Source organism: Cryptomeria japonica, chromosome 6, assembly GCF_030272615.1.
Source record: "Cryptomeria japonica chromosome 6, Sugi_1.0, whole genome shotgun sequence".
NCBI classification, from domain to species: Eukaryota; Viridiplantae; Streptophyta; class Pinopsida; order Cupressales; family Cupressaceae; genus Cryptomeria; species Cryptomeria japonica.
In genome coordinates, this window is record NC_081410.1 from 428,813,038 (window position 1) to 428,885,126 (window position 72,089).

Consider the following 72,089-nt stretch of genomic DNA (forward strand, 5'->3'; position numbering starts at 1 on the left):
CCTCTGAAATACAAAAACGCGATCCGAACACTCGCAGACGCGGAAAAAACCTAAAATATCGTCGAAATCGTCCGATCTGCAACTTCAAAAATGCAAAATCTGCAACAAAAATGTTAAATGCAAAGGGACAAGAGTCCCACCGAGCGTGCCAAAATGTATATGGTGAAAATGGACAACAATAATAACAATATTGAAAGGCTAAATGAATTCAACCACAAAACCCTAGCCTAACAATCAACAAAGATCCACCATAACATATGAAGATTACCTAAGACAATGCAAAGCACATGAAATCACAAAAATTATACCATCACATGTCCAATAGGGTTTTGATCTCCATTCTTCCTATCTCCATTGATCTTGCTTGATATATTTGCTCTCAGATTTTTGTATGCACAAGAGCTCAACAAAGAACGGAATGTGGTTGCAAGTAGGATCGTAGTGTAGCCAAGTACTCCAAAATTAGTCATTAGGGTTTGACAATGAAGAAAGCATCTCCTTAAATAGAAGACACAATATGAAATGGAGGGTTAAGATTGAGAGGTGTAAAAAGAGAGGTCGGCTAGGATTAGAGGGTAGGTATAAGAAATACCAAAATAATGAAAGAGGTAGGTAGTGTAGGAAATAAGAGATGAATGACATGTGTCATGTGTAGAAAAAGATAATGAATTAATTAAATAAATAAAGATTTATTTAATTAATAGAAGAAGTAGGATAATTAAATAAATAAAATATTTATTTAATTTAGGAAAGGGATAATTTAAATAAATAAATGTATTTATTTAAATGAGAAATAAGGCTAGAAGAGGATAAATGAATTAATTAAATAAATAAAAATTTATTTAATTAATAGAAGAATTAGGCTTAGATAATTAAATAAATAAAATATTTATTTAATTAGACATGACAATTTTAGGTGTCTACAGGAACCACAACCGGTTTAATGTCTTCAATCATCAGTCAAGAAGTGGTGGTCATCAAGCGGCAACCAGATGGAGAGAAAGTTGTATGATCTGTCATGGTCATGGTCACACTGCTGCATGCAGAAGGAAGAATGGAAACATGTACAATGGACCTTAGAGAGCACTTGGACTTGTTTGCTATCATTGCAACAAACCAGGTCACATTGCAAGATTCTGCAGAAGCAGAAAAAGTATATCTGATGATATACCGGTCACTCAGGAAGGAGAAATAGATGTTGAAAAAGTTCAAGAAGACATGAAGAAAATATGGAAGAAGAAACTAGTATTATTGGAGGAGGAACCAGTTTCTGCACCTAGTGTGGAAATATCAGAACCGGCAAACTAAGCCTCAAAGGCTTAGGGGGAGCAAATGGCAAAATTCTTTCGAACCCCCGGTTAACACCGGTAAAAGACCTTAACCAGTATGCTACACCTATCGCTTGGCAGAAGACTGGAAATGGTAAAGAGGCAAATTAGGGTTTACGCCCTAATATAGGAGCATTAATGATGGTAGGTGAGAGACATGTATAAATGCATTTTTCAAATCATTTCTCACTATCTGTTTTTGAGCGAAGAAAAGTTTTCAAGTGCAGAGCGAAGAAAAGGCGATTTGAGCTTAGATTTCAAGAAATTGGAGAGCTTTGAAAGAGATTCAAATATAGTTTGCAAGCAATAGTGGAGAACTCAAAGCGGTGATTTGGCATCCGACGGAGAGCGAAGTAAAGAAGAATCAGGAAGCCCTAAATTCGTGTTTGAAAGGTATTTTTCATGTTCTTGTAATACTCTTCAATGGCTTCCGTATCTCATACCAGTTCAAGCACATCCATTGAGTCAGAAAATTTCATTCAGAGGAAGTCCAAGTATAATGCTTTGTCACAAGTTCCAGTTGGAGTCATAGTCGAAGAAGGAATTTCAGACTATATTGATTGTAAGATAGAAGACCTAGGGTCCTTAGCCATTCATACTCAACTAGGTCTATTTTGCGGAAAGGACAAAAGGATCAAACTGAAGTTCAGTATCTTAGAGAAGAAGAAACTCCATAATGCGGTGTATTTTTTGGAAGATTTCATAGAGGATCACATTAGAATCATCTTGAGCAGAGTCCATGGTGAAAAGATGTACCTGGAGAGAATGCATGATATCACGCCTGAGGCAATTCATGCAGTCACTAGTTTCTGCAACACAGGGAAAGTGCCAGCCTTGAGAACGGTAAGCAAAATGGAAATGACCAAGCTCACCGGTTCGACAAGTGATTCACGAGGTATGACAGTTAATCCTATCAGGGATGAACTGGTAAAATACGCTTGCATGGTGATAGGCTACAAAACATTCTCAGCCAGCAGGATTAATTCTGTATCTGCTGTAGCGGTAAATGCCGCTTACCAGATGATTATAGAGGATAAATCATTTGACTTATGCACTGGTATGCAAAGGCAACTCCTATTAAATCTCAAGGCAATCAAAAAGGACAATTCACTAAGATTTAAGTTTGGACAACTACTGGTAGGGTTGTTTTTCTATTTCCAAGGCTACTTTCCTGGTGTAGGAGATGTCCAGTGGTCCCCTGACCAACCGGTAACCAAGCAGATAAAGGAAAGTGTGCAAGCCATTGGAACTGGCTACCCTGAGATACTGAACAAATACTTTGATGAGTTCAGAAGAAAGATGAGTCAGAGGATGCGAATCTCAGGTGACATAGTGAAGAAGTATGAAGATGACATCTGTTTCACTATTCAAGTGGACAAATGTCTAATGGAGGCTGTTGAGCCTAGAATGGAGGAAGTGGAGCCTATGGGCTATGAGGTCATGTTTGACATGCTAGAAGGGTATGCTTCAACCCTTATTGCCTCACCTCTTGATCCAAAGGTGAAGCGAACCAGAACCTACTTGGAGAGGATTGCACCAGTTGAAGAACCATCGGTGAAAAATGGAAAAGAACTGGCAGCCAAGAAAGCTAGGGCAGTGCTTGCGGCATCAGCACCGGCTACCACTGAGACTCCAAGAGTGACCAAGCGGTCACTGGCAAAAGTTTTCGAAAGAAAGAGGAAGACTAAGGCAAATGAACCAGACTCCGAAGAAACTGAGTCTAATGAACAACCAAAGAAGGCTAGACAGACCAAGAAGGTGAAGAAGAATGAACCGACAACATCCACACCGGTAAATATAGATATCTCCTCTTACAAAACTTTAAAACATTGTCAAAGAACATTAAAGAATATTAGGAGAAAGTTACTTCATGATTTAATTGATTATTATGATGATTTCAATAGTGAAGAAAAAGATGAAGTACTGCAGGAAATCATTCTTTATTTATGCAAAAATGACCAGTCACCATCAGAGATTAAATCTCAGACACCGGATTCATTGTTTAAAGCATTGGATAACAAATGGCGCATTGCCATTGAAAAGGAACAAGAGATTAGGGAGAAAGTTTTTGCACATTACTTCCCCGAACTCTCAAATTCAGAATTATTTGATGTATTAGATCAAAATAAAGGTCTCTTCTTCACAAGGAGAAGAAGACTCTGGTTGTTGGAAGGGAGAGTTGATGATGTAGAAAAGGATACACATCAACACATGGCCCATGCTATCAGCTCACACAAAGCTCAAATGGCCAACCTCCAAGCGGAAAAGGAATCGGTTATTTCCAAACCGGATGAAGTTTTTGATGAGGAAGGAAACCTGGTGGACGAACCAATCGACACCATAGATGTCGATGCCCTGGATATAGAAGATGTCACTTAGGACATACCTTCTGAGGGAATTGAATAGGGGCAGCAGGCCGATTAGGGTGGTGAACAAGTTGTGGACACACAACAAGCGGCAAAAGACAAGGAAGAAGAGAAAAAGACGAAAGATGAAGATGAGAAACAGAAAAAGGAGGAAGAGAAAAAGAAAGAGGAAGAGAAGAAATGAAAAGATGAAGAGAAGAAGAAGCAAGAAGAAGAAAGGAAAAAGAAAGAAGAAGAGGACATGGAAGAAAAGAAGAAGAAAGAAGAGGAGAAGAGGAAGAAGGAAGAGGAAGAAAAGAAGAAGGAAGAGGAAGAAAAGAAGAAAAAGGAAGAGGAAGAGAAGAAGAAGAGGGAAGAACAAGAAAAGGAAGAGCAGAAGAGGAGAGCAGAGGAGAAGAAAAAGGCAGAAGAAGACAAGGAAGAAGAGAAGAGAAGAGAAGCGGAAAAGAAGAAAGCTGAAGAAGCCAAGGAATGTGAAGCGGCAAAAAGCTCTCAGTTGGAGACTCCGAAGGCAACCAGAAGTCAACCCTCACCGGTTGATCTTTCTAGTCCTATCGATCTCCAATTTGCAAGCGATTCAGAGCTTATGTAGATCATCAAGGTTGCTCAAGAGTGCCTTGAGATCATTCATAGGAAAAAGGAACAAGACATCATTTAGGTAGTTGTAGACACACTTACCAGTTTAATCCTCGGTACTAATCTTCTTGACACTGATTCATCACTAGCACAACTCAAACTTCTGTGTACTATAGTGGATGATCAGGTGCAGAGCCTAGAAGAAGCAGCTAAGGCCAATGTAAAGAAAGAACACCAAAAGGCTCTTAACGTTGCTCTAGTGAAGACACTGAATGAGCTTAGGACTGAACTGTCAAAGGATCAAAAGGACATAAGGAGTGCTTTGGATGAGGGAAACCTGCTACTCAGCAAAATCTGTCAACCTCATCTGTTATGTGATGATGTGCTAGCCAAGAAGCAACAGCTTCAAATGGACTTACAGTCCTACTTAAGCACATTCAAGACTCCTTACGACTCCTTTGCAGCATATGGGCAAACCATTCACCGGTTCCAGATCCAGTTAGCTAAGATAGAGCAAGAGATCAGCACAAGGTCTAGGGATTTGCAGGAACTTCAACTGGTATTACTTCCACGACTGCAAACTCTACAGAAAGTCTATCTGAACCTGGATGCACTGGCAGCCACTCAAGAACTGAGCACAATAGATGCCATGGAGGAACAAGTATCACAAATGCAGACAGAGAAGGAAGTGGCGACCTCCCTACTTGAGTCCTAATCTCTTTCCATGAAACAATTTTTGCAGGACTATAAAGCGGTTTTTGACAAGTATTATTCATTATTGTCATAAACTCTTTTATATATATATGGAAACAGGTTTTTGCAGTAGTACTTTGTCATTGTTGGCAAAGGGGGAGAAGTATATGGTTTTAAAATTTTGATGGTCTTAAAATTTTGAGATTTTGATATATCAGGGGGAGAAGTATATCAGAGGGAGAAGTATCTGTTTTGAAATTTTGATATATGCTGTGATATATGCTATATTCTCTGATGATTATGCTCTGAATGCAAAATTGCTATACACTTTGTTGATTAAGGGATAGTGTATATGCTTAGGGGGAGCAATTTTGTTAATGGCAAGTTTTTGTTGTAAAACACTTAGATGTCAAAATTTTATTTTCCTAAGTGTTGCCATCAATGCCAAAGGGGGAGATTGTTGGCATTTTTGATGTTTATGTTGTGATTGTCATTGATGGACACACACTTGTATTGAGATCCCCTTTATATGTATGAGCTCATGCTCAACCGGTATTTGTTCCAACCAGTATGTTGTATTCTAGTCTTTAGACTAGTGGTGATTTTGCAGAATGTGTTTCCCGGTCTGAAGCGACATGCCGACCCCAAGCGGTTCACAGATCACAAGCGGTACGAGGAAGCAAAGTGGCACAACACATTCTTACCAGTCTTCATTTTTGTCAAACTGGCAATTGGCATTTTGTATGAACCGGTAATACTCTGTGATGAGTTACCAACCGACATTTTGTGATGAGTTACCAATCCACCGATTGTTTGATGGTGTCGACACATTGACGGTGATTCTTGTGTCATGTTACTGAGTATGTCTAGATTCATTGAACCTAGGAAATTGTAATGTAATCCTATTGGACCAACATGAAATCAGATTCCTTTAAAAGGACATCATGTCTAGGGTTTTTTGAGTTGTTGAAGAAGTTACGAATAGGGTTTATGTTGAGCTAGGGTTTAAGGTGGAAGTCTAGAGTGATCTTATGAGAGAAGATCGAGTTGTAACTAAGAGAGAGATAGAGGAGACTGAAGTAATGCTGGAATGCATTAGCTATGAGCAATAATGGATCTAACCAAGAAATTTGTGCTAGTAGATAGATCAAACACTTGTTGATTACTCATATCTTTGACAAGTCTGTAGCCCTTAACTGGGTAGGCCTCAAAGCCTTTGTAAAATCCTCTAACAAGGTGGTTCAAACATGTGAATCTAAAATCCTCTAAAAAGGTAGTCTTTAATCAGACTTATCTCCTAACAGAGATTGAGTTTCCTAATAGGATCTGTTCCAGTGAAGAACATTGTAAGACCTTAACCGGTCTGGTTTCTATTCTGCAGATAGTGACTTGTGAGTTCCATCTCATCGTGGTTTTTCCCAGTTGGGTTTCCATGTCAAATATCTTGTGTTATGGTTGTATTGCTTTTGTGGGTGAATGTTTTATTCTCATTTTGGTTTGTATGTGTGATAACCGATTTGATTGTCAGATTGCTTTACCGGTTTATCTTTAGACTGTGTAAGTGCTTTAGTGCAAAGATTTTTGGCATACTAATTCACCCCCCCCTCTTAGTATTCATCAAGAATCGTCCACTATACTTTCATATATTTTCTTCCCAAAATCAACCCTTCTTATTAAATAGTCCTCTACTTCAATCCACTTATATTTTTATCAGGAGGAGGCTCTGCAACTTCTGCATATTTGTTCTAGGCACTATCTACCTTGACCCTAGAGACAATTTTGGCTTTCTTTATGGTCTTTGGTTTGATAGAAACGAGTTGATCAAAACAAAAAGCATTAGGAGAAATAGCTTGCTTCTTCCTCTTGGGAGTATTAGAAAGTAACTAGGGTGGTAGGATGGAGTCATCATTAGTAGCTATAGTCAATGCTTGGGAAGAAGTTCCTTGGCCTTGAACAACAATGGTTACAATTAGAGGAGTGAAACTCATAACAAAAGATCGATTTTTAGTAGTTGACACATTAGGTAAGGGCCCCATATCAAACATTAAATTTTCAAAATCCTCAAACATGGATGTGAATACTTTAGACAAATTTGGAAAAGTGGAAAATACATTCTCAATGTTATCTCGAGGAGTATCCAAGACAACTTCATTAGTAGAATAAGAGACTGATGGGGAGGTACCCTCAAAGAGAGTTAATTCCTTGTTTAAGGCACTCAGGTGTTGTCCTAGTGGGATTCATTCATTTTTCATCTATTCTACTAATTAATCTAGACACCTCAACTCTCTAAGAGTGCTCCCAATCACTCATTGGTTGCTAACGCATGGTTGAGATTCACAAGGGTAAATCCAACCTTCCACTCTTGAACTCCTAACAAATGCTTGCAGAGGTTGAAGTAGTTGTTTGTGATGTTTTTCAAGGATGATCAACTGGTTTTGAGTGAGGGTTAGATTCATTTCCCCAACACTCCTTCCTTTTCCTATTTTCTAGGCCTAGTAGCCCTAGAGCCCCAATTAGCCCTACCTAACTAGTTTTTGTGGAATTTCTCCCAATTTCCCCAAAGACCCACAAAAACTCTTTACTGATTAGAATACCCTTTTGAAATTAATTTCTAATTTTTGAATTTAGGAATCTTAGTCTGACCGTACATGTACGAAACTCGAGAAATGCTTGTTTTGGTCTTTTTCCAAGGGTTAGGTGTCTTCCTTGATCTTCCACACCTCCAAATTCACACATATGTTCTTCCAAATATCACTTGTTCATTCCAAATACTCTACAACTCCAACCCTGCTCATTCCTTCAAACACTTGCATAATCTCATTCATTACCTAACCGGGCTATGACCGATCTCGCCTAGGAAATGATGCTCATTGGCCTTCCAATGACCTCCAAAGGAAAATAAAATCTATATACACTGTACAAAGGTTCCATGGATTGATTCCCAAGGGATATTGAGAAGAAATCAAAGGACTTCAAGCGGGAACCATGTTTGGGCCTCTCAAACCCTTACTCAGGCTGAGAACTTGCAAAACTGAAAACTCAATTCAAACCTAGAAATTAACTAGCCAAATTGCTTCCTAAGAACTACAATAACATGTACAAAATAACAAACAAAGTACATAAATGCAATCAATCCATTAGGTATGGATTGCTGCTCTAATTCTTGAAAAATGCAATGTAAAACTTCAAAAATGGTCTCAAATTGTACTCCAATCAATTCCTGGTGTTCAAAAACCTCATTAAATTAATTCTCAAGGATTTAATATGCCATTTTTGTCCTAACTAACTCTCCATCAGTTTCCTAACCAACCCTTTTCTCAAAAATGCAAAAAGTTGTCAAGCAACTTTGACAACTTTTGCCAAAAAGTGCATTTTTGCCTTACATGCTTTGTTTTCTCCTCAAAACCATCTAGGATGACTAAAAACCATTAAATTAACATGTCCCAATTCAAAACAAGGCTATTCAAGGCACTCTTCATAAAATTGCAAGATTTTTCCATTTTAGGCTTACAAGGGCTTACAAGCCAAAATTGACCAAATGCATTGTCCTAAGGACATTCAACCTACCAAAGCATTAAAAAAAATATTATGACCTAAGAGAAGACTCTTTTTCACCACTCCAAACCATCCTATCAATAACACACCAAAATGAAGAAACTGGACTCAAAACTAGGTGCTCCTGCACCAGAGACAATAGGAACTATCACACTAGGAGAATTTGACACATGAAATAATGGACCCAAATGGTACAAATTCAGAAACATGAACCTATTAATATGCAACAACTGGGACAATAATTCATACTTGGGAAACATGCCCTTCTATATCTTTAGTTTCGGTCCCCCGGGAAATCTCTGGTAGACCTTCTTCATCAAATTCTTCTTCTTCTTGCTCCTCGTGATGTTGTTGTTCTTCTTCAAGTTGATCCACATCAATAGGCTCATCCTCACACTTCCCTTCTTCTAGTTCTTGTTCTTTCTCTTGTTGAGAACCTAAGGTATAATATTTTCTTGTTTCTTCCCTTTACTTGTTCCTACAATGAACTTGTACTTGGGAGCTTTAGGGGAATCAACAAGATCTTGCTTGTTCTTTGTTCTTTGTTCTGATCTCTTTCCAATAGGTCCAACAATATCATCCTTTGATCCAGTGGTAAATGACTTCAATTGAATTCCTTTCTATGCTATCCAAACATTTGTATTTGCAAGAATCCTTTGAAATCTATCTCTTATAGAAACCACTTCCTTTTGAGACTATTGGATATAAGGGAGAGGAGCATTGGTAGTCTTATTTCTTTCATAAATTAGGATCTAGGACATTACCATCATCAACCAAGTCATCAGGAGCATTTTCCAGGTTGATATTGACTATTTGATCCTTGGTGAGGTGACATTAATCAAGTTTCCTAATATCTTCCTCAGTTATGTAATCTGCTTGGATATTCACAATTCTATGAACATGAGTATAGCTCTTTTTCAGTTTGTTCTTCATACCTTTGTAATAAAAGTCACTCCTAGATTTGAATTGTCCCTTCATTACTCTCCTCATTTCATCTTCCATATCTTTTGCTTTGAAAACTGAGTTGATAGAGTACCTCCCAATAGACAATGCAAATTTGAAATCTATTTTATGAGACTGTGATTGTTTCTCATGTAACACCAACATTTTCCTTTCCAATTACATTAGAGAAATCTTGTTAGATGGGTACCTTGGGAGCATGAAAGGTTGATCATCATAACATCCTATCCTTAGATGGGTGAAGGTAGGAAATTGCAAGAACATACATCCATATTGATTGACGACCTCCCAAACTTCATTAGAAACCCTAATCTTCTCAAGTTTCTTGTCAAACACGCACATATAGGAATTAAATAAGGCATCATGAAATATTCCAAAATGATGTAAACTTTCCTTAAGAGCGAACCGGGAATAGTGTTTTGAAACATTAACTTGTCTTCTATCTCCTTTTGAAGATAAACCTGTGAAATTCATGTGAAATTCCTCATAGCGGCAATAACATAAACCAAGTAGGAAGTCATATAAAACTTCAAAGTGGTAGGTATCTTAGTGAGATGCTCGCACAAGGCATCATTGATCTAATTACCCCAGAAGATCTTCTTATTGTTTTGTTTGATGATGTGAATGTACTGATACATCCACTCATAATATGTATTAGAAGTAGGAATCCCTTTTACTTTGTTGAGAAGAGTAATCAAGTCATTCACTTGCTCCTTAAGTCACTTTGAGGGACGATCTTGGCCATCTAGAAATTGTAGCCCTAGGAGTCTTTAACCAATCCTCATTGATATTCCTCTTGCACTTATCTGAATGATTTTCATAATAGGAGTCCTATATATCTATATCTGCATATTTTGCTATACTTGGACACTTGAATAAAGAATCAAAGAAATCCTCATTCAACATGATCACTTTCTTGCCATCTGCATCTTTCACACTTCTACTCATAGGATCAAAATGATTTGCCATTGCAAGCACGAACTTTGGATTCTAAGTTGACACAGGGAAAGTTGTAACTGAATGAATAATACTATTAATGGTGGGTTCCATTAGATAGTAGTGTGGAGGATTCTCAACTCACCTCATAAACTTATCAATATCCACGTGGCCTATTTCGATGTCTCTAATATTTGTGATGTTTGATGCCACTATAGATGGTGGAAAGATTGGGTGAGGGACTTGTTCCTTGAACTTCATTGTCTTCTTTCATGGAGATGGTTTTGACATCTATAAATAGCTTGAACTACATCAAAGTTAAAAAATGTCCTCCAAAATTAGATGAAAACAACATCATGGAGAAACATATTTAATGCTTATAGGTCTTGAACATTTAAACATTCCCTATATTTAGAAGAAAAAGTAAGTATCAAGTGTAAATTGGGTCTATAGATTTGAATTGTACCTTGACAAACTTGGGCACTCATTGTTAAATGCAAATTGGGTCTATAGACCCAATTTACACCTTAAAATGAAGGGTATATGTATTATGTAAATCTGGTCAATAGACCTGATTTACACCTTTGAAAAATGGTGTAAAACATGGTTCATGTGGTTCAAGTCCATAGGCCCGATCAACACATGGAAAGAGGTGTTTGAGGTGTATTTCAGGTCTTTGGACCCAAAACACACTTTATTTTTTGTGATTCAAACTTGGGAAAAACTTAACTAGTATAGTTTGGGTCCATAGATTCGAACTCCTCTAGTAAACACAAACTATGGTGTCATTCAAATCTATGGACACAAACTACACTAGTGATCAAGGGTAAGACTTTCAGTGTAGTTCGGATTGTTGGCATTGCATGAAGATTGCATTAATGAAGTATAATATTGTCATTGATGTCAATAGTAACCGGTAATGGATTTGTATTACAACTGGTAATGATGTAGTAGTGCAACCAGTAGTGAAGCAGTGTTGGAAACCAGTATTTGTATTTGAAGCAGAGAGATCAACCGGTAACCCTAACCAATGGAGCTTGGAGAATTGGTTATGATGATCTATGATCGAATGGTGATCAGAGATGATTATTCCACGTATGCATGATGCATGTGATGAGTTTCAAAGTGGTTTTGATGCATGAAGATAAATGTTTATCTTGGGAATGAGCAAGTACATAGCGTGAAGTGGAAATTGCGTGATGAGTTATAGGATTTGATGAGCGATGATCCAAGAGTGGTTGAGGTTATCTAGAACAATGTGTAGATGATTACTATGTAATCTAATGGTCATGTTTGAACTGATATGTTTGTAATCTCTTTGAGTTCTTAGGTTTTGTGATGTGTTACTGGCCTATTGTATTTGCACTTATAAGGTCGATGAGTTGTTTTGTAATAGTGTTGGCAATTTTGGTTATGTGTGGTAGTCTGATTGTTGCCGAACAAGAAGGAGTATCTGCAAAATATTTTGAAGAAAAATAGGAGCATAAAAGGATTTGATCAAGAAGAGCAGTGCTATTATCAGATCAACAAAACCCTATTGTTCTTTAACAATTACACCAATTAAATCCCTTAACCGGGTAAGCTTTAATAGGCTTGGTGCTATCTAAATCCTCTAACCAGGTGATCCATTAGCTTGGATTTCAAGTCCTCTATTGAGGTTACTCTTAATAGGGTATTGCTCTTAATAGGGCATTTTAGTCAATCCCTTAATCAGATCTGTTCTTAACAGGACATTTTTGTAAAGCTTCTAACAAGGCTTGGCTCCTAACAGGGCGAACTTCAGAAGAGTTCAGAATACTTGTGGGTATTCATCCCCACCGTGGTCTTTCCCATTTGGGTTTCCACGTCAAAAATCATTTTGTCAAGTGGTAAATGATTTTGTGTATGTTTTTTATATAGTTAATATGTTTAACTGGTAAAACCACTAAGACATGTTTAGATGACCGGAAGTGATCTTAAATGAGCTATTACTAATGGTAGTAAAGTGTTTTGATGTTTTGGATAAAAGATATCTAAGTTATAGATCTGTTACACTGTTATATAGATATTTTAGTCAACCGGTAAATTTGACAGTGCAGTTACAGTTTTAGATACAAAGTCTAAACCAGTTAGTCTAAGAAGTTGTTTATGAGTTGGGATTAAGTTTGGTGAAAGTTTTTTTTTTTTCTATCTACTGATTCACCCCCCCTCTCAGTAGTTGACCGGATCATTATAGATTCATCGTATCATCACGGATCAATGAACCCAGACTACACTAGTGATTTGGTGATCGTGTAGTTTGGGTCCAAAGGCTTGAACTATACTGTAGCATAGTGCATTGGAAAATAGTGTGGATAGTGTCTACTGACCCATACTACACAAAGCAATGGTGGTACTATTGTTACTCTTAGAATCTGTAGCACTATTATCACTATGTGGGTGTAAGAAATCTCAAAAACTGTGGTTATTTTTGAATGATGATCAAGGTTGTATTTATAGATTTTTGGGATATCGATCAACGATTTAGATTTGATAAAAAAATTGATATTCAACGGTTGAGATTCAACAAGAGAGATTGATTAGGTGTTAACTACTTTTGTGATTGGAATTGATTGATTAGTTAACTGACTTGATTGATCTGTTAGGAGAATTGACGAGTTAGCTAGAAAAAGGTGGTTGAGAGTGAAGTGGATTGATTGATTCAATTAGAAAAAGTGATTGAGAGTGGAACTCAGAGTGAGTGATGGTTAAGAGGAGGATCCATAATTAGTTATTTAAATAATTAAAATTATTTAAACATGTGCATAGAGGGAGTAAATAAAATAATTATTTTATTTATTATTAAAGGATTTTAATTTTGACAATTATATAGATAAATTTATTTATTTAATTATGGAAGACATAATGGGTTTAATTAAATAATTTGGAATAATTATTTAATTGTTGGAAATAATTAAGTGGATTAATTAAATAATACGAAACAATTAATTAATATGTGTAAAATAAAAAATGATGAATATAATTAAATAATCATGGATTATTATTTAATTATTTTATCAAAAAAAATTATTGAGTTAATGTTATAAGGATGCTTAGATTAATTAAATGATTAAAAATCATTTAATTGACGAAAGTGGAGGAAAAAGTGATTTTTGAATTTGAACAAGAAGAGTGGAATCATTTTAATTAAATAGTTTAAATCATTTAATTAATTAAGAGGAATCTTATTAAAATATTGTGTCGCAGGTGTTAGGACAATTTTCAAGTATCTACAAAAGTCTTTCAATGTTATCTTGTAATTTACCATACTATGAACATAAGGTCCCACTAAATGGGGGCTAAATGTAGTGTTTTAAATTGTATCCCCATACAATTCACACTCATTTGGGGCCTAGTTTAGGGTTTCTCTCTCCATGCCCCCAAACCTAACTAATTATTCTCAAGCCAAGGCCAAATCAAGAAGCTCAACACCTTTCTAGGCTCCTCGACCAAATTTCAATTCAAGAGGTTAGGACTAAGGTTCCTAGTGCCCTAGTACTCTTTTACTAAGGCAACTAGCACCTTATTCCCCCTAAACTATGGTGCCTAGTGCCATGGTCTAGTCAAAAGGGGCCCAAATTTGAACCCTCAATGGTCAGGAAAGTGCTCCTTAATGTTGACCTTTTTTTCAGGAAAGTGCTCCCCAATGTTGAATTTTTTCTATATTTCAACACATTTCATGAGAATGAGTATAAAATCAAGTCTCACCCCCCTCATTTTAACATCTCTCAATTTTGAAATCATAAGCATTCAAGTCCTTGATTGAGTAAGTAATTAGTCATCTTCAAGCTAGTGAAGGAGGGATTGAGTATTCAACATGGCATCCATGATCAAGTTTATGTGTTTTCTCCATGAGTAAAGACATGCATGAAATCCCATTTAGCAACATCAAACTTTCATGAGGCTTCAAGGAAAGAAGATTCATAGTAGATGTATCACATTTTAATTATGTATTTCCTTAAGGTTTTTGACCTCTATCATGCAAGGTTAAGCTCTCTTTTCTATCTATCATTGTTGTAGGGGAGGTTAAATCCTACCTAGGATTTGACTTAGCAAACCCCTATATATCCTAACACTTTTTCTCTCTTTTATACATGTAGGTGAAAGATCAGAAGACAAAGAGTAACAAATCTAGAAAGTACAGATAGAGATAAATAGTTTCAGATTTAGAATAGGTGAAAAATCCTAGACATTAGTCAAAAGTCTAAAGTGTAAAAAATAATTGGCTGAAATTTTGCGAGGAAGATCTACAAAGTATCCTAATTTGAATTTTGTACACATGAGTTGGTGAAAACACCCCCTAGGAGGTGGCAACTAATGACATAGTCCAACACTTTCAGGTCTAGATCGCAGACACGATTTCCTCTATATATCTCATTTCTAGATTTGAACTTCTTGTTTTATTTAGAGTTTTGTATCTTCTTGTTTATGTCATTTCATATCAAAATTCCTAGTTCTTACATCATTTCCCATTTTATCTTATCTAGTCATATCAAATCATAGCATATCATAGTACCCAAGTCTACTAAGGCTCTGAAGTTGGGCCTATTGATTATTATTTAATGTATGTTCATGTGAATGGGTTTGATTCTAAGTTTTCTTGTTTAGACTAGTGAACCCCATTTCCACACATTACTAAATGTAACAAAAAAAGGAGGGAAAACAATGCGAGGGAAAGCTGATGGAAATGCAAAAGTGAATAAAATATCTTTAGAGTGAAACAAAGGTAAAGAAAATAGATCCAAATCATAATAGAGAACTTAAAGTGTAATTAGTTAAGGGATTGAATTGAATATGGAGGCCAAGTCTTGGGCACAAGTATTAAAAGGATTATCAAACAAAAAATGCAAAATTTCTCATAGAGAAGAAACTCAAGATGCAAATAAGAGAGGAAAAATAAAATAATGATAAGCTTCAAAACAATATATTAAAGGGTTGAGAGATTATGATGAGGAGGAAAGTAATAATTTAGTACAAGACCTAAAGATTGGTAGCAATGTGTAATACATATCCATCAAGAAAACATGATTAGAAAATGATAGAAGGAGGAATGAATGGGATTTAAGGGTTATAATGAGATGCATAGAAGACACGAACATGATTCTAAGGAATAGAGTGTATCTTAGAGGTAAAAAAGTATGCCTAGAAGAATATTTGATCATAGTACAACAAGAAGAAAGAATAAAAGAAGATGAAAATGTGAAAGAAAAAAGGGATGTATGAAAATGGACATGATTTTTGATTGGAAATGCCTAAATTAGTGGACAAATGTAAAAGATAAATAAAATAGGGATGTAGATATCCTCAAAATTGCTTAAGAATTGTAAAAGATAAATAAAATAGGGATGTAAGTTGGAATTGTGGAGATTACCCTTGGAGAGGAGGACCTAGGTTGGGGCCCATGGAGAAAAAAAGACTGTGTCATTAAATGAAGGAAATTCATGGAAATAATATCCACAAACTTTTAAAATTTGAATGGTATAAGTAAACTTCATCTTTGAATGGACGGACTATAATTTGTATGAATCATGGGGATGCACCAATGATAGTTAGAGAAGGATTATGTGTAATGATACAAGTGGAAAAAGAAGACCCAAATATGAAATATATATACAATTGAAAATAGTGGAAAATAAATTAATAGTTAGGCTAATTGATTTTTATTTTACATTAAGAGTTTCAAAGATATATAGGAAAACATTTTTTTTACTATGAGGAACCTTAAACGCATTGCTAAAAAAAGACTTATTTTTTAGTACTTTAGGGAAGTGTATTTATAGCAGGTTTCAATGCGAGAACAAAAAATATTGAATCCCTCTAGTTTGGCAATGAAGGTAGAGGAAAAACCAACCAATAATAAATAGAGGAAGAGGAATGCTAGTTTTGTGAATGAAGGCCTTTAGATAGGAATGAGGATATTACTTAGTATGGGGCAGAGTTTCTAACATGGTTATATGTAATGCACCATGAGTGCTTCACCAAACTCAATCACTATCACCTACAATTTAATATACAATGGTCAAAGTTTGACAGACTATGTTATTTTCTCACGGAACTCTAATTTTGAGGGCGATAGAATTATATGTTAGTGGATGTGAGGACCCTTAAGTAATTGATTGAAAAATTATGGGGCACCTAAGGAGAAAAGGCTTTATATTTCTTTGTTGATTTAAAAAATTTATTTGGCATGATACCTTAAGGAAAACTTTGGAATAAGATGGAGGAACTTGAGATCCTAGACAAACAAGTATAGATTGAGATTTCATAGACTTTATGTGCAAGTTAAGGCTCAAATTAGAACAAGAGGATGGCTTTTATTATGCTTCAAAAGCAACATTATTGTCAACCAAGGTTACCCATTTCCCCCACTTTGTTTGAGTTTTACATTGATAAAATATAAGAGTGATTAAACATTACTAATGGAGGAGGGTTCATTTTACTAGATACATAGTAAAAAATTTCATATAGATGGTCTTATCTTAATCACAAGAGCTCTTTTTCCAAGATATAGGAATGCAAGTGAACATCAATGGAACCAAATTTATGAACCTTTTCACTAATACGAAAAACACCAACTTAGTTTCCTTTTCAAAGGAGGTTCTCTAGATATAGTGTAAAGATTTAAGTATCTTATACTTGATTTCCATAATTAGCTTAGTTGGGAAATATGTATAACTAAAAAAATCAAGTGGGTGGAAAACTTTATGCTGTCTACAAAATAAATGTAGGGGTGTCAAATTATGGAATTAGAAAATCAAGAAAAATCCTGTTGCCTTTCTTCTTTCACCTATAGGACTTTGTAGGTGTGAAGTATGAGGCAATAGTATGTTAGTTCACAATTAGAAGCAAATATAAAGAATCCAAAACCATGTAATCATAAGAATCCAAAACCATGTAATGTTAGTTTGTTCATTTCGAAACTTCAATTCTAAATGTGAATCTTCGGGTAAAATAAGTACTTAATTTCTTAAAGATATTAATTGCTCAATTGAAGTCTAGATTGCAACATTTTTTAAGTGAGGCTAGCAAGTATATAATACCCAAGAAAGAGTGGGAAATGCGGACATGGCTATTTTACAACAAGGGGTAAATGGAAACGTAACGACATTACATCATATAGTGCATAGCCGACAATGACATCCATCTCAGTTACAAAATCAACATGAATGTAAATAACTCAACTACTTTATTTGAAAAACAAAGCTTTAGACAAAAAGACGAGCTTTTTGATCAAAATCCACAATTGAAAATCTAACATTAAAAAAGTTAAAAATTCTCATTATAATTTTGATGTAATGTTTGTTTACTCCCACTATTAAATCCCATTGACTACTTGATGTGATGAACTTTATTAAAATCTTTTATTCTATTTCAATAGAAAAAGGATAAGATGGCGAATTAGGGTTTTTAAACTAAGGAGGAGGCAAGCGAACATTTAGGGCGCTTATTCTCATTAAGTCTGCCGTACTAAGCAATCGCTGTTTCTTCTGCCGAGTTAAAAGGAATTTTGTGGCGTGACACAATCTACTCAAGACCTGGTCTTCCAATATAAAAAAGCAGTGGGTCCAAATAATGATTATTTTAATCGAACCTTAGTGGTTACCCTTGGAGAGGACCTCTTGTTGGGTAGACAAAGAAGCCACTCACTATGGGGCAAAATATATTGAATAAATTGGTTTGTATGGCATGGTTATATGTTATATCATGATTGCATCATCAACTTTAAGTAATATCATCTATAAATTATATAATGGACAAAGTTCTGTATATGATGTTATTTTTTCGTAGAATTCTATTGTGAGGGCGATGAAATTAGATGTTAATGGTTGTCTTATAGAGCGAAAGTCATTTTACAATTCAATGTATGTAAATTTTGGCTCATTAAGAAAAAAAATCCACATAATAAACAAGCCCATCAGAATCAAAAGAAGACACCTATTGAAGGGAAAATTCTAATAAATTGAGAGACTTAATAACTCTTTAAAATAGCATATATAAAACACTTTCACGAGGAAGAGAGTAATACAATGAATAATATAACATGTATAGGTGACCTAGTGAACAAAAGTATGTTGATTCCCTTAAATGACAAAGGATTAAGAACATTTGAAAGATCCAAGCTCAAATAGAAACCTGTAGTAGTTTATGGGCGAATTCCTTGTATGACATGAAGAGTGCAAGGCAACGAAGAGAACTTTGAAGGCTTATGAAAAATTGATACAATTTTAAAGAGAAATTTATGTGAATTCAATAAGGAAAGAGTTGAATTCTCTTGGAAAACACAACCTCGAGAGCTTTGGAGGAACAAGAAAAATAAAATAAAATAGAAAAAAATAATATCATCGATTGCTAATGGATAGAATATGCAAAACCATTTTATGAGCAAGTTCATGATAACAATGTGCCCCTTGTAACTAACACAAAAATAAATATTTTAAAGCACATGATATAGATGGTTGCAAATACCAATGATGTCACTCAAGATGGCTTCCCAATAAAGAGAATGATTACTATCAGTATTCCTCTCTTTAAAATTAGAGATATCAATAATCTATCAAACTACTACATGATTGTGGTCAATCATCACAATGAAAAACGTTTTAGAGCATAAATTTACTAGTGGGGAGGAAAAGAAGGGAAAGGGAACAAAAGGGATAGCACGTATCGAGACAAGGGACTCCACTATAAATAAATTCATCACACTTAAGTACTTGTTTGAAATTGTATGGGACACCCAAGGAGAAGAGGCTTTTTATCGTTTCATTAATTTTAAAAAGTATTTAACATTATACCTAAAAGAAAACTTGGGAACAAGATGGAGGAACTTGAGACCCTAAAGGAGCATAGAGTGAGAATTCATAGACTTTATCTACAAGTTAAGACTCAAAATGGAAGAAGAGGATGACTTTTATTATGCTTTAGAAGCAACAATAGTGGTAAGTAAGGCTACTTATTCTACCCTACTTATCTAAGTTAAATTGATAAAATAGGATAGTGATTAAACAAGGCAAATGGATTGGGGTTCAATTTACTAGATACATAGTGAAGTAAATCTTTTATAGATGATTTCATTATAATTGTAGAAGGAGCTCATAGTTTGAGAGAATAGCTAATAGCATTGGAGCTCTTTTGCTAAGAGGTTGGGATGCAAGTGAGCACAAATGGAACCAAATTTGTGATCTCTTTGCTATTTAGTAGAAAGGAGACAATTTAGGTTCGTTTTCAAAGAAGGTTCACTAGAAATAGTGAAAAAATACAAGTACCTTAGACTCAATTTTTACAATAGGCTTAGTTAGGAGAGATGTAGGACAATAAGAATGCAAGTGGGTGGAAAACTTTATTCTCACCACAAATAGATGTAGGAGTGTTAAATTATGAAACTAGAAAGCAAAAAAAATTCGTATTGACTTTCTTGTTTCACTTGTTGTCCTTTATAGGTGTGAAGTATGAGGCGATGTTATGCTAGTTAACAACTATAAGCAAATAAAAATAATCCAAAAGCATTTAAAGGCAAGTAGCCTTAAAATCAAAACTTTAGTTCCATATGAAATTCTTTAGGCTAAAACATGTAATTTTACAAATGTATTAGTCATCCAAATGAGGAATAGATTCTATCATTTTTATGTGAGAATAACAAATAAACAATACCCAAAAAAGAGTGGGATATGAGGATGTGGCTATTTTGTAACAAAGGTGTTGTTGAAATATAATGACACTACATCATAGAGTGCATAGTCTACAATAAAATTCATACCATTTAGAAAAAGACAAGATGAATGTGGATAACTTGAATACTTTATTTGACAAGCCGAGGGTAAGCAAAATGACAAACTCTCTGATCAAGATACACAGCTAAAATTCTAACATTGAAAAGAATTATTGAAACAACTTTTATATCATATGATCATTTGAATATGGTTCTTGTTTACTCCCAGTCTCATTCAAGTAGTCACAACTTTTATATCATATGATCATTTCAGCGTGGTGCTTGTTTACTCCCACTATCACTCAAATAGTCACAACTTTTATATCTTATGTTCATTTTAATGCGATGCTTATTATGCCGAAAGGCATCTTCTACATCCCCAACATGAACTGAAGGAGTCCATGTACATTAAAAAATGATTTGAATGCTTGATAGTTACAAATGAAATGAAAAACTCAACCATTAATGAAAGAAGAATCTAGAAGATGGGGGTAAAGATACTACCCATACTAATGAAGACATTGACAATAATTTCATATTGTTGATTTACTCCCACTATCAATCCAAGATCTCATACATATTATTTAAACCCTTTATTTCATTTCCATATAAAAAAGGTTAAGTTAGGAGAAGTAGGGTCTGTAAATTAAACTGAGGAGGAGCTGAGCGAACATTTAGGGCGCTTATTCTCAGTTAAGTCTGTCGTACAAAATCCCACGTGCTCAAACAGTGAACCAGCAATCTATCTTTCTTCTGCCAAGTGAAAAAGGAATTTTGTTGCGTGACACAATCTGCCGACTCCCATGCAAATATGAAAACGCAGGCTGCACGTCCAAATAATGTCGGCGATCCCTGCATTATTTTAATCAGAAAGTAAGCTCTAGGAAGCTGCTTAAGGGTCCACCTGCTCACATCATGCTGACAAATGACAACCTTATATTGAATTCCATGCCCCGCGAGCTAAAACTGTCGGCTTTCGTTCGAATCGAAACATACGATACGATGAAAATGAATTATTGGATGATGAAAGTGACCTTATGAATTCATCCTCCTCATACCATTTTTTTATTTTACCCGAAATGGGTATTAATTGTCAATTGGAATCCAAAATAAGTTTCAATAATGGTGAGGAGTGGTGCAGGATTTGGAGTTCTGACGGCCATAGTGGTGCTGGTTATTATAGGCCACCATTACCAAAAGCTCATAAAACCCACAAAGCGTAATTCAACCAGAAGATCATGTCTTTCTTCAGGTAGGTAGCTAAAAATTGAATCTTTACATCTCTTTCCTTCTCTGCATAAGTCCAAGACTGTAAATTTCTGGTTTGTTTTATGTCTTCTGTAGACAAAAAGAATAAAACGAAGAAGAAGGTCCATTTTGCTTCAGACGTTGTGGAGGCTCGTGATGGTAGTGGGGAATACCGTGGGCGCTGGACTCCGGCCAAGACGGATCAGAGACCACTCGGAAAACATGCCGTTTTACAGTCATTTGAGAAAGCAGAGCAAAACATTCCGGCCAACAGAGTTGCACTGTACAGTGGAATTCTCAGATTTCGTGCACAACAAGCATCCTTGTACTACTAACCCACTACTGTAATTATGTAGTTTGTAAAATAAATTGTTTCTGAATTAGATTATGTTTGAGTTCTTTATCGACATTTCAGACCACAGACCACGTTATGTGATCTATCATCAAGATATAAGATTAGAAAATATAGATCAGAAACATAGATCCTTAGCAGAAATAAAATTCCAGATTTTGTAAAGTAGTCAACTTTACATACTGTGGTGTATGGTTTTGATTCTTTGAACAAAACAGTGCCTAAGTTGCTACTTTGTTCTAGGGATTGTATGGCAATTATACAAGTGGAATTGTATATTATTTAAGTATATATATGTGTGTTGGGGGTATCATTTCTATCAAGTTTGTCTTGGTACAATTGTGGCTTCATTTTTTTTTATTATATTGGGTTTTTTGTTTATCAAGATTTGATTTCCTATGGGTATATTCAGGTGGTTTTTTGATTCCCTGTGGGTATATTCAGGTTTTTGTTCTTAGTTGAAGAGGTTTCAGTCTGAGACTCAGGCTCCTCTATTGAATAGCTAAATTGATCTTGTAGATGATATAAAATCTTTCATAATTAAAAAAAATGTATATATACATGCTATTATGCTCATCAATCGAATTCAGTTGAAAAATAGTTTCTAATTTAGATGTCTGTGTCCAAACAATATTATAATCAGCTATATAAATATATAGACATGCCACTAGATGAATTTTGCTGATCAATTGAATTTAGTTGAAAGATAACTTCTAATTGCTGTTTTTTATGGATTAGAATGGGTGTAATTTTTTTGTATCAACATTTTTTGTTCACACTCCGTGATCCATTATCAGGATAATAGAGGTTTAAGAGAGATACAAGATGACTAGTTGCAGACTACGACCGGCCTAGAAAGGATAGAGGAGAGGGGAGGTAAGAAGTGACTCATAGCAAAAGGGGTGTAAATAGTAGATAAAAGCGTCATCTATGGGGATGATAGAATGCACCTGGCCCACAGCGTATTTATAAGTGTTAGATTTATAAATACACTATCGGCCTCATAGCCAAAACCTATTCTTTTTAAGCAGGTCTGAGACTACGATTAGTCATCTTATGTCTCTCTTAACACTTTATTATTCAGATAATAGATCATGGAATGTGATCCAAAACATTTATACGAATTCAATTTCGACCAAATGACTTTACTAAATGAAAATCTTAATCATGTTATGCACTCATCCCAAGAATGAAACCAGGAGCTTAAACATATGAGCTGCCATTGTAGTGCAAACGAAGCAGGTCAAAGATTTTAGGTCAAATGTTTGAACACCCTGCTTGTTCTACCCAAGGCATAAGGAAACTGTTTAACCAGATGGTCAAATCTTCTAAAAAGCCGGCTAGTTTGACGTGAGGCTCCATTATGGAGCATGGGCCAGCATTAAAGCAGACGAGGACTGATCATTATAAAGAATTGATGATTAATGTAACTTTTATATTAGGCACGTTGGGTGACTGTTAAAACCTGTCGGAAGAACAGATATACAAAACTATGCGGATAAGAAGAGCATGATATTTTTATCATTATTTTCTTATTTAATTTCGTAGCTTCCATTGCAGTCTGACGTCTTCCTCCTGAATTTACAAAGTTCACATTTTTAACCATTTGTGAGGATTTCCTTTGTCTGTAAATGTGATAGAAATTCTTCGTACGATCGACTGTTTACACGTGATCATTCCATCATTCATTATCATTCACGGGAGCTATAAACCAAAATTATAAAACAACAGCTAATGAGATAAATGATTAAAATAATTAAAAAAATTAAATATTATTATAGCTTTTCCATATACTGTTTTTCCCCCATACATTGGGATTTTGTACATAATAAGGATAATTTTTTTTTTTTTTTAAATTCTTGGAAGGATGTCAAGTGGACAACTTTTTATTAATATTAAGGATAAGCAATTATGTAGTATTTTCTCGGATGTTGATATAATGTTTATCATTGAATAATCTTTCTTAAAACTATAATGTGTATGAAAAAATGATCAAATTATATATTCACTAAGTATTCTAAATGCACTACAATATTAAAAAGTGATGTTAAGAGAAATGAGATTCATTATTTTTCTTCTTTCTATGTGTTCAATAAACTTATATCTATGAAAGAATATATCCATTTAGTCCAACACTAATTTATTATATAAAGCTAAGACTAATAATAAGACAAAGCAAATAGGAATTAGGAAACTAAAAGATGTAGAAAAGATATGATAAAGTAAGGTACATATAAATCTGGATTCAATTGAGGTAGTTCTAGAAAAATTTAAAAATCCTAATTTAGAGCTAAGGGTAGAGTTTTCAATCAAGTAAACAAAAAAAAAAATGCATCTCTACCAATTAGAACTTTAGGTCTCCAAAGGAACTAGTGTTGTTACTAAGTTAGGGTCTTTGTTATAGTCTCTTAGCATAGAACTAGTCTAAGGTTTTAGAATCATTAAATACTATTAAAGAGACATTAAGTCGATTGAGTTTAGTTATTTATAACTATACAAAATGAGAAAAAAATTAAATAAAAAGCAAAAGAAAAATATAAAAGGGATAAAGAAAATGTGTGCAAATAAGAGAGAAAATTATAATTTAGAAGCTCTTAATCATGAAAATTAGAAAGGAAAAACTACATAGGACTAAGGTAATGCTAGAAAACTCCCTAGTAAGTTCAAAGGTTGTATGATTGATATGTCTACAATTCTAGTTGTGTTGGTATTCTAATAGGAGTGCTGATACAGTGTCCTAAAGGGTGCTAGTGCTTTGAATTAATTTCATAAAAAAAAGATGGGGATGCTTTTCCTCCATATATTGATCATTTTAAAAAGTTGTCTCACCATCCTATCTTCACAAATTCTTTTTCAAATCATCTACAAGAAATTTTTTACTAATAAAACCATGGAAAGTGGTTTGATAAAATAGAAAGCTACCTTAGTGGATAATTTAAAAACATAAATTCACATTTTAATAATGATGATTAAAAATATTAAAATCAAACAAGGAATAAAATAGTCAATTGAAATGAAAATGAATGCTTACTAATAGGAGATAAGAAATCTAGGAAACTATGGCATGGTGTGAGAAAGAAATGGTAGAAAAAATAAAATAAACAATGAAAATAAATTATAATGGAATAAAGAGAGATAAAATAGGAACACAAAACAAAGGATTAGTGTAAACTAATGTAAATTAGCAAGAAAATCAGGAAAGAAGAAGAAAAAGGTATAAGCGATAAAGACAAATATGTATAGGACCACACAAAGTTATCCCATCGCTTAAAATTGTTGAATAAATGAGTTCCAATAGTAGACTAATTCTTCATGGATCCAAAGCTCTAAGATAAAAAAGAAAATATCTAATGTGCAAGAGAAAACATGAATGTGTGATTTATGAAAATGATAAGAGGAAGTGTCCTTTTAAAGACTATTAGGGACCAAATTTCATTATTTGAAGTGGGAACCTTTTAAAATTAAGTTTAGCGAGTCTAAGATAAAATTGTACTGAATTTTTAAATCCAATGAAGTGAAACAACACGACTCTCTTATTATTCTAAAATAAACTTTAATAATTTAATACTAAATGAATTTTAAATTAATAAAAATAATTTGAAGGAATTTGATGCAAATTAGCTTTTTGGAATGTGGAAAGTGTTGGCATTAGATTGTCATTGATGTCAACAGTTGAGAAGATGCAGAGACATCCACTAGATAGAGATGCAACATGATGAATGCCCCAGATGAAGATAAGGTTTGGTTGAGATGGTGTTATCTCAGATTCATAGAGTTGAGCAATTGTGAGTGCTCAAGTGTGTAGATAAGATTGGAAAGAGATGTTGGATAATGCATATCCCAAAGGAAGATCAGATTGGTTGAAAGTGTGTTGTTATGGTGTTGATGAAGAGTAATTCATGTTGTCAGAGTAGAGTAGTTTTTATTGTATACAAGCAAGCTAGATTAGTATGGAACGTTCATATAGACAAAAGCCACTAAAAAGATAAAGAAGACAATGGGGTCGACAATTTGAAACTGCAATTGGATAAAAGGACAAAGGCAATAGAATTGTGAAAGCATTGGGTAAATTGGATTGGCTCAAAAAATGTATTGTTGTAGTGCATAAATCCCACTGTGTTATCTACATCCAATAGGGCGCCTGAGTTTATTGATGAGAGATCTTATTTGTGCAAGATACCTTGATTGCTTGGAAGATCAATCGAGTCTTGCTAATAAAGTTTCTATAAATAGGTTGCGGCAAACCCAATGTATTTATCACCACATGCACACACAAAGAACATGGGGTGGTCATTGTTTTGTAGGTCAACATGTTTGCATTGACCAAAGATAGCTAGAAAAAAGAAGAGTAGATATCACATTGTGTTTATCACCATAATGTAAAATAGGGCAACTCCACGTGGCTCTCAAGTGGGGCTTCGCGGCATAGACAAAAGAAGACTATCAAAAAGACATGGAATTCCAACACGTGGGAAGCGTGCATGAATTGTGACCCAAATGCCACAAACAACAAGAGCAAATCATACAACGTGTTTTGCACAACGCCCCGTCAGCCCATAGAAAGAAAGTCTAATGAAAATGATTTCGTGGAATAAATAAGAGGAAGGAGGCACGCAGTCTTGTCATCCCATAGGTATGGTTGCGATGTTGAAAACATGATGGCCATTCTACAAATTGCCGACACAGAAGCGGTCCACTGAACGTTTGACCAAGTTGAACTTGACAATTTAAAAGGAGATGTGGAGGACATGGCATGTACAGGACCAATAAGAGATTAACGAGATATGGTTGCTGAGGAAATGACAGCTAGGAGTTTCTTTTACAAGAATGAATGTTGCATAAAAAGATCATCCCAGAACACATAGTTAACTAGATGAAATTAGAAAGATAGTGTGAGAAAGGTAGAAAATCAGAAAGCTGAAATTAAGGAAAAAAATTTATTTGTTTTCAAGAAGTGTTTCTGTTACACAATGCTAGTTTGTAGCATAATGCATGCCCTGAAAGGGAGAGAGAGATATGAGCTGGCAATTGGTTGCCCCGCCCTTTGCCATTATTGTCAAATGGGGAGAGAGAAGTCTATATGTTGGCATCAATGTCAAAGGGGGAGATTGTTGGCATTAGATTGTCATTGATGTCAATTTCGACCAAATGACTTTACAAACTCATGGATGAAAATCTTAATCATGTTATGCACTCATCCCAAGAATGAAACCAGGAGCTTAAACATATGAGTTGCCATTGTAGTGCCAAACGAACCAGGTCAAAGATTTTAGGTCAAATGTTTGAACAACATACTTGTTCTACCCAAGGCATAAGGAAACTGTTTAACCAGATGGTCAAATCTTCTAAAAAGCCGGCTAGTTTGACGTGAGGCTCCAATATGGAGCATGGGCCAGCATTAAAGCAGACGAGGACTGATCATTATAAAGAATTGATGATTAATGTAACTTTTATATTAGGCACGTTGGGTGACTGTTAAAACCTGTCGGAAGAACAGATATAGAACACTATGCGGATAAGAAGAGCATGATATTTTTATCATTATTTTCTTATTTAATTTCGTAGCTTCCATTGCAGTCTGACGTCTTCCTCCTGAATTTACAAAGTTCACATTTTTAACCATTTGTGAGGATTTCCTTTGTCTGTAAATGTGATAGAAATTCTTCGTACGATCGACTGTTTACACGTGATCATTCCATCATTCATTATCATTCACGGGAGCTATAAACCAAAATTATAAAACAACAGCTAATGAGATAAACAATGAAAATAATTAAAAAATTTAAATATTATTATAGCTTTTCCATATACTGTTTTTTCCCCATACATTGGGATTTTGTACATAATAAGGATAATTATTATTTTTTTTTGTAAAATTCTTGGAAGGATGTCAAGTGGACAACTTTTTATTATTAATATAAGGACAAGCAATCATGTAGTATTTTCTACGATGTTGATATAATGCTTATCATTCAATAATTTTTCTTAAAATTATAATGTATGCAAAAAAGTGATCAAATTATATATTCACTAAGTATTCTAAATGCACTACAATATTAAAAAGCGATGTTAAGAGACTTTCCATGTGTTCAATAAACTGATATCTATAAAAGAATATCTCCATTTAGTCCAACACTAATCTATTATATAAAGCTAAGACTAACAATAAGACAAAGAAAATAAGAATTAGGAAACTAAAAGATGTAGAAAATATATGATAAAGTAAGATACATATAAATCTGGATTCAATCGAAGTAGTTCTAGAAAATTTAAAAATCCTAATTTAGAGCTAAAGGTAGAGTTTTTAATCAAGTAAAAAAAAAAAATGCATCTCTACAAGTAGAATTGTAGGTCTCCGAAGGAACTAGTGTTGTTACCAAGTTAGGGTCTTTGCTATAGTCTAAGGTTTTAGAATCATTAAATACTATTAAAGAGACATCAAGTCCATTGAGTTTAGTTATTTATAACTATCAAAAATGAGAAAAAAATTAAATAAAAAGAAAAAGAAAAATATAAGGGATAAAGAAAATACATGCAAATAAGAGAGAAAATTTTAATATAGAAGCTCTTAATGATGAAAATTAGAAAGGGAAAACTACATAGGACTAAGGTAATGCTAGAAAACTCCCTAGTAAGTTCAAAGGTTGTATGATTGATATGTCAAAAATTTTAGTTGTGGGTATTCTAATAGGAGTGCTGATATAGTGTCCTAAAGGGTGCTAGTGTTTTGAATTCAAATCATAAAAAAAAAATGGCGATGTTTTTCCTCCATATATTGATCATTTCTTAAAGTTGTCTTACCATCCTATCTTCACAAATTCTTTTTCAAATCATCTACAAGAAATTTTTTACTAATAAAACCATGGAAAGTGGTTTGATAAAATAGGAAGCTACCTTAGTGGATAATTTAAAAACATAAATTCACATTTTAATAATGATTAAAAAATATTAAAATCAAACAAGGAATAAAATAGTCAATTGAAATGAAAATGAATGCTTACCAATATGAGATAAGAAAGAGGAAACTATGGCATGGTGTGAGAAAGAAATGGTAGAAAAAATAAAATGAACATTGAAAAGAAATTATAATGGGATAAAGAGAGATAAATTAGGAACGTAAAAAAAAGGATTAGTGTAAACTAATGTAAATTAGCAAGAAAATCAGGAAAGAAGAAGAAAAACGTATAAGCGATAAAGACAAATATGTATAGGACCATACAAAGTTATCCCATTACTTAAAATTGTTGAATAAATGAGTTCCAATAGTAGACTAATTCTTCATGGATCCAAAGCTCTAAGATAAAAACAAGAAAAAATCTAATGTGCAAGAGAAAACATGAATGTGTGATTTATGAAAATGATAGGAGGAAGTGTCCTTTTAAAGATTATTAGGGACCAAATTTTATTATTTGAAGTGGCCCGAACCTTTTAAAATTAAGTTTAGTGAGTCTAAGATAAAATTGTACTGAATTTTTAAATCCAATGAAGTGAAATAACATGACTCTCTTATTATTCTAAAATAAGTTTAATAATAATACTAAATGAATTTTAAATTAATAAAAATGATTTGAAGGAATTTGATACAAATTAGCTTTTTGGAATGTGGAAAGTGTTGGCTTTAGATTGTCATTGTTGTCAACAGTTGAGAAGATGTAGAGACATCCACTAGATAGGGATGCAACATGATGAATGCCCAAGATGAAGATAAGGTTTGGTTGAGATGGTGTTATCTCAGATTCGTAGGGTTGAGAAATTGTGAGTGCTCAAGTATGTAGATAAGATTGGAAAGAGATGTTGGATAATGCATATCCCAAAGGAAGATCAGATTGGCTGAAGGTGTGTTGTTGTGTTGTTGATGAAGAGTAGAGTAATTCATGTTGTCAGAGTAAAGTAGGTCTTATTGTATACAAGCAAGCTGGATTAGTGTGGAATGTGCATGTAGTCAAAAGCCACTAAAAAGATAAAGAAGACAATGGGGTCAACAATATGAAACTGCAATTGGATAAAAGGACAAAGGCAATAGAACTGTGAAAGCATTGGGAAAATTGGATTGGCTTAGAAAATGTATTGTTGTAGTGCATAAATCCCATCGTGTTATCTACATCCAATAGGGCACCTGAGTTTATTGATGAGAGATCTTATTTGTGCAAGATACCTTGATTGCCTAGAAGATCAATCAAGTCTTGCTAATAAAGTTTCTATAAATAGGTTGTGGAAAATCTAATGTATATATCACCACATGCACAGACAAAGAACATGAGGTGGTCGTTGTTTTGTAGGTCAACATGTTTGCATTGACCAAAGATGGCTAGAAAAACAAAGAGTAGATATCACATTGTGTTTATCACCATAATGTAAAATAGGCCAACTCCACGTGGCTCTCAAGTGGCGCTTCGCGACATAGAGAAAAGAAGACTATAAAAAAAAATGGAATGCCAACACATGGGAAGCATGCATGAATTGTGGCCCAAATACCACAAACAACAAGAGCAAATCATACAACGTGTTTTGCACAATGCCCTTTCATCCCATAGAAAGAAAGTCTAATGAAAATGATCTTGTGGAATAAAGAAGAGGAAGAAGGCACGTATTCCTATCATCCCACAAGTATGATTGCGATGTTGAAAAAATGATGGGCATTCTGCAAATTGCCGACATAGAAGTGGTGCACTCAACATTTGACCAAGTTGAACTTGACAATTTAAAAAGAGATGTGGAGGACATGGCATGTACAAGACCAATCAAAGATTGCTAATGAGATATGGTTGCCGAGGAAATGACAACTAGGAGTTTCTTTTACAAGAATGAGTGTTTCATGCAAAGATCATCCCGGAACACATAGTTAACTAGATGAAATTAGAAAGATAGTGTGAGAAAGGTAGAAAATCAGAAAGCTGAAATTAAGGAAAATCTTTTTGTTTTTGTTTTCAAGAAGTGTTTCTGTTACACAATGTTGGTTTGTAGTAGAATGTATGGCCTGAATGGGAAAGAGAGATATGAGCTGGCAGTTTGTTTCCCCAACCTTTGCCATTGTTGTCAAATGGGGAGAGACAAGTCTATGTGTTGACATCAATGTCAAAGGGGGAGATTATTGGCATTAGATTATCATTGATGTCAACAATTCAGAAGATGTAGATACATCCACTAGACAAAGATGCTACATGATGAATGCCCCAGATGAAGATCAGGTTTGGTTGAGATGGTGTTGTCTCAGATTCGTAGAGTTGAGAAATTGTGAGTGCTCAAGTGTGTAGATAAGATTGGAAAGAGATGTTGGATAATTCGTATCCCAAAGGAAGATTAGATTGGCTGAAAGTGTGTTGTTGATGAAGAGCAGATTAATTCATGTTGTCAGAGTAGAGTAGATCTTATTGTATACAAGTGAGATGAATTAGTATGGAATGTGCATGCAGTCAAAAGCCACTAAAAAGATAAAGAAGACAATGGGGTCAACAATTTGAAACTGTAATTGGATAAAAGGACAAAGGCAATATAACTATGAAAGCATTGGGAAAATTGGATTGGCTCATAAAATGTATTGTTGTAGTGCATAAATCCCAGTGTGTTATCTACATCCAAGAGGGCACCTGAGTTTATTGATGAGAGATCTTATTTGTGCAAGATACCTTGTTTGCCTGGAAGATCAATCAAGTATTGATAATAAAGTTTCTATAAATAGGTTGTGGCAAACCCAATGTATTTATCACCACATGCACAGACAGAGAACATGGGGTGGTCGTTGTTTTGTAGGTCAACATGTTTGCATTGACCAAATATGGATAGAAAAACAAAGAGTAGATATCACATTATGTTTATCACCATAATATGAAATAGGGCAACTCCACGTGGCTCTCAAGTGTGGCTCCACAGCATAGAGAAAATAAGACTATCAAAAAGATATGGAATGCCAACATTTGGCAAGCGTACATGAATTGTGGCCCAAATACCACAAACAACAACATTAGATCATACAACATGTTTTGCACAATGCCCCGTCAGCCCATAGAAAGAAAGTCTAATGAAAATGATCTCGTGGAATAAATAAGAGGAAGAAGGCATGCATTCCTGTCATCCCACAGATATGGTTGCGATGTTGAAAACACGATGGGTATTCTACAAATTGACGACATAGAAGCGGTGCACTCAACGTTTGACCAAGTTGAACCTGTCAATTTAAAAGGAGATGTGGAGGACATGGCATGCACAGGACCAATCAGAGATTGCTAACGAGATATGGTTGCTGAGGAAATGACAACTAGGATTTTCTTTTACAAGAATGAGTGTTGCATGCAAAGATCATGCCAGAACACAGAGTTAACTAGATGAAACTAGAAAGATAGTGTGAGAAAGGTAGAAAATTAGAAAGCTGAAATTAAGGAAAATCTTTTTTGTTTTTGTTTTCAAGAAGTGTTTCTATTATACAATGCTGGTTTGTAGCAGAATGTAAGGCTTGAAAGGGAGAGAGAGATATGAGCTGGTAGTTGATTTCCCCTCCCTTTTCCATTGTTGTCAAAGGGGGAGAGAGAAGTCTATGTGTTGACATCAATGTCAAAGGGGGAGATTGTTGGCATTAGATTGTCATTGATGTCAACAATTGAGAAGATGCAAAGATATCCACTAGGTAGGGATGCAACATGATGAATGCCCTAGATGAAGATCAGGTTTGGTTGAGATGGTGTTATCTTATATTCGTAGAGTTGAGCAATTGTGAGTGCTCAAGTGTGTCGATAAGATTGGAAAGAGATGTTTGATAATGCATATCCCAAAGGAAGATCAGATTGGCTGAAGGTGTGTTGTTTTGGTGTTGATGAAGAGTAGAGTAATTCATGTTGTTAGAGTTGAGTAGATCTTATTGTATACAAGCAAGCTGAATTAGTATAGAATGTGCATGTAGTCAAAAGCCACTAAAAAGATAAAGAAGACAATGGGGTCAGCAATTTGAAACTAGAATTGGATAAAAGGACAAAGGCAATAGAACTATGAAAGCACTGGGCAAATTGGATTGGCTTAGAAAATTATTGTTGTAGTGCAAAAATCTCACCGTGTTATCTGCATCCAACTGGGCACCAGCGTTTATTGATGAGAGATCTTATTTTTGCAAGATGCCTTGATTACCTGGAAGATAAATGAAGTCTTGCTGATAAAGTTTCTATAAATAGGTTGTGGAAAACCCAATGTATTTATGACCACATGCACAGATAGAGAACAAGCGTTGGTCATTGTTTCGTAGGTCAACATGTTTGGGTTGACCAAATATGGCTAACAAAAAGAAGAGTAGATATCACATTGTGTTTATCACCATGATGTGAAACAGGGCAAATCCACATGGTGCTCAAGTGGGGCTCTGCGGCATAGAGAAGAGAAGACTATCAAAAAGACATGGAATACCAACATGTGGCAAGCGTGCCTAAACTATGGCCTAAATAAAACAAACAACAAGAAAGTCTAATGAAAATGATCATATGACGTGTTTTACATAATGCCCTGTCAACCCATAGATCATATGACGTGTTTTACACAATGCCCTATCAGGTCATAGAAAGAAAGTCTAATGAAAATGATCTTGTGGAGTAAATAACAGGAAGAAGGCGTGTAGTCCCATCATCCCACAAGTATGGTTTGCGATGTTGAAAACATGATGGGCATATCACCAAGTGCCGACACAAAATTGACTCAAATGGATGTTTGACCATGCTTTGACCCGACGATGATAATGATGTGGAGAACGTGCCATGCACGAAACAAATTAGCTACTACTGCCAAGGAACTGCTGGAGCCTATTTGATAAAATGTGACCACCGTGGAAGCTATATCTAAGGAAGGTGACTGCATTTAATGAAGAACCTCCAAAAGATAGAGTGTGAGGCTTGAGAAGATCAGATGATCTTTAGCAGATAAGATATCATTATTGTGTGCAGGTGAAGATTACTAAAGTTAGTAATTTGTGTATGCCGGAACAATGGTATCAACTTGTAGGAGGAGAAAAAAATTCAAACACACACATGAGACATTGCATTAGAGGTTAGAAATCCAAACAAAGCAAGTTAAATGAATCTAAACTCTTAAAATAGTTCCATGTTCCTCTATCTCCAAGGATCTTCAAGATTCAAGGTGGCTCTCAGCTTGTAAGAGAACTTGATCTTTTAAGATGACAACCTAAAGAACGAGATTTAAATGATTCTAAGATCTAAATGGAATACAACCAAGATCCTAGTGATGATTTAGATATGAAACTAGATGATGATACGATGCAAGATATTGATATGAAGCTTGAACTAGTATGAAAATGATACTAAGATGAAGCTAACATGATATATCTAAGATTAGAATGCTATCAAAACGATCTAACATGCTATTCTATCAAAGAGAGATAATATGCTTAATGTTATGAGACTATAAGTTTGATGCACAAAGACTTTATTCTTTTGAAGAAGGAATGGGCTCTATTTATAGGTAATATAGGGCAATGGATGGTCAAGATTGGATAATCTTAACAAAGGCTAGGATTGAAAGTTAATCAATCCATGTTTACAATTCTCACCAATGAAATGGTGACATTGTCAACAAGAGATTGCTTGAGAGGAGATGTAAGAAGCATTAAATGCTTGAGAAGACCTCATGGTTACCTTAGGAGGTAAGGGTTAAGGTTAGGTTAGGGTTATCTGATGGATAAAGCTTTTACCCAAGGGGAAAACTCTTGTGCAAAGGTTAAAGGGATAACCACGGTCAAAGCAATGAATGCTTGATGAGACCTTTGGGTTAGATGAAGGTTGAGTTAAGAGAAAAAGTCTCTAATCATGCTAGAGGGTTGAGTTAACCATTAATTGTTTGGAAGACTTTCAAGGTTAACTTGTTGAAGACATAAAGCCTTTAATGGTTTTCAAAGACTTTGAGGGTTTGAGAAGTGACTTCCCTTTGCTTAGGGATGTGACAATATTTAGTAGATGGGTTAGGCTAATTTAGAAGGGTTTAGAAGAATCTAAAAGGGGGTTTAGAGAGGCAAGTGGGAGATGTAGGAAAATGAAAGTGGGTGGGGATAATAGAATTTAATTAAAATAAAATTATTTTATTTCAATTGTGGTTGCAAATTTTGCCTTTGTAGGATTTTGCAAGTGGGGGGATTTAATTAAATGGGCTAGAAGGGGGATTTTAATTAAATGTAAATTTAATTGAATGGGCTAGAAGGGGGATTTTAATTAAATGTAAATTTAATTAAATGAGCTAGATGGGGGATTTAATTAAATATAAATTTAATTAAATGGGTTAGATAGAAGAAGGGTATATTAATTAAATCTTAATTTAATTAATTGGAAGAATTAAGAATAATTAAATGAATAAAATTCACTTAATTTATTGAGCAACTTTTAGGTGTCTACATTTTGCCCCTCTTTGAGTTAACGTGTGATCACATGTTGATTCAAAGAAAATTTGTTGGATATGATGTCAAAATTTGATTGATATGATGTTGTGGATATGAAAAATTGATTTGATATGAAAATTCGATATGATGCCCTAGATTTGATGAGCGATATTGATGATGCCCAAGATATGAAGAATTGATTTGATATGAAATTGATGTCGAGATTTGATATGATGATGCCCCCTCGAGAGATCGTTAGTGCACACAAGGCATGAATGATCTCTCGAAAGAAGAAGAATGTTATTTGAAAGATAGAAGAGTGGATAGTGATGACATGCATGAGTTTGATAAGATTGATTAGATTGATTAGATTGAGATTAAGATTGATTAGATTAAGATCAAGTCTGGTTTCAAGTATGACACCTCCTATATAAGACATGGATGATTGAGTGTCTGGTTTCAGGAATGATACCACTTGTATAAGACATGGATGATCGAGCATCTGGTTTTAAGAATGATACTACCTATATAAGACATGGATGATCGAGCGTCTAGTTTCAAGAATGATATATCCTGTATAAGACCGATCAAAACACCTAGTTTCAAGAACGATATATCATGTATAAGAGATGATCAAAACATCTGGTTTCAGGAAAGATACATCCTGTATAAGAACTGATCAAAACATCTGGTTTCAGGAAAGATACATCCTGTATAAGACATGATAGAAGATAGTTTGGAAGAATGATAGAAGATAGTTTGGAAGAATGATGAAGATAGTTTGGAAGAATGATGAAGATATGAAAGTGAAGAAAGATTCCATGATGATGCGATAGATATGCATGTGAGGGATGCAATGATGAATGATATGAATTATGTTTCAATCTGAGATTTTATGAGGATGATTTGATGCTTAGATAATAATGCTCTTGATTTTGATTATGTTGTGAATGTATGATTCATGATTTTGATAAGAAAAATGTGATGATGCATTTCTTTGATTTATGAGATGATAATACTGTGAGATGTTTATGATAATGATAATGATAATGAAATGATACTAATGCAAGATTAAGATGATAATGATGTTCATCTAATGCAAAGCTTAATATGCATTCTCGTTCTCAATGTTGCCATCTATTGTGATCAAAGTGCCAGTGCTTCCTTTGTTTTCATCATCGAGCCTTGATTTGTTGAAAGTTGATACAAGCATCATGGTATAATTGAACCATAACGACCTAAGTATAACTTACATGGATTTTGATATTGCAAGATGACACAAGCATCGAGGTATAATTGAACCAAGATGACCTGAGTGTTGCTTACATAAAATAGACAAGAGTTAACCTTTGTCCAATACAAATCCGAAATATCCTCAGCGATATGCCACCTGATTGCTTCGTAGGACAAATTTGCATGATAAAAGACTTCACTCACATATATCAAACAAATAAAACATCACATTCCTTCCTTGATTCTCTAGTCATTGAGACATCCTTGAGTCACTTGGGAGATATGATAAGAAAAAATTTAACAACCATAAGTAAGCATGCATACTATTTGGAATGTATTTTTGTTAATTAAAACATCTTGCAAATAGATATTTGTTTAGTTGAAATCAGTTCAAGTCTGTTATGTCTAGCCTTCTTGCATTGTCGATTTTCATTTGTTGGTTGTTCTAATCCTTGTTGTCTTGCTACGTGTTTGGTCTGATGTTGAAAACCTTGAAGGAAAAATGCCCCCAGCGAGGTCAGGATTTTGCCCCTTGCTATTGATACTACTTCGATAAGGATATGTACACTGATCACCAAGCTAGGTGGGATATGATTTGGATAATTGATTCAGATAAACCAAGGACAATGACTACGCTAAGTATGTCCAGGATTGATAAGCATTTGCGAATTTTTGGTGATGTCTGAGATGGGTGGATATGATATGTACAATATGATTTGTGAAACATGTACTGCCATCAATTAATAAAGATGAGGCTAACTAGAATAAAATCCAGCAGTCATATTGATCTATGTCATTGTTTTGATTTGTTTGATGATTGATAAGAATGTCTGGTTTCAAAGAGTGAGTACCCCGTATAAGACCGATCTGTCTAGTTTCGAGTGTATTTATCCCTGTATAAGACATGTGATCAGTTTGATTGTAAACTTTGAGAGTTTTCCTATTATTGATCTGATTTGATGGATGGTCCATGCTTTCATGTTTTTAATTTTTAATTTTTATTTGATTTTGTCGATTTTGTCGATTTTTAGTTTTTGGATATTTTGGTTTTTTAATTTTTTGGATTAGAAGAAAGATGTATTTGGTTGCCCCAATGTATAGAAAGACAAGGAATATTATGAATGGATGATTGAACCAATGAGGTGGAAATGGATTTTTTTGTGTCCATAGTTTTGGTCAAGATCAAGGATGGAAAAGGGGATATGGATAGAGATAGGATATAGATAACACTAGATGATGGAAGAAATGAATAGATAGGATAAATGGTATGGATTAGAGGATATGGATGAGGTGAAGCAAGATCATAGATAGCATTGGATGATTGAAGCAATGAATAGATAGGATAGATAGATATGGATTAGAGGTATTGATGAAGTAAAGGAAGATTGTAGATAGCACTGGATGATAGAAGCTCTGAATAGATAGGATAGATGGTATAGATTAGAGGATATGGATGAGGTGAAGCAAGATCATAGATAGGACTGGATGATAGAAGAAATTAATAGATAGGATAGATGGTATGGATAAGAGTGAAGCAAGATCGTAGATAGAACTGGATGATAGAAGAAATGAATAGATAGGATAGATGGTATGGAGAAGAGGATATGGATTAGAGGATATGGATAAGGTGAAGCAAGATTATAGATAGCACTAGATGATAGAAGATATGAATAGATAGGATAAGGGATGTGGATTAGAGTGAAGCAAGATTGTAGAAAGAAATGGATGCTAGAAGATATGAATAGATATGATAAGGGATGTGGATTGCGGTGAAGTAGGATTGTAGAAAGAATTGGATGATAGAAGATATGAATAGATAGGATAAGGGATGTGGAGGAAGGATAATGGGAGATATGGTAGGAAAAATAGAGTGGATGAACTTTGCCCCCAAGCATAGAGGTTTCCATTTGCAAAAAGGCAATATGTAAGATTGTCACAGTATTTAGCACCACCTGAATAAGTGTACCTGAACTTTTCAAAGATAGAGACCCAACCCACACTTAAAACCTCTGAAAAATTCAACTGAACATTTCTAGAAACTGGGAAGTAGACTCAAAAGGGAAGAAGAATCCCAAATTGGATCAAGGTACTTAGTCTTTGATTACCCATATGTGTGCAAGCGGGTTTATTTTGGCTCATATGATCATTGTAATCTTCAGAATCCAGCATGGCTAGCTACATGAGTTACCTTGGCTTCAAAAGCATCCTGGATAGAGCCTCGCTGCCAACGAGCATCCATAGCCCCGATGAGGTTATCGTTGTAATCTCACAAATATTGCTCCATTACCAGCCAGGAGTCCATAGCCCCGATGGAGTTACTTGCATGTTCCCATAGCCAATCATTTTGATATTGCATTTCATTGCATTTTGCTTTTCTTGATATTGAATTTCTTTCTCATGTTTTTGATCTTTTGATTTTTTATTTTTTTTCTCTTTATTTTTCTTGCATTGGCTTGTAAGTGATGAAAATTACATGGGTTTGATAATTACAGTGGTGCTAAAGCAAGATTTTAGATTTTTCACTAGCCATGTCTTCAATTTAAGAGATCACAATGATTTAGAGAAATCAATTAAGTGTATGAGATATAGTAATCAAAAGATTTCAGTACTAGGATACGATAAGTGGTTCTTTTCAGGATTGAGTGTGTATCCCAACCAAATGAAAATGTTAAAGAGGAATAACCTCGGATTCTGAAGCATTTCATGAATAGATATCAAGAAAAAGGACTGAACAACCTCGGATTCTGAAGCAATCGATTAAATATGGAAGGATAGAAAAGAGGTGTTGAATAATAGATAGAATGTTTGAATATTTGTGCGAGGATAGATGGAAATGTATTCAAGATTAGTGTTGGTACACAACTTTAGAAGTGATGAAGAGATAGAGGAAAATCGAATTTTTTGATATAAGGACCCAAAATAGATAAAGAAAATGATAGAAGAATAGTTTTGGAAAGATATTTAGATAGATGGTTGAAAGAAGTTCAAATATGTGTTCATTTTTTGATCTTTCTTATGAATCATTTCAGGTGATGGATTGGTGGATGGAGGGAGGTAAGGACCCAAGATGGATGGAAGGGATAAAGAGTTTGATTGTGGAATGAAAGGACCTAAGATAGATTTGGAGGAAGAAGAGTTTGACTTTGGAATGAAATGACCTAAGATAGATTTGGAGGATTGAAAGTTTGACTTTGGAATGGAAGGACCTAAAATAGATTTGGAGGATGAAAGGATTTCTGGATCTTGATCTTGACCTGGAGTAGGATCATTTCAGTTTGTGATTTCCTCTTGATTTGGAATTTGATTAGTGGAGGAGATGGAAGGGATATCATGCTTTTTCTTAGAATATGGATGTTGAATGGGACTTTGCTCTTGATATGAAAGGGGATCACCATGGATGGAATACCAAAAGATTAGGGGATCATCATAAGATTCTTGATAGGTGGGATCTTGATCAAAGATGGGATCAGATTGGGAAGTCATGATATTGTGATCTTGATTTATGCTAGGACTCATTTCCTTTGACTGAGTTTTCTTTTTCTTGGTTTGATGATGAATGGTCATACAAATGATCAAATTTGATGTTTTTGATAGGTTGATGTAGAGAAATTTACTCCTTTCGATAAGGGCCCTAGGACTAGGTTGTCTCTTCTTCAACTTCGTTTTGTGATGAAGACTTGTTCTCAAAATATGAGGAGTGGTCATACACGAATGATCAATGGTTTCCTTTGATGTTTGGATTGAGATACTTTGTTTGGAAACTTAAGTCTACTTTTATCAAATGAAGGTTTAGATGCCCCCTCACGACAAAGTGTGTCAAATGATATGGATAAAGTCTACCGATATGGAAACTTGATTTGAGAACTTAAGGTTTAAACTTGGTATGTTGTTTGTTTGATAGAATCCACTGGATGGCAGACCTTTTGATCAGTGTGATGATGTAACCTAATTTTCATAGGAAAAAGTGTTATCTTTAGCTAGTTTTGGATTTGACAACTTTTGCTTTAAGACTGACTTGTTTGATTTGGAAATGATTTCTTTGGTGTTGCTGATTTGATTTCATATGACTATGTTTGATATTGGACCTGAAAAGATACTCAAGATGTTTGAATTTTTTTTTTTCCAGAAAGGCTTGTTTTGCTCTCTAGTTTTCTGAGTTTTGACCATGCGCTAAGCCAGAGACTAGATGCGCTAAAGAATGATCCAAATGTGCTACAGGAAGACCCCGATGTACTAAGTTGCCTTTGCTATGTGCTAACTCAGATTGTTTGATTTTGATTGGTCTGGATAGATTATGCGCTAATATGTTTTGATTACGTGCTATTGTTTGAGCTCAAAGCGCTATGATATGCCTCGAATGCACTACACTGACGTCTAAATGCGCTAGACTGATGCTGACAAGCACTGCCTAAAATTTCACCACTATGATACTGGTTATGCACTATTTTGACTGATGAAAGCGCGAAGATTCGGCTTGTATGCACTAGAGAATGTTTCAGATGCACTAGGAAGTTGCTCCAACTCGCTAAACTGCCATGATTGCTTTGTTTTTGTTGTTTTTGAATTTTAAAACTTGTGATTTTGATGGATGATTTTGTTTTGGATACTCAAGTTTACTAAGTTGAATAGATAAACTCTCGATTACTTGGTTTGATATTCCCCTAATCTTGTTGGATAAAAGTTTTTCCTAAAGATAGTTGAAATGCTGATAACCATCTCAAAAGATGCTTTGTTGGATTTGGAAATCTTCTCCACTCTATGATTTTTCCTTGTTTGAACTGACTTTTGAGTTTGATTATTGGATACTTTGCAAGATATTTTAACATTTGTGACAAGAATACATAGCACACACGAAGATGATGGTCATCCTAATGCTAAACATTGAGTGTATGTTCTTTTGAGGATGTGTTCGAATCCTTGATGTTATCACTGGTTTGATTTACAACAAAAAACACATCAGATAGACTCTTTATTCAAAGGTCATTGACAATATCATAGCCCACTAGTCTCGATACTCCGTCAGCTCAAAACAACCTTGTCACCCCCTAGGGGGCACCTATTTTTTTTGCCTTTTGCCAGAAATTAACTCAAAGTAAATTGCTTCACAATTGAGTAGTTATCTTGGGGGCAAATTCTTCCCCACCCTTCCATTATGATATTGCCAATGTTTGGCGATTGACTTAGCTCAAGTTTCTAATGCTAAGGTTCATAATCAGGCTTCCTATTCAGTTTTTAGTGATAAACTCCCTTAAGAGGCTTCCCAACCTTTAGAACAAAGGCTTTACGTATCTCAAGGATATTTGGGGAAGGCTAATCGTTGCGCGCAACCGTTGAAAAGGACTTTCGTCACTTTCCACTTTTGATTATAGTGGGTTGGAACACTTGGCGTCAAAGTCGTTTCCCACTTAGGTCGTTCCCCTCACACCGGCCAAAGAATGGCTTTAAGAGTTTTTCAACCCCTCAGGAAGGCAGGCCTGCTAAAGGATTTATTTCTTGAAGTAAAGAAAGCTTTAAGAGTGGTTTGGCTTTTTGGTCACCCAGTTAAGGGGAGAGCATATACCTTCCACTTTCAAGACAAGACAAACAAGGTTCTTTTTAGCCTTCAAGATAATGATTTGCTAACTTCTACTTGGAGATGTTGCTCCAAAAAGAATGGTGTTCCTTTTAACCCTTCATAGCAAAGTGTGTATTTCCGAAAACCTTTGAAAAATAAGCTTGCTCAACAAAGTAAATCGTGATGTTGGTCAACAAAATTAAAGTTGATAGTGGAAAGTTTTCTCTCTTAGCTTTGCATAAAATGAAGATGAGGTTCTTTTTCCTTTTGCAATGAATTGAGATTGATCCTTTTTAGGCACCAAAGGAAGGTGAAGTTTGTTTTAACCTTGCTAAAAGTAAATTTGCTTGTTCTTTTTAGAGCTTCCAAAATGAAGTGTTTTTCTTAACTTGCAGGAAAGAAAGTTTTGCTTTGTTGTTCTTTTTACCATGCAATAAGGAAAAGATGAAGTTTTATTTTAAAACACCAAAAAGGAAGGCATGAAGTTCATTTTATGCATCCAAATGAAATGATGAGGTTTATTTTAACTTTTGCAAAAAGGAGAGAGTTCTTTTTAACCAACTTTTGTTGAAAGAAAGTAAAAAAAAGAAACTTAAAGCCTCTAAACTAACTCCTTCCCCTCCACAAAAAAAAGATTAGAACCTGCACATAGTCAGTGATCAAATGTTAGTGTGGGATTACACAAGCCTAAATTTTGATCTTGGTTACAAATTTTACAATCATGATCTTGAAATGCCTTGAAATTTGACTAATTCTGAAATTTGGAGGATCTTCCAAAAACTAGATTTTGCATTATATCTCCTAGAGGTCTGAAACCCCTCTCAAACATCTTGACAATATACATGGAATATAACTTAAAGTATAAGAAAGAGAAAAGAGAAGAGGAAATGTCACTTATACTTAAATGTTATATTCCATATATATTCTGCCTCCCACAAGCCTAATTTTTTACTCTGTCATAAATTTTTGCCTATGCCAACTCTATACGCTAAACTATTGCACATATGCGCTAAAAAATGATGTCTATGCGCTAAGGAAAAGAACCTATGTGCTATTATGTGGCCCAAATGCGCTAAACAATGTTCCTATGCGTTTGACAGAAAATGGGATGTGCTAAAAAGAAGTTCAGATGCGCTGATAGATGGTTTCTATGCGCTAGTATGTGCCATGGATGCACTAAAGTTTAGCACAGATGTGCTCTAGAAAGTTCTGGATGCGCTATTCCGGTATTTTAGCGTGATTGTTGTCTTCTACCTGCATGAAAAATGATGTTATTTTGGGGGACATGCCCCACGGTGGGTGCCATAAATGTATGTCGGAAACATGGTATCAACCTATAGGAGGAGAAAAAAATTCAAACACACACATGAAACATTGCATTAGATGTTAGAAATCCAAACAAAGCAAGTTAATTGAATCTAAACTCTTAAAATCGTTCCATGTTCCTCTATCTTCAAGGATCTTCAAGATTCAAGGTGGCTCTTAGCTTGGAAGAGCACTTGATTCTTTAAGATGACAACCTAAAGAACGAGATTTAAGTGATTCTAAGATCTAAATGGAATGCAACCAAGATCCTAGTGTTGATTTAGATATGAAACTAGATGATGATACGATGCAAGATATTGATATGAAGCTTGAACTAGTATGAAAATGATACTAAGATGAAGCTAACATGATATATCTAAGATTAGAATGCTATCAAAATGATCTAACATGCTATTCTATCAAAGAGAGATAATATGCTTAATGTTATGAGACTATAAGTTTGATGCACAAAGACTTTATTCTTTTGAAGAAGGAATGGGCTCTATTTATAGGTAAAATAGGGAAATGGATGGTCAAGATTGGATAATCTTAACAAAGGCTAGGATTGAAAGTTAATCAATCCATGTTTACAATTCTCACCAATGAAATGGTGACATTGTCAACAAGAGATTGCTTGAGAGGAGATGTAAGAAGCATTAAATGCTTGAGAAGACCTCATGGTTACCTTAGGAGGTAAGGGTTAAGGTTAGGTTAGGGTTATCCAATGGATAAAGCTTTTACCCAAGGGGTAAACTCTTCTGCAAAGGTTAAAGGGATAACCACGGTCAAAGAAATGAATGCTTGATGAGACCCTTGGGTTAGATGAAGGTTGAGTTAAGAGAAAAAGTCTCTAATCATGCTAGAGGATTGAGTTAACCTTTAATGGTTTGGAAGAATTTCAAGGTTAACTTGTTGAAGACATAAAGCCTTTAATAGTTTTCAAAGACTTTGAGGGTTTGAGAAGTGACTTCCCTTTGCTTAGGGATGTGACAATATTTAGTAGATGGGTTAGGCTAATTTAGAAGGGTTTAGAAGAATCTAAAAGGGGGTTTAGAGAGGCAAGTGGGAGATGTAGGAAAATGCAAGTGGGTGGGGAAAATAGAATTTAATTAAAATAAAATTATTTTATTTCAATTGTGGTTGCAAATTTGCATTTGTAGGATTTTGCAAGTGGGGGGATTTAATTAAATGGGCTAGAAGGGGGATTTTAATTAAATGGGCTAGAAGGGGGATTTTAATTAAATGGGCTAGAAGGAGGATTTAATTATATGTAAATTTAATTAAATGGCTTAGATAGAAGAAGGGTATATTAATTAAATCTTAATTTAATTAATTGGAAGAATTAAGAATAATTAAATGAATAAAATTCACTTAATTTATTGTGCAACTTTTAGGTGTCTACAATTTGTACTCAAAGTTCGATCTGAGGAAGGAAATACAATTAATTATGGCAGATAATCAATCTATTGAAAAGATTTTTTAGAGACTCCATAAGATTTGTTGAAAATTATCTTTTGCAGGGAAAACCCTAAGAGGTAAAGTGGGGTTTTATTAAGTGGAGTTATTTTGAAAAAGAAGTTGGAGACAATGTAGAAAGTATTAGAGCCCATGTTTCAACACTGGGTACTCTGGTTTTAAATTGAGCCCATTCAACTTGACCTTTTATTAGGTCTTAGTGTTTGTGTTTCCCTGGTTAGTATCCTTGTTGTAGATCTAAACTTTTTCTCTTGTGAAGTGTTAGGATTATTGCTAGGAAAGCCAAAGTTGGAGGTTGTGGAGGTGGCTGCAATCGATGTAGAGGTGGGGGATGTGGCTGAAGTTTAGGTCATCATAGTCCTTCACCACAACCCACTCATGAGAGTGTAGAGTAGGATCAGTCTATGCATTAGAGTGAGAAACACACTATGGAGTAGGTTCCTGAAAGGGAGGCACTTAGGTAGATGTTTCAGGAGGTGTTATCCATAATTGGCCCTAGACCTGAGGTTGAGAAGCCTAGTCATGCTCAGATTGGAGAGTTTCACCAACAAAATCTTGAGGAGAGGTAGAGAGAGAGGTATCCCATAAGAAGAGAGGTCCCAGTGGACTAAGATTCAATTATTATGGACCACATGAGAGATCTGATGAGATCTCATCCTCCTTTCTTTGATGGTTCGGGTACCGAACTTGAGGCAGAGACTTGGTTGATTGATTTGGATAGGTGTTTTGCCATGCATCTGTATGGTAGCAACACCAAGGCTTGATGCACCATCATGCATCTCGAGAAGTTTGCTTCTATTTGGTGTCGGTTGGAGGAAGAGAGGAACGGTTTAGACATTAACACCGTGTCTTGGTAGATTTTCTAGGAGAGATTTAAGGCACACTTTCTCTCAGCTCAGTGGAGATAGTGTTAGGTAGATGAGTTTCATGCAGTACACCAAATCAACATGACTGTGGATCAATTTGAGCATAGGTTTTATGAGCTCAAACAATATGCTGGTATTGGTAATGATGAGGCTATGTTGGTCCAACACTTCTTGAGAGGTCTGAATGACCACATCAGTGGAGGTGTGAGAGTATTTGAGCGCAATTCAGTAGAGATAGTTGTGGTGAAAGCTGGGATAGTAGAGTAGAATCTTGTCTGTGGTCATGATGGTCAATCTGGAGTACAGATTGGGAGTGTGACTTACAATGGTTCCAGAGCTAGAGGGAATCAGTCCCACAATGTTGCACCATTTAGGAGTTTTTAGGCACCCGCTAAGGGTGGACAACAACAACAACAAAATTTACAGTCAAGGCCGAAGTAGTTTCAAGGCTAGTAGGGTGGCAACTCTCAACCTAAGAAGATTAGGAATTGGTAGAGGAGTAGGCAGAGTTTCCCAGGATAGTCCTCTCATGGTGCTTCAGAGGCCCCTAGTAGGGAAATTTTCTAGTAGTCTAGTGGGTCATCTGGAGGTAGAGGACCTAGTAGGGGAGCTTGTTTCTCCTATGGTCAGTATGGCCACATAGCTGCTCAATATCCACAACGTTCTCATCACATGGGTAGTCAGAGACCAGCAGCATTGGAACCTACAGTGGGTGATGCAGGTAGATCCCATAGAGTTTTCATGATGGTTGATGATCGTCAAGCCAAGAACCAGAATACAATGATCGAGACTTCGGGTGTGTTGGGTGGTATTTCTATCTCTATACTATTTGAGTTTGGTGCTTCTAATTCTTTCATTTCTTCCTCCATTATGGAGCGGTGTGGGCTCGCATCTACTAGACAAGCGGATAGGTGGTAAGTAGAGTTGGCTACTGGTTTGCGTGTGGTCGTAGATTCCTTCATTCCCAGTTGTGAGTTGGACCTAGGACCCTTTGTTACCATAGTTGACCTTCGATTCATTCCTTTGGGGTCTTATGGAGTTGTGTTGGGGATGGATTGGTTAGCATCTCATAGTGTTTGGTCCCAGAGACAACTGAGAGGGGGGGTGAATCAGTTGTCCAATAAATTCAAACCAAAATTAACTTAACCAAAACTTAATGCTTAATACCGGTAAACCATACTTTATGCCGGTAGACAGTTTTATCAGTTAATTGCAGTACCAGTAAAGATTAATGCATAAAACATAAATACAATGACATCCACAACACATAACATATATATTTGTACGTGGAAACCCTGTAAGGGGAAAAAATACCGTGGGAAGCCTTACCCACAATCAGATGATACTACTGCAGATAGTATGTGTGTACAATATGGAGTTTGCACATGTAGAAAGGCCAGCTGCCTAGAGCTCACTGCTCAATCACAAAATGGGAGTCACACTGACTACAATTGGATGGTTAAATCCAATGATAATGTACTACTCAAAATAGTATCTTCATATGCTGGATTTAGTACCAGTTTAGCTTTGATATGCCTTCTTCAAACCTTCCTTCAATCTTGAATGATGTCTACATGTATAGATCTGCTTATATTTGCATATACCTTATTACAATCCTTTTTTTCTAATCCCATATCAATCTCACAAATGAGATCTTACATTTATACCATAACCTAAGACCAATTGAGTAGGTCAGCTCACTAAAGATATTACAATAAAATTATTTACAAATGAATCAATATCCGATGCATCATGGCGGCTCAATGCAATTACAATAACAACAAATCATCTTCATAACGTGTCATGCTGATCTGGAATAGATATGCTTGCCGGTGCATAACCTGGACCTATTTGTCAATAACAACAAATATGCAAACCCTAATAGACCAATGAACAAATCACCATAGCAAAGTGTCCAAACAATGTCTTCGACATAACCAAATAGTTTCCAAGTCATTCCAAGTGTCGATGAACAATGTAACCTACCGGTGATTGTGTATAAGTCACTGACTTGCTAGTGAACATAATCAAGAGTCTCCAAGTGTTGATAAATGTTGACAAGTGTTGACATCAATGACAAAACCATATCAACATATCCAAAATACCAACAATCTCCCCCTTTGGCATTGATGGAAACCCAAGATGGAAAAACCATCAAAGTGCCAAAACATAAATGCCAAAAATAAAAAACCAACAATCTCCCAAAGAGATCATTAACCAGAAACCAAAATATAGATACAGAGAGTAATAATCTCTCCAACAATTTCTCCCCAAAGTAACAGTCTCTCCCCCAAGGGATAATTTTTTTTTCCATAGATATCTCCCCCCCTTTGACATCAAATGCCAAAGCAATACAAAAACTAGATTCAAATACAAAATACCAACTCATTACAAAATACCAACTACTCCCCCTAAGAAGTAGCTCTCCTCATTAGAAGTTGGAATAAAAGATTTCTCTGTTAATTCTGTCGATTGATAACAAATATCAACCATCTAAGTCTCTACCGGTGGGGGTAGGACCCCAAGCTGGTCTCTAAGATATTCAAAAGTCTCCTTAGGCAAAGGCTTAGTAAAAATATCTGCAATCTTCTCTTTAGTACTGACATAAACCAATTTCACTTCTTTTGCTTCAACATTCTCTTTCAGAAAATTGAATTTGATAGAAACATGTTTAGTTTTTTTAGTGAAATACTGAGTTCTTAGATATATCAATTGCTGCCATATTATTACAGTAAATAGTTATAGGTTCCTTGCATTTTACCTTTATGTCCTTCAACATTTGCTTAATACATAATACCTATGTGCAATTAGTTATTGCTACAACATATTCTGATTTAGTTGTTGATAAAAATGTGCAACTTTGTTTCTTGCTCAACCAAGAAATTAATCTGCTACCAAGAAAAAATGCTCCACCAGTGGTACTTTTTCTGTCATCTACATCTCTTGCCCAATTTGCATCTATGTATGCACATAAATCAAAGTTTTCATCTCTAGGATACCATTAGCCAAGATTTGTAGTGCCTTGTAGGTATCGGAAAATCCTTTTTACTGCTAATTCATGATTTTCTTTAGGATTACTTTAAAATCTTGAGACAATACATACTGCAATCATAATATCAGGTCTTGTTTGTGTCAAATACAGTAAACCTCCTATCATAGACTTGTATCTAGTCGGATTAATAGGCGATGATTCATCCTTCAATGATAATTTATTAGTTGTAGTCATAGGTGTGCTTACCGGTTTAGAGTTTTCCATGCCAAATTTCTTTAGTAATTCCTTCAAGTACTTAGGTTGACATAAGAATATACCTTTATCAGTCTGTGAAATCTGCAATCCTAAAAAGAATTTTATCTCCCCAATCATAGACATTTCAAATTCTTGTTGCATTTTATTAGAAAAGTCTTTACACAATCCATCTTTTCCTCCAAAGATTATATCATCAAAAAAAACTTCAATAACCAAGATGTCATCATTAGTCACTTTGTAGTATAGATTGCTATGTGCATTACCTTTAGTGTAACCAAGATTAAAAAGATATTTGTCCAATCTAGCATACCAAGCTCTAGGAGCTTGCTTTAGTCCATACAAAGCTTTCCTTAACCTGCAAACCATATCTTTGTCATCTATCAAATAAAATCCATCAAGTTGTTCAATGTAAACTTCTTCTTCAAGATCTCCATTTAGAAATGCACATTTAACATCCATTTGATATACTTTATAGTTCTTGTGAGCTGCAAAAGCCAATAATAGTCTAACTGCCTCAATTCTAGATACCGGTGCAAAGGTTTCATTGTAATCAATTCCTTCTTTCTGTGAATATCCCTTACACACTAATCTTGCTTTGTTTTTTATTACCTTACCATATTCATTAAGTTTATTTCTGAAAACCCATTTAGTTCCAATTACATTTTTGTCTTTAGGCCAGGGAACCAATGACCAAGTGTTATTCCTTTCAATTTGTTCCAATTCATCTTCCATAGCTTTAATCCAATATTTATCTTCACATGCCTCATTAATAGTTTTAGGTTCAATTTGAGAAATTAGACATACCTCTTCATTTTCTAGTCTTCCTCTAGTCATAACTCCTTGATACTTATTTCCAATTATCTGACTTTCAGAGTGATTCAATCTTACATACCTGGGTGTATTCACTTGTTGTCGTTCTTCATTCACTATGAAATTTTCAGATGATGCCGGTGTGTCTGGATCAACATTCTGTACCGGTGTACTCATAGTAGGTTCATTTGTGATTATCTATATTGCCGGTCTAGAGTCCATGTACCTTGAATTTCCTCTAAACTATTCATTAATCTTAACATTTGCACTCTCAACAATTTTATGCAATCTCTTGTTAAAACATCTATATGCCTTGCTCTTAGATGAATAACCAAGAAATATTCCTTCATCACTTCTAGGATCAAATTTGCCAATATACTCGTCTCTTCTAATATAGCATTTACTTTAAAATATTCTGATATATTCAAGTGTAGGAGTATTACCAAATCTCATAGTGCCCGTGTAGACTGTCGTTAGAAGACAGTGGAGTGTTTAGATGATCATGGCAGGAAAGTGGGGATCGTTGGGGTTTAGAGATCGATATCCTTACGTATGATTTTCACTATACAACTTAAGTGGTGTATGCATTAAAAGTGTCAGCTTTTTGCAGTTGCTCTTGAGGATATGGATGTGGAAGAGAGTCGAGAAACTGCTCTTGATAGTCACCCTATTCTTCGAGAGTATGTTGATGTGTTTCATATTGATATTCCCGGTATGCCTCCGAAGCGGGACATAGAATTTCGCATTGACTTGGTTCCTGGTGTAGAATCTATTTTGAGAGCACCATATCGGATGACTACTGAGGAGTTGAGTGAGTTGAAGCACAGATGGAGGAATTGTTGGCCAAGGGATTCATTCATCCTAGTGTTTCTCCTTGGGGTGCGCTAGTTATCTTCATTAAGAAGAAGGATGGTTCTCTTCAGTTATGCATTGATTGCTAATAGTTGAATAAGTTAACTATCAGGAATCGATATCCATTGCCTCAAATAGATGATCTTTTTGATCAAGTAAAGGGAGCCACGGTGCTCTCTAAGATTGATTTGAAATCCGGGTATCACCGGTTGCGCATTCATGATGTAGATATTCATAGAATAGCTTTTCGTACCCATTATGGTCACTATGAGTTCACAGTGGTGCCATTTGGGTTGATGAATGTGCCTTCGGTTTTCATGAGCCTCATGAATGGGGTTTTCCATACCTACCTTGATCATTTTGTCCTTGTGTCCTTGGATGACATTTTGATTTATTCTAGATATATGGAAGAGCATGAGGGCCACTTGCGATAAGTATTGAAGTGCTTGAGGGAGAATCAACTTTATGCCAACTTGGCAAAGTGTGATTTCTTCCAATTTGAGGTGAACTATCTTGGTCATATAGTTTCAGGAGAAGGTGTATCCATGGATCCTTCTAAGATCCAAGCCATTGTAGATTGGCCAACGCCGACCAATGTTTTTGAGGTTCAGAGTTTTATGGGTTTGGCCAGATATTATTGTCGCTTTGTTTAGATTTTTTCTCGGATAGGTCACCCGATCACTTCTCTTCGGAGGAAAGGGAAGAAGTTTGTTCGGTCATAATAGTGTGAGAAAACTTTTTGTACCTTGAAGGACTCCTTGTTAGTGCTCTGATTTTGGCAATTCCTGATCCATCCAGAGATTTTATGGTTTGCATGGATGCCTCTTTAGAAGGCATAGGAGAAGTGCTTATGCAAGATGGTCGTGTGGTAGCCTATGAATCTCGTAAACTCAAGAACCATGATTTGAACTATCTAGTTCATGACTTAGAGTTGGCAAATGTAGTTCATGCTTTAGTTAGATGGCGTCACTTTTTGTTGGGGCATCAGTTTGAGCTGCACAATGGTCATCGTATTTTGTAGTACATTTTCATGCAACCGAACTTGAATGCTCGACAATGAAGATGGATGAAATTCCTCTGTGAGTATGATTTTGAGGCTCGATATATTTAGGGGAAAGAGAATGTTGTGGCAGATGCTTTGAGTCATATTCGACATGAGGTTGCAACATGGTCCCTTGGGGTGGATTTGAGAGAAAGAATTATTGGGATTCTTCCTCAGGACACCTAGTATCAGGAGATTAGAGTTGTGACCGAGATGAGGAGGCCATTAGAGGGTAGATATTCTGGATATAGCCTTGAGGCAGATGGTCTTCTTCGACATCTTGGATGGATCTATGTACCTCCTTTGGATGGACTTCATATTTTGATCATGACTGAGGCCCATCGTGCACCTTGTTTGGCACATCTCGATGTCAAGAAGATGCACACAGATCTTAGATGGATATATCATTGGGTTGGTATGAAACGTGACATTGCTAATTTTGTGTCGAAGTGTTTAGAATGTCAATGGGTAAAGGCGGAGCATGAACACCCTACAGGACTTTTACGGCCTAATTTTGTATCGGATTGGAAATGGGATATCATTTCTATGGATCTGATAGTGGGGTTGCTTGTTTGTTTGCATCATCATGATACCATCATGGTCATTGTTGATAGATTGACCAAAGTTGCTCATTTTTTTCCTATTCAATCTTCCTATACAACAACAGTGGTGGCACGAGTTTTCCTGGAAGATGTGGTGAGGTTGCATGGGATTCCTAGGCAAATAATTTTTGATAGAGATCTTGTCTTTACTTCAGCATTGTGGACCTCACTTCAGCATTCTTTGGGGACCTAGTTAAACTTCAATTCATCTTTTCACCCAAAGACCGATGGTCAGATCGATTGTGTGAAACAACTCTTTGAGGATATGCTTCACATGTATGTTATGGACCAACAGTCACACTAGGAGGAATATCTATGCCTTATGGAGTTTTCTTATAACAATAGATATCATAGCTCCATAGGCATGTCTGCCTTTTAGGCACTGTATGTTTGTCTTTTCTGTACTCCTTTGAGTTGGGATCGGTTAGAGGATAGGGTGCATATAGGACCGGATATGCTTCAAAAGATGGAGCAATAGGTTGAGTAGATTTGTGGGCATTTGGTAGCTGCACAGGATAGGAAAAAGAAGTATGTCGATGCTCATAGAGTGGATTGTCATTTTTCTATTGGCAATCATGTGCTCTTGAGAGTGCATCCACAAAAGAGTCTGATCTGTTATGGAAAGGGTTCTAAGTTGTTGCCTCACTTTATTGGCCCTTTTGAGATCCTTGAGATGATAGGACCTATTGCCTACTATCTTGCCTTGCCACCGAGCCTATCCTGGACCCACGATGTTTTTCATGTTTCAGTTCTTAGACCTTATCATCCTGATGTGACCCTTGTTATTGATTGGAACACTTTGCAGGTCGAGGAAGGGCAACTTTCCATGGAGCCCGTGCGCATTCTACAGCATCGGGGTTTGACCCTCAGGGGTTTTACCATCGACCAGGTAAGGGTCTTATGGGACCCAAATGATGAGACCTCGATGACATGGGAGGATGAAACAAAGATGAGAGAGCTTTATTCTTATCTGTTTTAGGCTTCCAGGAGTAAGCCTAGTTTTGGGGGGGAGATTGTAGTACCCCTTTCTCGATCAAACTTTTTTGACTCATATTTGACTTCATTGGAATTTTTCAATGGATACATTATATTGTGATATTTTATTTAGACTTTATGCGGTGTTTTGATATGCTCTAATTTGAGTTGCAGTGTATGTTTTCATGCAATATTTTGTTATTGATGGTTAAATGCGATTTTATTGGATTACTGACATGGATTGACATATTCATTTTATATGTACGATGAGTTATATTCATGTTTCATGTTTGTAAGTGTATGGGGTGCGAGGAGACAATTTTCCTTTACCCATTTCAGTGAGACAAGGAACATCACTATTCTCCTTCACTGGTGTGTATTTTGTGTCTATATATATGCACATGTAGTTTGTTGATGCAGGGAATTGCAAGTACAAGTACCATATAGGTATGAGGTATCGTCTCCACCTAGCTCCACAGGTCTGAGCGTACCTTACTGATCCGATGGAAGTGGAGATAGTCTTAAGACCTACATTTTACCCTTGTCATGCTCAAAGTGAGCGTCCCTATCGTTCGTCAATTTCCTTTTGTTTGGTATTTGAGTCGTGTGTTTACTTGAGTTATTTTAGTTGCGGATTATGCGTTTGGTAAAATTAACTATTAAATATTAGAGTATTAAATTAGAAAATATGTTTTATGTGTTTATTTAAATAAATGAATAAAAGTTAAATTAGATCCCTTAGTATTATAAATGATTAAATCAATTTGTTCTATGCATTAAAATAAGAGTTGATTAATTGATATTCTAAATTGTGAAAAGTAAATCATGTATTTGCATTTCTTTGAAAAGTTAAATAGAAAAAAAAAATTGAAATATCCTTCTCATTGATTTTTGAATAGAAATTTGTGTTTTTAATTGATTTGGAAAGTAAAATTGGGAGAGAAAAGATTATTTTTTTTAAATTTACTTTATGAGGAATGATTTTGATTGGCTGAGAAAAATTTCAACCTAAAATAGTTTTAGGTTTAAAATTTTCTATTTCTACCATGTTCTTCATGGGAAGAGGAGGTAGTTTTTGGAGAAGAAATTTGGGGAAGAAATTTTGTGCATCTCTATTTGAAGGAATTATTGAGTTGGAGGTTGGGCACTTCTCAATTATCTTCTAGGAAAGCTCTTCAAGGTTGGTTTTAGTTTGCAAAACCTTTGTTTTCCGAGTTAATTAATTTGAAGAAAATCCCTGTGTGTTTGTGTTTGAATATTGTGTTTTTGCAACCAAATTATATTTCTATTGAAAGGAGTAGAAGTTGAATCTATTTGGAAATTAAATCCTCCTTGTTTTCTTTTTAATCAATTTCTAGATTGTTGAATCTTTGAAATTTTAGAAAAATTGGGTGTATTCTGGGTGTTTGAGGAATCAACAAAATTTCTATTTGAAACATTCCAATCTGGGTGTGAAATGAAAAATTAGTTTTGTAATTATGAAATTCAATTGGGTTGTAGTTAAAAAAAAGGAAATTCAATCTTACCTGTATGGGGTTATTTTGGTAAAAATTTTCCCAGTTTTAGTTTTTTGGGATTGATAGTTTTCAAAATTGAAATTATATTCTCCTTCATTCTCTCAGAGATTTTCTGATTGTACATGTTTTTGGAGTTACTGTTTTTAATAAATAAGAGGATTCTTGAAAAAATTAAATTTCTTAGAAATTTTCTGATTTTGTAAATTGTTGCTGGCAGATTGTTTAAAAAAAAAATTATTTAAAAAAAAAATTAAAAAAATGGGTGGGGAGGTTTTGATTGGCTAGGGAGGGTTACGTGGTGGACCAACCACCACGCACCCCATGGGAGGGGAGCCCATGGCTTCCCTTCCCATGGGGAAGGCGTTGTGGCTAGGTAGCCACATCGTGGCCACCCACCACAACCAAGGTTGTGTTGGAGGACCACGTTGTGGCCCCCAAGCCACTGCCTCCCCTTCTTTGGGGCTCGCGTGGCCACATGGGTGAAATAAAAGTTTTAAATTTTATAACTTTTTAATTATATTAATTTATTATAATATATATATATATATATATTTATTTATTTATTAATTTTTTTATATATGGAGAAAAATATATAAGAATTTTGGATATGGGAGATTTTTTTTTTGAATAAAAGGGGTAAAAACTTTATTTGAAAATTAGAGACAAGAATTACATAGAGACCCAGAGCCCCAAAGCTTTAGGAGAGAACCACCGAACCTTCCCCAGATCATCCAACTTCATACCCAACCATGTCCTCAGTAAAAATCTTCTGCAAGTCCTGACACTAATCTCCAGAGAGATGCTCCCAACCTTCAACTTTCCAATCACTACCATGTTCCGAGGCCCACTTGGCCAAACAGTCAGCAGCTCGATTCCATTCATGAGGGATGTGGATGAAAGAAATCTATTGCATTAAAGAACTAATTTGGAGAATCTATTGAACAATCCCTGCCAACTGCCACTGCATCCCACTCACCTTCTACTCTGTCAACAAGTTTACAACAATTTGTGAGTCAGATTCACAAATCACCTTTGTTCGACCCAGTTCCCAAGCACATTCAAGGGCATAGAGAATCGCCAATCCTTCCATAAAGTTATTAGACTGCCACCCTTTGTGCACTGAAAGGAGGAAAACAACCTCCCCCATGCTATTCCTGCCAACACCACCAACTCCAGCAAGACCGGGGTTACCCCTAGATGAGCCATCAGTGTTTATCTTGATAAACTCATCCTGAGGGGGTATCCATCTTCCCATCCTTTGCACCTTCTTCATGGCCCGTCTACCTCTCCTGACACAAGTTGAGGCCAAAGACAACTCCTGCAGACCAAGCCTACTCACAATATCAGTCTCATCCCTACCCAAAGGAAAATTGACCTCACATTTTGCTTCCACCGTCTCCTGGATCATTGCAATGATTCTATTCCAAACTTGCTGAACTAACAATCTGACCTCATGAAATATTCTCTTGTTCCTCTCGAGCCATATCCATCATAGAATGAAGATGGGCCCAATATACCAAACAGTCTAAAGGAAGGAGGATGGGATAGGAGGTCTGCCCAAACTGCTCTAGAACTCCACTAGAGAATCCGTGTGGATATAAGGATGCTTCCACACCCCCCACCAATATTGCCAAATAAGCTGAGAGAAGGGACATCTGAAGAATAGGTGTGAGAAATCTTCCTCCCCATTACCACACAAAGCACAAATAGAGGGCCCCAAAAATCCCCGCTTGCGGATATTATCCTAGGTAAGACATCTACTTAAAGCCAAAGTCCAAGCAAAGCAATTACACTTTGGCCATGACACATTACTCCACACCTATTTCCACCAGTTCACCTCTCTTCCCTCAAGTCTTCGGTACAACAATTCCCAGTATCCACTAGCCATCGTAAACACACCCTTAGGATTGGGAGACCAAGCCAGCCCATCCCTACCCTTGAGGGAGCTACAGTGTCTACTCGCCAAAATGCCCTGCAGCTCTGCACATTCTTCCTCCTTCCCAGCAACCAGCCACTCATCAAGAGACTTCCACCTCTCCAACTCCAAACATCCACACCTATAAACCACCTTGAAGTCACTCACCCTTGACCATCTAGCCCCCAAAAACCTCTAGCATAGATTCCCAAGGTTAGGGAATTGATAGAGAATGGGAGGGTAGCCATCCCAAGAGTCATTCTAGAAAAGGACCTCTTCCCCCCTCCTGCAAATCCAAAAGAGACCTGCCTTAATGAGAGAAGCCCCCCTCTTGAGAGTATACTAGATCGAAGAGCCCTTTCCCTTAAGCAGATATCTAAATATTTCCTCCATCAGGACCCTCTACATATATTTGTTGGCCAAAATCCTGGCCCAGCCCCGATCCTGCTCCACACACCACCTCCAATACAATTTAGCCGCCAACGCCTCCCCAAAAGGAATAGACTACCTTAAACCAAGCCCCCCTAACTACTTCAAGCTATAAACCAAGTCCCAATTGACAAGACTCCATTTTGAAGAGGAAAGATTTCCTAGCCAGAGAGTCCAGACCCTTCAAGAACCACTTAGGAGACACATGAAGCATACATCGATAGATTGGAAGAGCCTAAACCATCAACTGAATCAATTGAACCCTCCTAGCAAAGGATAGCCATCTATGAGTCCAATGTTCAACTTTTGAATGAAATTTATCCAAAATACTCTGCCAAGACTCCCTAAGAGGGTTACCAGGAGAGATAGGGATACCCAAATAAATCAATGGCAGTGAGCCAACTTGGAATCTCAAGATAAGAGTGACCCTTCGTTGAATAGCTTTAGGAGTGTTGAAAAAGAGGATAGAAGACTTATTCTCATTGATCAGCTGGCCTGACACCACAAGATAAACATCCAAGACCATATGCAGATTATTAGCTTCTCTGATCCGAACAAGCCCCATAAGAGCCGTGTCATCCACAAACTACAAATGAGACTGCGGCTGCAAGTCATTACCCCATCTCCAACCCCGAATAATCCCCAGACCCACTTTATGCTTAATTAGCCTCCCCAAACCCTCAGCCAGAAGAATGAAAAGATAAGGGGATAGGGGATCCCCTTGACAGAGACCCCTAGATGCACCAAACAACTCAGTATGATCCCATTGATGAGCATAGAGAAAGAAGTAGTTGTAACACAACTCATAACCCACTGAATCCACTCATCAGCAAAACCAAACTCCTTGAGGATCTTCTGAAGGAAGGACCACCAAACTCTGTCATATGCTTTAGCCATGTCCAGCTTGATAAACATAACTTTTTCCTTGGAGGTTTCCATAGAATCAATGGTCTCCATGGCAATGACCACCCCATCCAAAATTTGATGCCCTTCTACAAACCCACTCTTCTCCTTAGAGATAACATTCCCTAGGTACTTCTTCAATCTATCCGCTATCAGCTTAGAGATGATCTTATAAATCACATTGCAGAGAGAGATGAGGTGGAACTGGCCTAACCGGTCAGCCCCTTCACAGTTGGGGATAAGAGTAATGAAAGTCACATTCAATGCTCGAAGCATCTACTTATTCCTCTGGGACTCCCGCACCACCTCTAGTAAATCCAGCTTGACAACATCCTAGAATTATTGAAAGAATTCTACTAGGAACCCATCCGGACTAGGAGCTTTTCCTTTCCTCATGTGGAAGACAATCCTCTCCAGCTCTTCCAACAAAATAGGACACAAAATCTTCTCATTCATCTCCCCTATGACAAGAGAAGGGATGCAAGCGAGAACCTAGTTCTCCTCCCCCATTTCCCCCTACGAATCCTCCCTGAAAAGGGACTAGAAATATTGAGACGCCTCCCTAGACATCTCCTACAAGGATAAACACTGTTCACCTCTGTCATTAACCAGAACTGGGATGAAGTTTCCATGCCTTCTAGCTTTCACCGAGTTGAAGAATAAAGCAGTGTTTGTCCCCCTCCTTCAGCCAGTCAATACGAGCTCTCTGCTTCTAGTAAATTTCTTCCCTAAGCTCCCATTCCTCAACCACCTTGACATCCCTATCTTCCTCCTTGAGAAAGTCCTCAGACAAACCTTTCTCTTTGATTATCCTGGTGATCCCATTCAACACAATTAGAGCAACTTTTTTGGCATAAAAAATGTTCCCGAAGCCCTGTCGGTTCCACTGTTTGAGCTGACACTTAACAAATTGCAGCTGCTTGGTGAAAGAGTACATGGCAGTGCCATAGGCTGGCCTCCCTTTCCTCCACCACTCTGCTACTAGAGCCTGTAAAGAAGGATCCTGAAGCCACATCAGTTGGAATTTAAATGAAGGTGAGCGAGAAACCCAAGCCAAAGAAGAAACCAACTTGATGGGCCAATGATCCGACCCTCTCCAGTCTAGAATCTCCGAACTAGTGGACCACCCCCCGCCAATCCAAAAATTAGAAACCAGGAAATGATCCAACCTCTCTGCAATCCAATACTCTCCCACCCTCCTATTGTTCCAGGTGAACAAGCCATTACCAGGTTTAATGTCAAAAAGTTGCAGCAAGGAAATATTATCCTGAAAAAAGAAAGAAGAGGGTTCCAACCGCATCACCTCTCCCTTCTTCTCACTCAGAGCTAGGATAGCATTGAAGTCTCCTGCTATAATCCAAGGATGAAAAGGGACCAACCTTTGCATACAAGAAATATGAGACCATAATATTTGCTTCCCCTGAAGATCAGTAGGGGCATAGATGTTAGAAAACAAAATGAATTCTCCAGTCTTGAGACTAGAGAAAACCTCGGATAACAAAGATCGAGAGGCCACCCACCAAACCGGGTGAAACTTTAAGGGGTTCCAAAAATAGGCCACCCCTCTAGAGGAACCAGCTACCTCAACACACTAACACTCTCCTCGAGCCCACAACTTTAGAACTAGACCCATCATACTCTCCACTATAAGTTTAGTTTCTTGCAGAAATAAGACATCAGGCGAATGATTCCTAATCAACTCCCAAACAACTTTTTGTCTGGGGCCGCTGCTCAAGCCCCTCACATTCCATGAAAGTACAATCATTTTGGAGGATTGGAAAATTGAGAATCCAAAGTCTTTACCGACCTTGACTCAACCAAATTCTTCCCCATTAATTTGATCTTGTCCAAATCCTTCTTTCTGCCAACCTTTGAGTTCTTCTCTGATGCACTTTTCTTAATATCTTTCTGATGCAAACCCAGATGAGTGGGGGTCCTATTGCTTTTGGCCCCAGCTGGTTCCAGTTTCAAAGCAATCGAAGATCCCTCCCCCTCAACCAAATTCACCTCAACCCAAGAGGTGAGTCCCAACTAAACCCCTACTGGTTGATCCATCTCCATTTGCTAGCTTCCAACCACTAGTAGGGCTTGGATAAGGTCCTCAAGTGCTCTTTTCGGAGCCCCCCCTAACACACCTTGATCCAGTGGGGTTAACCCCAAATTAAATTCCTAATGGCAAAGGTCATCCAAGGTTTCAAATTTTTTAAAGGTATCCTCCTCCTGTCTCTCCTGTAGAGGCCTCTTCTGTCCTTAGTTCCTATTCTTTGTCTTAACTGGGACAAAACCATCAGATCCCCCAACCTCAACCGACATAGTAGATTTCCCTTTTTCAGCCCTATCTTGGCTTGGTTCCAACTACTAAGGTTGGTGCACTACCAATTTATATCTAGGACACTTACGTTGTAGATGACCATACTCATGACACAGACGACAATGAAAAGGTAAAGTCTCATAATCTAACTGTTGTACCCAAGAATAAGAGCATGCACACATATCTATAGCATCTGGCAAAGGTTTACTAAGATCAATTTAAACAAAAATACGCGTAAAGGTCATTACCTTTCTTCCTAGGGTTTACGTAGAGGATCCCACTGGCTTTCCAAGCAGAGTGGCCAGCATTCAAAGCACATCTTCCCGACAACATTCCACAAGAAAACATGGTAAATGGACCCACACAAGAACCCTATTCCGGAGTTCCTCCAAGGGGTTAAACCCCGCATGCCAAGGTTTGATGAACAACCCCACCTGGTTGTAAAAATACGGACCACCTTCGAATACCCTATTGCGGTCCTCCATGCAGTTAAAGGTAACCATGAAGTAGTTATTTGCCAACAACATAATCTCCATTTCCCCCTCTGGAGCCCAAGTCCTTAGCGCCCAGTTTTCCAAGAACTGTAAAGAAACCCTCATTCCCAAAGACTTGCAATATAGCGAGTGTTTTGAAAAATATTTGACGTCTTTTGCTATCATCTCAGGAGGAATAACTAGTTTTGGCCTCTCGCTACATCTCTCCAAGAAACCATTAATCTTCGCAATACAAGAACTACCGGCACTACCAGACCCCGAGTCTGAGGAAAAAAGGTTATTATTGAAAGTGTTCATGCTCTGTGTTGGAGGTTTTAAGCCCACCACGACACAGAAATCCATGACTGGCTAAGCCTTCGAGGCCTCCCTGCTAATACTCGCCATAAAGCTTGAGGCAGATGACACCCAATACCCCAAAGGGGCCCAAAAGATTTTTTAAAAAAAACCAAAAAAAAACCCCATGAAGCCACCCCTCCCCAACACCCCCGGGATGGAGGTCCACCCATGGCCCCTAGCCCCACTGGAGCTCACTGCCTATGAGGAAAGGTGGCCAAGCCACGCAGCCCGAACCCACCTGCAGCCCACCGCTCCTCTTCCCTTCCCCCTCCAATGCTCCCCGCTCTGTGCAGACCCTTCTGCACCCCTTGGAGACTCTGCAACCACCCCCGATCATGGGCTAGGGTGAAGCCCTAGCTTGGCCCTCTGCACCTCATGCCCATGCGCCATTCTTCTCCGTTAAAGCGGCAATAACCTCATGTTCGATATGGAAGATTATTAATTGAACTATTTTTGTTTTTTTTAAATAAATAAATGGAATTGATTATTTTATTTTTGAGAAAAATATGAACAAATAAATTAACTGGTATTTTTATATGTATTAGAAATTATCTATAAATGTGTAAAGGAAATTTTGGAGCTTAGTTTATTATGGAATGGTCATTTTAATGTGGCATTTAAAAAAAAAAATGTATTGAAACCTTAGCCAATTGGCATTTTTAAATAAGAAGATTATTGTCAATCTATATTAGCGAAGATGCATATTTAACTACTGTATTCGCATTTATCTTCAACATTGCAAGTCCTTGGTTTGATTTTTAAATATTTTCGTGTGGTGGTTTTTGTGGTCGTTTATGTCTCATGATGAGGATTTGTCAGTTGGTCACGTCGGTTAAGGGCTTGCATGGCCAAGTGGGTTTTCTACCCTTTGAACTCCGTGTCCAATTTCATGTTATACCTTGGTTTTGGGAGTTCATGTGTTTTGTGGTTAAGTGTCATATGGGAGAGTGGCTTTTGATTGGGGGCCGCACCCAAAGTGGTTGCAGGGTAACCCATCAAAATTTTTCTTAAGAAAGTGATAACTAAATAAATTATTAGGGGTTTGGTAGATGAAACACTAAATAAGATAATTATGTCTCGCTCATGGTTGAGTGCTAGTACAGACTTTGGATGCAGTGAGAAGGCTTGGAATGGAAAACCAAGAACCTTGTCCTCATGAAAGGATTGTTTGGGTCCACATGAGACTTGGATGGGGCCGGGGGTTCGGGAGAGGTTACCAGGATAACCCATGATGGGGGTCGTGACCTATGGAGGCCTATTAGGATAACCATACCAAGCTATGTGATGACCCTCTTCCCTTATGGTCACTAGTGTTTAGTCTTGTTGATTTCACCTTTTTTGATGTGGAGTCATGTTCTGCGAGTTTACTGCTTGTGAGTTGATCCGATGTTTGGTGAATTGTGTACTCTTTCCTTCGTTTTCTAGTGGGTATTAGTGCTATCTCCTAGCATGGAGGGGTGATTCTTTTGAGTCACATGGTCAAGTGGTAGTGCCACTTTCCATCGGTACCATGTCCACTTCCTTCTTGCGAGGGTTGTCTTTGCAGGTGTTCCAGTTGCTCTTTGGACTTGTTCATCTCCTTGTTCTAGTTGGATTTCATTTGTACTCATTGGATTCATTATTGTACCTATTTTCACCTTATGAGTTTAGCTGTATCATTTGTATTATTATGCCTTCTTGGCATGTTGTAAACTATGTAAATCATTATATGATCTTTATTTAATTCATATGTCATCCTGTAATTTAAATGTAATGTAAATGAAATATTATAAGTTGACAGATTTTGTAATGGTAATTATGAAGTTATTGAATGTTTTATTGTAGTAAACTAGATGTATGTAATCTTTAGTATGTAATTGAAGCATGTCTAATCCAGTTCTTTAAATGAATATCATTGTAATGTATTAGGGATAGTTAACATGCATCATAAGTGGTTAAGTGAACCTTAAGCTTTCAGTTTCTTTTTAAAGTAATCTTCATTGGAAACCCTTTAGGAATATGGATAAGTCTTCTGCTTGTGTGATTAGCCAATGCAATTTTAACTTAATGCACCTTGATTATATGTTATGTTTTTAAAAAAATATTTCCACTTTTATTCCTTTGTTTTAGTGTGATCCTTTTAGGTTTCTCGGTGGGGCATTACAGAAAGTAGCTAGTGTGTAGAGAGTGAGGTGAAGAAGCTCTATAAAAATAGAACACATAACTATAAAAATAGGGTCGCTGAGAAGCAACTACAACTCACATGGAGAACACAGTGGTGAGCAGGTGAACTCGAGTACATTGTTGTAGATGAAAGTGAAGTAAGAAAACAATGTATGAAATACAACATGTATTTCACACCATGCAGAGCAGAGTAAGAGATAAGAAGATATAGTGAAAAGAGGGTGTGTGTTGCAGGAGAGTAGAGAGGTTGAGGTGAAGATCCAAGAAGTTGAAGTGTGTGAGGTGTGAGTTGTATGCGTGAAAAGTGGTGGAGGAGTTCTATAAAAGCAGAGAATATAAAATTGTAAAAGAAAAGGTGAGGCAGATAGAAGCAACTACAACACATGTCAAAGACACAGTGGGAAATATGCATTGAGTGAACCAAAGAGAAGACATAGAACTAAGGCCTCAGATTAGATAGCATAGACCTGAAAGAAAGAGGGAGAAGGAGATATATATGTAAGACAAATACCAAAGACCAAAGACCATATGGTAGAGAGATGAGGCATAAATCACAATGGGTTATCCACATAGATTGTAGTAGAGAAAAGGAATTGGATAGATCTAAGTCTGTAGAGCTAGGTGCAGAGATAAAAAGAGGATAGAAGGCAGATATTGATAAGCAATAAAACTTAAGAATAAAATAGAGAATTAACACAATGCAACCATACCACATAACACCATGATTTGTATGTGGAAAAATCGGTAAAGGGAAAAACCATGGTGGGAATCCTACTCACAGTTAGATGATACTTCTGCAAAAAGTATGTGATACAATAAGGGGCCTGCACATGCAGGGAGGCACACTACCTAGAGCGTATTGCTCATTACAAAGGAGTCTCACTAACTACAGAGAGGTTATAACCACCTTAATATAATTGGACAACAATCTAGAAGAATGAACTGCCAATGATAGCATCTACCATGCCTAATTAGAGTCCTAGTTAAGCTCAATCCCAGAGGCCTCTGACCTCTTACATAAACCCAATTTGATCACCTATGATCGACCAAATCTTCTTCGCATATGATATTTCATTCCATGACCATGACCATGATCTACAATGAGATCTTACATCAATTTATACAAACCCTAAGGCCTAAACCAATTAGGTTGGCCACCTAAAAGGTATTACAATAAGATCATTACATACATCCATATTACAGTGATATGCCATGTCAGCTTAGACTAAAACAACATTAACCAATCCATTAACCATCCCAATAACATGTAGAGAACACGTAACATGATATCAATCCATAACCTGGACCCAAATAGATTCACCACGCCAAAGCGATATCTCCAATCAGTCAAGGCATGAACAAAGATTACCTTCTGCATCCTGAATTCCATCTAGAAGCCACACCAACACCACTTATGCATCCTGTCAAAGATTCTCAGTAAAAGCTTTGTCGGTAAAACCTTAAACCCTTACCAGTATAGGCTTACTAGAGTGTATGATATAATCTGATCATCAAGTCAATACCAACTGACCAAAACATACTCCAGAAACATCAAACCAAACATATTCCATTGATCCAAACATGTCGATACTATCCAACTGATAGTCCCTTCTGCTAGTAACACTAGTTCTTCTACCGGTAACCAAAATCTATTTGTTGGTAACCAATCAAAATAGCTAGTGTTGACATTAATGACAAAACATCAATGCAACATATAATCAATTCCTTCATATTGCCAAAAATCTCCCCCTTTTGCATTGATGGCAACACTAGATGTGAAAAAGAAAACATCTAAGTGCCAAGAAATGCCAAAAATTTCTCATAGAAGATATAACAATGGAAAATTGAAAAATCACAGCAACTCCCCTTGAGGAGTGTAGTCCAATTTGAAACTGATCTAAATCTCTCTCCCATATGACATATTATGACATTACTTTTCACATTATAACTCTCTCCCTTTGACATCAATGCCAAAGATATGACATAGATATCAAAATCCTGTGAATATCAAAGCTGACTACTCCCCCTGAGTAGTAGCACCACTGCATCAATCCAAAGCAAAGGATAAAGCTGATGATGCATCACAGACTGATGCTCTGCTCCATTAGTTAAGTTTCTGCCGGAGGGGTAGATAACCCTAACCTATCTCTCAAATATTCAAATGATTCCTTAGAGAATGGTTTAGTGAATATATCTGCAATCTTCTCTTTAGTGTTCACATAAACAAATTTGACTTCCTTTTCCTCCACCTTTTCCTTCAGAAAGTTATATTTGATTGAAATGTGCTTAGTCTTAGAGTGAAATACTGGATTCTTACATATGTCAATAGTTGCAGAGTTGTCACAATAGATAACTACTGGTTCACTGCAATTTACCTTGATATCCTTCAACATTTGCTTCATCCAGAAGACTTGAGTGCAATTAGTTGCTGCTGCAACATATTTAGCTTCTGCAGTAGATAAAGAAATGCATGACTATTTTTTGGTGATCCATGAAACCAATTTATTTCTAAGAAAGAAAGCTCCACCAGAAGTGCTCTTCCTGTCATCAGTATCTCCTACCCAATCTGCATCTGTATATGCACATTAAGTGAAGTTATCATCTCTAGAGTACCATAAGCCATATTCTATTGTTCCTTGCAAATAGCAGAATATCTTCTTTACTGCAAATTCATGATTTTCTTTAGGATTACTTTGATATCTTGAAATGATACTTACTGCATTCATAATATAAGGTCTAGTTTGAGTTAGATATAACAAGCCACCAATCATAGACTTATACCTTATCGAATTTACCAGTGCAGATGTGTCTTTGATAGATAATTTCTCACTTGTCACCATAGGAGTACTTACCGGTTTGGAATTATCCATACCAAACTTCTTCAACAATTCCCTTAGATACTTAGTTTGATAGATAAAAATGCCTTTGTCAGTTTGAGTAATCTGCAAACCTAAGAAAAATCTTATCTCACCAATCATAGACATTTCAAATTCATTCTTCACATTATTAGAGAATTACATGTCCAATTTATCTTCACCTCCAAAAATGATATCATCAACAAATACTTCAATAATAAGAATATCATCATTAGTGATCTTGTAATATAAATTATTGTCAACACTGCCCTTAGTAAACCCAAGCTTCAAAAGATATTTATCCAACCTTTCATACCAAGCTCTAGGAGCTTGTTTCAATCCATATAATGCTTTCCTTAACCTGCAAACCATATCTTTGTCATCTATTAGTGAAAATCCATTAGGATGCTCAATGTATACTTCTTTCTCAAGCTCACCATTCAAAAATTCACATTTAACATTCATTTGATAGACCTTATAGTTCTTGTATGTTGCATAGGCAAGAAATAGTCTAATAGCTTCAATTCTAGCTACTGATGCAAATGTCTCACTTTAATCAATTCCTTCCATTTGAGAATATCCTTTACAAACCAATCTAGCCTTTGTTTCTTGCAACTTGACCATCCTTATTTAGTTTATTTCTAAAAACCCATTTAGTTCCAATAACATTCTTATTTTTAGGCCGGGGAACTAAAGTCCAAGTCTTATTCTTCTCTATTTGATCTAATTCATCTTTAATAGCCTTTAACCAATATTTATCTTTACAAGCTTCAATAACAGATGCTGGTTCAATTTGAGAAATAAGACATACCTCTTCATTTGTCAGTCTTCTTCTTGTGATAACTCCCTTGTTCCTATCTCCAATGATTTGATCTTCAGAATGATTTAATCTTACATACCTCGGTGTCTTCTGAACTTTAAGTTCTTTGTTCTAATCATCAATCACAATTGAATTTTTTGATTGTACTAGTGTAACTGTCTCAGTGTCTTGTACTAGTTGAGGCATTGTTGGATAAGTTATGATGACTTCCACTACTGGTTCTTTGTCATATGATATAGATTGATCTCTGTATTGCTCATCCACTTTCACATTTGCGCTCTCTGCAATTTTCTGCAATATTTTGTTATAGTTCATCTATATGCTTTGCTCGGTTTCACCTTTGATATGAACTCTGTTGAATGTGTAGACTGTTGTTCTCACTGCTTCTATCCAATAGATGTGAGGCAATCTGGCTTCCATCATCATGGTTCTTGTTGCATCCAAAATGGTTATATTCTTCCTTTCCACTACTCCATTTTGCCAAGGAGTCCAAGGTGTAGATAATTGTCTCTTAATTCCATTTATCTCACAAAAAGTGTTAAATTCATGAGATGTGAACTCACTGCCTTGATCTGATCTCAGACATTTGATTTTTAATCCAGTTTCTATTTCCACCTTTGCTTTGAAGATCTTGAATTTCTCAAAAGCTTTAGATTTCTCCCTTAGAAAAGTCACCCACATCATTCTAGAATAATCATCAATTATTAGCATGAAGTACCTATCAACTTGAAAGCTTCTGGTTCTTTTTGGACCACATAAGTCAGTATGAATCAAATCAAGCACATCATTAGATTTATCATGTATTCTCTTAAAATAAGTTCTAACTTTCATTCCCAATTGACATTCCTTACATACCGAATTATGAGGCTCTATAATCTTAGGTATATCTCTAACTACCTTTTTTGAACTGATATTAACAATACAATCAAAGTTAACATGACACAACCTCTTATTCCATAAACAACTCCCATCAATATGAGCAATCAAACATGTCTTATTACTAATGCTCAAGTGAAAGATATTACCTCCAGTCTGAGTACCGGTTGCAATCTCCAAACTAGTTCTGTTAATGATTTTGCATTTTCTATCTTTGAACTAAAGTTGGAATCCCTTATCCACCAATTGACCAACACTTAAAAGATTATGCTTTAAACCTTCTACATAGTAGACATTATCAGTATTATGCTTTCCATCTAGAGAAACAATACCTTTACCTTTGATCATACATGCTTTGTCATCCCCAAATCTGACTTGACCGCCATTGTATTCTTATAGGGACATAAATTTTCTTTTATCTCCAATCATATGATATGAACATCCACTATCAATTACCCATTCATCCTTGTCTTCAACTTTTTCTGCCAGCGCATTTTCTTCATTCTTGATAACCAGTTTCAGTTCATCTTCCTTTAAAGCATGGAACACCCATTCCTTTCCACTACCGAATCCACTAGCAGAGTCTCCTGCCAGTTCATCCTCTGAGTCATCACTTACTCCTTCCTCATCCGCTATGTAGCATAGTTTTTTTTTCTTAAATCTATATTTGTTTTGATTAGGTTTAAATGATTTCTTAACTCTTTCTTCAAATCTTGCAATCCTTTTAGGACATCATGATGCAAAATGAACAATCTTATTACATGTAAAACATTTAAAAGGTTAATTTCCTTCATACTTACTTCCTGCCAATCCTTTAGGTACTCTTCTACCAAATAAGGCTTCAAGTTACACAAATTCTTCACCCTCTTTCCTCATATCTTCCAATTCTTTTGCATATAGGGCTTTCCAATCACTTTTGTCGGTAGATGATGATGCATTAAAAGTAGGTTCAGATTTTGCAACTCCAGAGGGTCCAAATTGTTCAAGCTCAAAAGCAGATAATTTCCCTATCAGAATGTCTCTATTAACCGAAGTGTTTGTCATTGTTCTCAATTCGTTAATTGTAGTAGCCTTCATCTTGTAAGTTGGTAGTAGGGCTCTCAAGACTTTAGAAACTATTTCATCTTCACTTAGAGATCCTCCACAACATTGAATTCCCATGACAATCTCATTTACTGTTTCCATAAATGTAGCAATTCTTTCATTATCTTCCATCTTCAAGTTCCCATATCTTACCCTGTAACCATCAAGTTTAGCAATTTTGACAGTAGGGTCACCTTCATTCAAAGTTTGTAATTTATCCCACATAACCTTTGCAGATGATTTATCAGTCAATCCCATGATTTGCTGATTAGTGAGTGCACACAAGAGGGCTTCTCTTGCTCTGCAATCATTTTCAATATTTTTGTCCAAGTCTACAGGAGTAGGATTGCCAGATGCCGGATCATAAGGTGTATATCCTTTCTCAGTGATCTCCCAAATATCCTTGCCAAGACATCTACGATGAGTCTCCGTTCATATTTTTCATATCCCATAGTTTGTTCCATCAAGCTTAGGGATTTCTCTTCTGAAAATAGTTGTCGGTGGATTTGAAGTATTAGTTTCCATAGGATCTACCTCAAGTGGTTCAGCTTCTGCAAAAGAGGACCAAAGCTATGATACCAATTGTTAGAATAACTAGTGTTTTAACTGAGAGGGGGTGGTGAATCACTCATCAATAGATTATATTAATCAAACAAGTTTATAACCTTTAACCGAAGCACATAAACATTGAATACCAAAATAGCAGAAACAAATATCGGTAAACAATAAAACTTAAGAATGAAACTGAGAATTAACACAATGCAACCATACCACATAACACCATGATTTGTACGTGGAAAACTCGGTAAAGGGAAAAACCATGGTGGGAAGCCTACCCATAGTCAGATGATACTTCTGCAGAAAGTATGTGATACAATAAGGGGTCTGCACATGCAGGGAGGCACACTGCCTAGAGCGTACTGCTCATTACAAAGGAGTGTCACTGACTACAAAGAGGTTATAACCACCTCAATATAATTGGACAACAATCTAGAAGAATGAACTGCCAAATATAGCATATACCATGCCTAATTATAGTCCCGGTTAAGCTCAATACTAGAGGCCTTTGACCTCTTACATAAACCCAATTCGATCACCTATGATCGACCAAATCTCCTTCACATATGATATTTCATTCCATGACCACAACCATGATCTACTATGAGATCTTACATCAATTTATACAAACCCTAAGGCCTAAACCAATTAGGTTGGCCACCTAAAAGATATTACAATAAGATCATTGCATACATCCATATTACAGTGATATGCCATGTCGGCTTAGACCAAAACATCACTAACCAATCCATAAACCATCCCGGTAACATGTAGAGAATATGCAACATGATACCAGTCCATAACCTGGACCCAAATAGATTCACCACACCAAAGTGATGTCTCCAATCAGTCAAGGCATGAACAAAGATTACCTTCTGCATCTTGAATTCCATTTAGAAGCCGCACCAACACCACTTATGCATCCTGTCAAAGATTCTTAGTAAAAACTTTGCTGGTAAAACCTTAAATCCTTACCGGTATAGGCTTACTAGAGTGTATGATAGCATCCGATCATCAAGTCAATACCAATTGACCAAAACATGCTCTAGAAACATCAAACCAAACATATTCCATTGATCCAAACATGTTGGTAGCATCCAACTGATAGTCTTTCTGCCAGTAACACTAGTTCTTCTACCAGCAACCAAAATCTATCTGTTGGTAACCAATCATAATGGCTAGTGTTGACATCAATGACAAAACTTCAATGCAACACAATCAATTCCTTCATATTACCAATAGTGTGGACCTATGTTGGGCCCTGATATTGTCTAGGTTATGGATTGAATTAATGTAACGTGTGGATTAATGGACTTCTCGATGCATTTTTGAGATGTCTTATGGGTTGGATATTATTTGTTTGGTCTCGAGTTGACATGTTTTGTAATTATGTAATTGATTTATTGTCTAGTGGCCGACTTTATTGTTTGTGGTTGAGGGTTTGTATATATATGTTGTAAGATCTCATTGTAGATCATATATGTAAGGGATAAGCGAGGATGTAATAGGAGCGAATAATGTAATAATCATTCAGGGAGAGGATTTGGTCGATCATTGGTGATCGAGTTGGGCTTATGTAAGAGGATTTAGTCCTTCGGTATTGAGCATAACGGGAATTGTATTCAGGCATAGGAGATGCTATCTTTATAGTTCATTCTTTCCTCTGAATTGTATTATGGATTTCTATGTAGTCAGTACGACTCCTTTTGTGATGAGCAGTATGCTCTAGGCTGTTCGATTTCCTGAAAGTGCATGCCCCTCAATTGTAATCAGATACTTACTACAGAAGTATTATCTGACTATGGGTAGGCTTCCCACCATGGTTTTTCCCTTTACCGGGTTTTCCATGTACAAATCTTGGTGTCATGTGGATGGTATTTATTCTCTAATTATTGTTTATTCTTAATTGGTTTATCTGTTATTTCTATATTTGGTTTTTATGCATTCCGATATTAAAGTTTTAATTGCTTAAGGTTCCGGTAATCTGGTGACAACTGATTCACCCCCTTCCCCCATCTCAATTGTCTTCCAGTTATTTGAACTATCTAACAATTGGTATTAGAGCCCTGGTCCTCTCTATAGAAGCTTAACTACTTGAGGAAGATCCTATGGTGACTAATAGTTCAAGTTCATCTAGTTCATTTGCTGCTATCTTTCAGAGAGATATTCCTAGGCTTGATAGAACAAATTATAGAGTATGGAAGATTCAGATGGAGACTCATCTGAGATGTCTCGGTAAGGAAATTTGGGAAATCACAGAGAATGGTGTAACATCTTATAATCTGGCATCTGGAAATCCTCCTCTGACAAACTTGGATAAGGAGCTTGAGAATGATTGTAGAGAAAGAGAAGCCCTCTTGTGTGCTCTTTATGATAAGCAAATAATGAGATTAACTGACAAATCATCAACAAAGGCTATATGGGACAAGTTGTAGACTCTTAATGAAGGTGACCCTACTGTGAAGATTGTTAAACTTGATGGTTACCAAGTGAGATATGAAAACTTGAAGATGGAAGAAGATTAAAGGATTAGTTCATTCATGGAATGGGTAAATGAGATTGTTATGGGAATTCAATGTTGTGGTGGAACTCTGAGTGAAGATGAAATAGTTTCTAAAGTTTTGAGAGTTTTACCACCGACTTACAAGATGAAGGCTACTGCAATTAATGAAATGAGAACAATGGATAATACTTCTGTCAATAGAGATACCTTGGTTGAGAAATTATCTGCTTTTGAGCTCGAAGAATTTGGACCTTCTAGATCTGTTA

General features: G+C 36.2%; 1 protein-coding gene across 1 annotated transcript; it reads left to right on the top strand.

Moving 5' to 3' along the window:
* Positions 1-21,130: 21,130 nt before the first annotated feature.
* On the top strand, positions 21,131-22,061 carry LOC131044163 (uncharacterized). Its single transcript, XM_057977435.2, has 2 exons — positions 21,131-21,390; positions 21,483-22,061. Exons 1-2 carry the CDS (start codon positions 21,261-21,263, stop codon positions 21,719-21,721), a joined length of 369 nt encoding a protein of 122 aa, XP_057833418.2. The 5' UTR covers positions 21,131-21,260; the 3' UTR covers positions 21,722-22,061.
* The last annotated feature ends 50,028 nt before the right edge of the window (positions 22,062-72,089 follow it).

Bases quoted from the DNA above. Each gene is read 5' to 3' on its own strand.
- LOC131044163 (XM_057977435.2), top strand. From the start codon at position 21,261: ATGGTGAGGAGTGGTGCAGGATTTGGAGTTCTGACGGCCATAGTGGTG. The intron at 21,391-21,482 runs GTAGGTAGCTAA...TGTCTTCTGTAG, and splicing joins AAGATCATGTCTTTCTTCAG to ACAAAAAGAATAAAACGAAG.